Here is a 56,634-nt window from a genome sequence, read left to right on the forward strand (position 1 = left end):
TCATGTGCTTAGGTCCTTCATAGGCAAGTTTGTAGTTCTTTACTTTGATGACATCCTCATTTATAGCTTGTCTAAGGAAGAACATATGCATCATTTAAGTAGTGTGCTAGAACCATTAGGAATGAGTCCTTGTATGTGAATACGAAAAAATGCATCTTTGGGATGAATCATGTGATCTTCCTAGGGTTTGTGTTGAACTCTTCAGGAGTTCAAATGGATCAAGAGAAAGTGGCGATAATTATAGGTTTGCCAAATCCCAAGAGTGTAAGTGATGTGAAGAGTTTTCATGGGTTAACTAGTTTCTATATTAGATTTGAAAGTGATAAAAGGGAAACTATTTATGTAGATGAAAAGAAAACAAATTCAATTTCTTTACATATTTTAAAACATAATAATAATGATCATATGTTCAACTAGATGAGTCTTTTCTTAATGTTCAACAAATTAAAGGTGAGAAATTTTGTATTAATTATTTGAAAAGATTTTCATATTTAAGTTGGAAAAAAAAAAATAGCTGAAAATTTTAGTTCGAATTTAATTATTGATGAGTTCAAGAATTTGAAATAACAATATTTTAGATATGTGTGATTTATTTTCTAGTTACAATTATACTAAATTATGTATTAACTTTTATTGTATTAGTGGAAATAATTAAAAATAAAAATTTTGAGTATATTATTTTGACTCCTCTAAATTTATTGGCCAAGATCCGCCACTGACTCTCTGGGTGCCACAATTTGCTCACCCTTCTCGAAACAAAATATTTGAGTTTTTGTCATATAAAGGAGTTGTATCCAAAGGGTGTTGACTTCTCCATCATTCATGATGAGTTCCCCCTAGGGGGACATAAAGACTTTTACCTTTACAATGTGATGGCAAATCACTAGTCAAGGGACCAACCATAGGAGCCATGGTCAAGCGCATACAAGAAGAGTAGACTTCATTTAAGATAGGTGGACTCAAGCTTTTATTCTCTTAGGCCAGTGATGATTGTAAATATTAGAGTAACTTTCTTTTAGGCCTTGTATTTTGAGCTAAGTAGTATAATTTTTATTTGGGCCTTGCATTTAAACCTTAGATTAGTGGTGTATGATTTTCTAGACTAGGGTTGCAGACTAGAGTGTGACGCCTTTATGGTTGACTATAAGTCAACCCCACATATGTGCCTAGCTTGCTCTCCAGGTGTGAGGGCATGATGGTCTTTTGTGCCTTGGTGCATAAGCCACTTGGCAAGTCACCTTTAGCACATGACTCTCTCTTGGGCCCCAACCTAGAGTAATTAGGGTTTTGCTTTCCTTTTTGTGAGACACATTTAGGTTTTTCTTCGATATAAGTATATGTCTTCTCCCATTATAAAAACCATTTTTGAGATTAGTAAATAAATATGCTACCAAAATTGTGTCATTCTACATGTCTCTAAAAGTCACCTAGGCTAGAACTCACCTTGAGGTTTCTTCTAGGCACCTTTCTTTGAGAGTTGGCCCAACTATTAGAATTGCACAACAGAATATTTAGTTGGAAAAAAAACAAGAGGACAAGGTGAATTTGTTTCTTAATAAAAATTTCACTTTAAAATTTTCCCAACAAAAATTAATTTCTTTATGATAATAGCAGATAAGTAAAAGCACCTTTCTTGAAGCCACCAGAGATGAAAGACACCTCCCTTGAATCCACAAGAGATGAACACACCTCTCTTAAAGCACACAAGAGATGAAGAAACACCTTCCTAGAATCCACAAGAAATGAACACTTCATTTGAATCACACAAAGGATAAAGCTTACAAAACCTAGCAACAACATCCCCTAAGATCACACTTAGTGAAATTTACACGCTTTACCAACACTAGGTTTTTCAAATGCTTAAGACAGCTAAATTTCATAATCTAGCTTTCATACTTGAAAACATAGCGATTTGTTTAATTTATAGAAGACAACTTGCTTTGGAAAATGGCCAATTCGAAATTAGGTAAGAATATGAAAAACCAAGTTACAATTGTCGTAAATAATAGATTATTGCAATCAATAATCGATTATTTGAAAACATAGAGCTTTGCTTAATATATAGAAGAAAACTTGCTTTGGAAAAAGCCTAATTTAAATTAGGTCAGAATATGAAAAGTCAAGTTACAACTACCGTAAAAAATCATTATTGCATGCAATAACCAATTATTGTGGAAAGTTGTTTTTTAAAAATAATTTCTTTCTACAATAATGAATTATCATAAGTGATAATTGATTATCATCGTGGCTTTTCTCGAAAAACATTATTCATGAGATAATTGATTACTACTAAGAATAATTGATTATTTCAGTATTAAATGCAAAAGTAAAACTCTTTTTCTCAGTGTACTGTTGTTTGGGTTTTGCATTTTTACTCTTGACCTTCTAACTTTATTATCTTAAATTACATACACAGATTACATGGCTTCAACAACCAAAATTATAAGACTTTAAAATAACTCTTGAATCCATGCATTCTTTAAGTTTTCAACACTTCTCCATGAATCATCATTAAGTCTTCCAACTTCTCCATAAGTCATTATCATCAAAAATCTTTATTGAATAAAAAATGTACATCTTTTTTTGTCAATAATCTCTCCCTTTTTTATGATGATAAAAAAATTATTGAAGATTTGTGACATGTCTTGTTCTTAATCAACAACTTAAGAGAAAATAGTAGTTAATCCAAAAGAGAGATAAATAACTTTTTCACCCCTTTTTAACATAATCATATATCTCCCCCTTAAAGTGGTACAAGTTATCACAAGATATCAACACAAATATATATCTCCCCTTTTTATCGTAAAAAAATGTACTACTCCCCCATAAAAGAGAACTCCCCCTACATAAGAGAGCATATAATATTTAATCAAAGAGTTGCATGATAATCAATTATTTTTTAGAATAATCTATTATCCTAGAAAATATAAATTTTTAGCATCATACTAGTAATTGATTATTTGACAGAGATAATCGATTATTGAAAACTAAATTATTAAAACCATTTTTTTCATATTAAGCCAAATTATCACAACTAATAATTGCTTTAGGTCTTTGGGATTATAGACAATTTATTTTATAATAGGAATCCAATCATATCTTCCATTAGGAACATTAAAATGATTTATTCTATATTTATTCGAAGCGTGCTCTTTTTGCATACAATAAAAGCATGTTATATATTCAACATTCCTAAAAAAAGGTTTACCTTTTTCTACCCGTATCCTATGTGATCTTTTATTCTTATTCTTAGGAGCTTGCTTGTTTTAATGAAAAATATTTTTTCTTAATATTGAGTTTTTTGACATTTTTAGTTTTAGAGATAAGCAAGAGAGCATTCAAGATTACCAATTTTTAATTCATATTTCTTGAAACATTCACACTCAACATATACATTTCTACTATCCTCTAAAATTAAAACTTTTCTTTTTAAAATTTATTTGTCTTCTAAAAATTTTTCAAATTTCTTTCGCAAAACTTTATGTTTCGATCATTCTTGAAAAGCATAACTTAATTCATCATAATCATTTGACTCATGAAAAATACTAAAATTACTAACTTTGCTATAACTTAATTCATTTTTTGCTATCAAACAAATGTTTGTTGAATCATTAGAGCTTGAATCTTTTTCCTTCCATTTCTTTTTCTTGAAGAACTTTCTACCCCTTTTTTCTAGCACTTGAAATTTGAAGAAGAATCATCATTCTTCTTGTTATGATTTTTGTGTTGTCCTTCGATCGTCATAAACTGTGTGAACATTTTCATTGTTAAGTCCATATTTTTAGAGTCATAATTTTCTTTTAATTTTTTTCTTTGAAAAATTTAGATTTAAAGGAAATATTCTTTTTCTTTCCCTGATCCTCTTCTTCATTCAACCTTCCATGTTTGAACTTTGCTCTCTTAACTTATCAAAAACAATTGTCATACACATGATTGCAAGGTTTTTTTGATTCCATGATGGTCGTGACCTTTGATTACCACATCTTGTTCAAAGATTTCAGAATTTTAATATTAAATTCATCAATATCAAAGGTTTTATCGGAGAGATGATTGACGATGAGTGTGAAACACTTTTGCAAATTATAAATATTTCTGCCTTGTTGCATCTGGAACATGTATTCTTGAATCAATGAGTTCTTTCTTTCACATTTTACATCATTTGTGTCTTCATGAGTTACTCTTAAAATTTCCCACATTTCTTGAGCACTCTTACAAACAGAGCTCATGTAAAACTCATCAATGGTTAAAGTAGATGAAACAATATTTTGAGCTCTAACATCATATTGAGCCCTTTTTTTTTCCTCGACAGTCCACTAAGAAAAGGACTTTGGTTACTACACATCACTTACAATTACAGTAGGAAAAAATAGACAATATGAAACTGCATCCCAAACACCACTATCAGTAGACTCCAAAAATATTTGCATCCTAACTTTCTAAAAAGGATATTTTTTACCAGCAAAAAGTGGAGGTTTGTTAATATAGACACCCTCAACAATAGTTTGAGTTTATTCAACCATTTTTAAAAATTTTGAATTACTATCAAAGTAAGCTCTGATGCTAATTGTTAGAATCGTGCATCGAGATATTTATGTTGGACAAAAAACAAGAGGGATGAATTGGTTTCTTAATAAAAATTATGCTTTCAAATTTTTCCCAACAAAAATCAATTTCTTTATGATAACATTAGATAAATAAAGAGAGTAGGAAAAGATAAAACTACACAAGGTATTTTATACTGATTCAGATAAGAAAGATCCTACGTCTAAGTTTTGATCACTCTTAAAAGTGGGATTAACCAAACACTAAAATAAACTAAATATTACAATCACAATAAGAACAAATTAGGATAGAAAGCTCCTCTATTGAAGCCACAAGAGATGAAAGACACCTCCCTTGAATCCACAAGAGAGGAATACCTTGTTTGAATCCCACAAAGGATGAAGACACCTCTCTTTAATCAAATGAAGAAACACCTTCCTTGAATCCACAAGGAATAAACACCGCCTCTAAATCTCACAAAGGATGACGATACCTCTCATGAATCACATAAGAGATGAACAAGCTTATAAACCCTAGCAACAATAGTAACACATTATCACCTAAAATCACACTTAGTGAAATTTACACACTCTACCCACACTAGGTTTTTCAAAAGCTTGTGACAAAGCTATTTTTTGCAATATAGCTTATGTACTTGAAAACATAGAGCTATGCTTAATTTATAGAAGAAAACATGCTTTGAAATAAGCCCAATTCAAAATTATGAAAAGCCAAGTTACAACTACCGAAATAATCAATTATTGAGTATTTATTGCAAAAGTAAAACTCTCTTTTAAGTTTTTCATTGTACTACTATTTGGGTTCTTCCTTTTAATTCTTGAACTTCTAACTTTACTATCTTAAATGACATACACATGGCTTCAACAAAACTTTAAGTCTTCAACATTTCTCCATAAATCATCATTAACTCTTCTACACTTCTCCTTAAGTCATTATCATCAAAATTCTTTGTTGAAACAAGATATACATATTCTTTTATCAATACCAATTTCTCTTGAGAGCACCCAAATACCACCATATATTCACCATCACTAAACCATATCCCCATCTCCTGATAGCTTTTGCACCTTGAAGCCTCCCTTCTTACATGTTCAACCTTGCTTGGAGGAGGACTCATCACAAATGATTATCTTTTCAAAGGTAGGAGAATTTGTGTACCTCAATGTTCTTTAAGAGCCTCACTCATAAGAGAGGTGCATAAGAGGGGGTTAATGGAACATTTTGGGGCCTCTAAAACTTTAGAAGCTTTGAAAGGACACTTCTTTTGGCCTCACATGAGTAAGCATGTAGTGAAGCACTATGAGAACTACATAACATGCATAAAGGCCAAGTCTAGAGCCCACCCTTATGGACTTTACACTCTTTTTCCCATACCTATTTTGCCTTGGGTAGACATTTCAATGGATGTTATGCTAGGGCTCCCAAGGACAAAGAGATGAAGGGATTCTATCTTTCTGGTATTGGATAGAATTTCCAAGATGGCATTTCATACCATGCCACAAGGTGGATGATGTTTATTTCAATGGAAATCTCTTCTTTGAGGAAGTTGTTAGATTTCATGGCATCCTGGGCAATTGTGAATGATATGTACACAAGTTCTTGAGTCGTTTCTAGAGGACCCTTTGGGAGAAGCTTAGCACTCAATTACATTTCGTCATAACTTGCCACCCCTAAGCAAATGCTCAAACTGAGGTGGTAAATAGAACCACGGGTCAAATGTTGAGGTGCACACTTGAGAAAAATTCTAAGGAGTGGGAAGACATCCTTCTTCACATAGAGTTTGCATACAATATAGGGTGGTTCATTCCACCACTTAACACTACTTGATCTTTTCCTTCTTCCAACCCATGGGCATGGACTTGACAAGATAGGGTGGAGAAAGCTAAGATGGTCAAGGACTAGCATGCGTTGTCAAGGCCAATATTGAAAGGAAGGTTGGTCAAACCATGTGATATATGAATAAGGGAAGCAAAAAGGTTATTTTCCAACTAGAAAATTGAGTTTGACTTTACTTGAAGAAGAGATTATTTACTCAAAGGATGTCAAAGCTCAATCCAACAGGAGATGGCCCCCAAGTTGTGAAGAGGATTAATAACAACACCTATAAGTTACCTTTTAGCTATAACAACATTCCTACTTTTGTTATTGGTGACTTTCTCCTTCTGATATAGGTGTTGCAAATGCATAGTCACATTATCAACAAGAGGGGGAGGATGATGAGTCCATGACTCCTCATGAGACTAGAGAGGCTCTTTCGAGGAGGATTACTTAGAGCATGACTAGAAGGGAGACATCTTCCTCACCCTTTTCTTTGAATTTGACATTTCTCTTTATGTTTATTGTCTAACCTTCTAGCCTAAAGGAGTATATTCACCACACCTCCTAATTTCGCTAAGGAAACACATTCAGAAGTAGAGAAGAGATAGCATCTTAGAGATGAAAGAATGCACTTTTTGAAAAATTGGTGATGATTGGGAGAATATCCCCTTGGTGCCACCCCCTCTTAATGATTAGGCTTCTAGAAAGATACTATTTTATTTTACTAGGAAATCCTTCATCTTTTCTAGAGTTAAGAGTGCTCTTCTTTAAGTGTTCCCAAACTCCCCTACTCTCATCTTAAATCAAGATTCGAGCAACGGCAACACCATTCATATTTGGGTTAGTCCATCTCCCAAAGTGGCGTACTACCCCTATTCTTTCCATTCCTTTTCTCCTTTCATCTTTTGCTTTTATTTTTCAACTTGTATTTTATTCTATGTTACTTTTATTTTTCAACTTGTGTTTTATTCTATGTTACCTTGTTTCATTGTTTTGTTCATTCCTTTTCATATATTAAATCCAACTTATCTTGTTCCTCATGAACTCCTACTCCTATGAAGTGAACATTCATGTCTAAAAAACTTAGTTATTCCAATTTAATCACAACCCCTTATCAAGTATTAGTATAAATTATATTATAAGTGTAATCTCAACTTTATGTAGCTTTTAATAGTCCTACGTATTTCGTCGAAGCTTCCTTTTTTTTTTTATAATTATTTGTCACTATTAAATTCAGGAATTAGTTGTAGCAAGCAAAACTCTTGTAACTAAAAACCATGAGTTTGATTTATGATCTATAAATAAATAAATAAATATTTTAATTTGAAAGTAACAATAATATAATAAAAGTAATGAAATGTAATTTTTTAAAACATATACTAATTTGCATATCAAATCATTATATTTATAATTGAAATTTTTATTAATATGAATTGAATTTTCAAAATACATATTTAAAATTTTCACTTCAAAAAATTAATTTCACCCTTTTTTTTTCAAAAAGGAGTCAAAATTACTTCATGACTTTCACTTCAAATACACATAAGCCATACAGATAAGCCATACTGACACAAATTTACGATCTGACCGAACTCTAGTCATCTCGAGAGATAGGAGATATCATTAAAGATAGTAAAACAAATACACAACTAGTCATTAAATATCTTAACATACTGTTTATTTATGTGTATACGCTTTGTTTAAATTTAAAAACTGCATAATGCAATGATAACTTCAACTTGCAACGTTATTTCGCCTAATGTCTTAGGAATGTGTTTATTACAAGATTGGGCAGAAGTAAATGTCACCAAGCTCGCATGCTGAAGGAAACCGTTAAAAAATTAAAGCAAAAATAAAAAATAGTTCACGGTAATATAAGCGTATTTAACCGAGCTGACATGGACTAGCCACACAAAAATTAAGTACAAATTATACTAAAAATAAATAAACAGCACTGCACTGAGGCTCACACTTAAAAGGCATTTATAAGCATTCGATTTGAAAGAGAGGGTACAAAAGCAAAGGCAAAGGATAATGGGAGAGAAACATTAGACTGACTGTACACGAAACTTGTTGGCAACATAGAGCAAATGACTAATGTTTGTGGTTGGATAATTTTGCAGTAACTTAAGATTTGAAGTGAAATCACCCGCAAGGAGGCGCTTGCGAACGAGAACAAGCATTGCACAGCATACCCGAAGAAGAGTCTCCTGCATAGCATATGTTAATTTTCATTAAGTTTAAACTTCATAAAAGAACTATGATAACGTAGTTTTTTCTTTTTACTGAAACTATAAACTACATGGAGGCAGATAAAACAGTTTATAATTTAAAGTAGCCAACAGCATCCACAGCAAAACCACTCATCACTTATCACTTGAGCACGATGAAGTAAAATGGAGGAATTTTTATATACTCCAATATTCATTGATACAATTTGTAACAACCATATGCCAGGATGAATCTTCATATATTTCCTTTACCATATGACAATGCATTTCGGGTAAAATCTTTATTTTTTTTAGTCTTTCAGTCTAGCGAAATACTCCTTTTAGTACCTGACATTAGTAACATTTACGATGTAACTAACATTGGTTTCAGTATTTGTCAGGTAAATTTAAATTGAGTGACAAATTTTCTTTTTGGAAAGTTTATCAAATGTTTAAATAAGTTTAGTTCTCCAAATTGAGACATTTGGTCTTCCAAATAAAGTTTTCCATTTCTTAGTCTTTTTATTCTGCAAAATACATTTAGTCTTGAGGTCAAATGACATTAGTAATGTTCTCTTTATGAGAACACTATTCGAATTTTCCGTTAACATATGCAAACATTTCGCAACACCAACCTTTTTCACTTCACCCCTGCATTCTAAAATCTCAGGTAAAGGTGCAATAACCACAACACCAATAAAACCCCATTGTGCTAGTTCACTACTCTATTATACCCTTTATTGTCAAGATGTCATCAAAAGTTGAAGTGGTGTCGCTGATGACAAGTGTTAAATGAAGCTCATTTAGAGTACTTTGAATGAGTTGTCCCTTCTTGACGAAGAACTCCGTGGCGAAATGATTAACGATCCCAAGCCAAGAGACCAGCAACCAAGTGTATAATAGTGTGATCCCAAGTGTATAATGAAATGTATAGAAAACTAGTAACTTGGCCAAGTAGACTAGGGTATTTGGGCCTTGTAGTATAGGAATGTAGAGTAAGGTTTGCAAATAGTTAGAAGAGACTTGATAGGGTTTAAATTGGGCTCATCCAAGTCCAATAGAAACCATAGGTACGTCATGGAGAAAGCCTAGGACACACATGGACCTTGCCTCACATTTGACACGTGGTAAATGTGCTAAAACATCCAAAGCATGACCCCGTGTGCTAGATCCATGGGAGAGGCCGAATTTAGAGGGAGCAGATGGAAAATTAAATTTGAATTTTGAATTCCCCTTCCGTTTGCTCTTTGAAATTTCGGCCAAGAATCCTATAAAATATCATGCACCTAGGTATTATTATGTCCAAGTTAGGGGGTTGAGTCTTGGATAACCCTGCACCTAATTATAGCTTTTACCTAATTATATCTTTTGATGATTAATCTTCCTCTTATATCTCCTTTTTATATCTATAAATAGAGGAACATAACAAGGGTTTCTTAAGCCCTTTAAAATTACTGTCTTGAATCTTAAGTTGGTTCGATCCTGCTCTGGTTTCTGCCTTGTCTTGTCCGCTAGCATTTGTTGTCGTTGTCAGCGGCGGTCTAGTTGCATTCACGACTGTCTGCTACTATCTATAGTTGTCCACTGCTATTAAACACTATCAACAGTTGCCAGCCACCTCTCTCTGCTGATTCGTTGTCACGCGCCGCCCACATCTACTTAGCAGCTCGTTTGCCGCCATGCATCGCCAGCCCGCTACTGGAACTTCGTCACGCCACCACCGTAGGGATTGCCAAAGCTTCCTCTCTCTGTTGAGCCCCTTAGAATCCTGTTTGGGTGAGGTCCTGAAGCCACCCTTGTTGAAATCACCCTAGGGTTTAGGGTTTCTCTTGCTGTTTTCACACCTCCTCACTGTACTTTGGCCCCTTGATCCGAAATGGCCACTGCAAGTGCTATTTCACTCTTTGGAAGTCCTTCCATTACTTCCGAGAAGCTAAATGGACAAAATTACCTATCTTGGCCAAGGATATCATGACCATCTTTAAAAAGATGGAAGCCATATGCATGAAGAAAAAGCCAAATAGTGGAAACGGGAGATTTCCAGTTGTGTGCTCTATTGTGGCAATCCGTGGAGCCAATACTTTGGATGTCTCTTGGGGCCTTCAAGTCATGTTAATCTTTTTGGAAAAGAGCGCAAACGATCTATGCCAACAACATCCAACGTCTCTATGATTCTGCGGAAAAACTCGCATCTCTCAAAATGATTGACCACGATATGATCTCCTTCATGAATGAAGCCCAAGCTGCCGTGGAAGAACTCAAGATGTTCATGGAAGTCAAATCTTTGGAAGAAATCAAGAAGAAGCTTGACAAATATTATATGGTGATGATCCTTTGTGCTATGCATTCGAATTATCATGTCAGAGATCAACTTCTGACATGTAATGAGGTCCCTTCTTTATGTGTCAGTGACTCAAACTAAGGAAACTTAGGAACTAGTGGAACCATCACTCATGGTTGCCACCCGAGGAAGAGGAAGACATGGCACCAAAGGCGAAGGACGAGGAGGTCGAGGGAGCCCTTAGTGCACCTACTCTAAAAGAATGGGTCACACAAGAGAATTGCTACTCCCTCCATAGATTTCCTGCCAAACCAGCCAATTTCTCTAAGGTTGAAACTGCTGAGTGCAAGTTCACTAAGGAAGAATATCAAGAGTATCTTCGATTGGAGTCCAACAACATGGCACAAACATCGGCAGCTCCAAGGACATCAATTGATTGAAGTCCAACAGCATGGCACAAACATCGACAGCTCCAAACACATCAACTGTGTGCTTTTCTCGATCTTCGGGAGGTCCAAATTCATGGGTAATTGACTCAAGTGCTTCAAATCACATATCCAGTAATACTTCTTTGTTCTCAGTCTTTTCCCTTCAAGAAAAACATCATGTCATAACCCTTGCAAATGACTCTAAAATTTTCTCAAAAGGAGTCGGTCAAGTCTCCTTATCCCCTTCCCTAAATCTAAAATTTGTCTTTTTATTCCTAATTGTCCTTTCAATTTAATTTCCTTAAGTCAGTTAACCAAAACGTTCAATTATTCAGTTACCTTAGATAACAAGTTTTTTGTTATATTGGAGTGTGGTTCGGGGAGACGAATTGGAGAAGAATATGAAGTTGGAGGATTAACCATTTTGGATCTCATCCACAAGTGTCCTGTGTTGTTGCTCCTAGTCTTAAAATGTTACATGACCAGCTTGAAGGGGTGGCAAAATGGACCAACCTGACCCGTTTTGGCCCAGCCAGTCAAAAACAGGTCAGGCTGGGCTAGCCCATCAAATAGAAAAGGACCAATAATTGCAACTCGTCCGGTATAGGACGGGCTAACGGGTCGGGCTAGCCCGTCCACTTTTTTTTTCTTTTTTTATTAATTTTTTTAAAACTTTTTAAATTTGTTTTCAATTTTTTTAATCAAAATGTAGGAAAACATATTATACCTACCTTTCATAAAATGTTTGAATCAAAATGTCATTCTAGATTCTCTATTATCCATTTTGATATTTAGGGACCTAGTCATGTCTTGTCCTTTGGTTTTAGGTATTTTGTTACTTTCATTGATGAATATTCGAGATGTACTTTGGTTTATCTTATAAAAGATCGCTCTGAATTTTTACCCATCTTCACATTTTTTTAATGAAATCAAGAATCAATTTGGTCAAATAATCAAAATCTTAGGAAGTGACAATGCCAAAGAGTACTTCTCGGCTTCCTTTTTTGTGCTTTTAAGTTCCCATGGTATCTTACATCAATCCACTTGTCCTCACACACTACAGCAAAATGATATAGCAGAACAGAAAAATAGATACTTGGTTGAGACTGCTCGTACCCTCTTGCTTAGTACTCATATTCTCGTCCATCACTAGGGAGATGTCATCTTAACTGCATGTTTTCTCATCAATAGGATGTCATCCTCTTCTCTCAAGAATAAGGTTCCTTTCTCCCTTTTGTTTCCCAACGATCCACTGTTTCACATTTCTCCTTGTGTTTTTGGTTGCATATGTTTTGTTCATGACATGTCTCCAAGTTTAGACAAACTTTATGCTCGTGCTACCAAGTGTGTCTTCTTGGGTTATTCACGACTTCAAAAAAGGTACCGGTGTTATTCTCCTGAAACCAAGAAGTACTACATGTTTGCTAATGTTACAATATTTGAACAGACTGCTTACTTATCTCCTTCTGTTCAAGATGTTTACGTTATACAACAAGTCCTTCCTATTCCAGTGATTGAGTCTAGCATCCCTAGTGTCTCTATCAATCCAAGTCCGAATCAAAATCCTCCTAATCCATTATCTTCACATCTCAATCATCTCCAACACAAGACCCCAATAGGCAGTCCAGCTATCCCAGAACAAGGTGAATCCCCTACTTCTGATTATTCTCCATCATCACTCAATACCACGACTTCTAGTGACAATGACACTAGATGGACCAATGCTCTTAGAAAAGCTACTCACTCCACTCACAACCCACATCCCATTTATAATTTTCTTAGTTATCACAGATTATCATCTTCCTATTATTCCCTTTTATCCTCTATGTCTTTTGTCGTTATTCCCAAAATTGTGAATGAAGCACTTGATCACCCTGGATGGTGACAAGCCATGATTGCAGAAAGGCAGGCTCTTGACGACAATCATACTTGGGAGCTTGTGCCTCTTTCACTAGATAAAAAGGCAGTTGGCTGTCGCTGGGTGTATACAGTTAAAGTCAACCCTACTGGTGAATTTAATTGACTCAAGGCCCAGTAAGTTGCAAAAGGGTACACTCAAATCTACGACCTTGATTATTGTAACACTTTCTCTCCCGTGGCCAAGATGATTACTATCCGTCTTTTCTTTGCAATGGCCACACTTCGTCACTGGCCACTTCATCAATTGGATATCAAGAATGCCTTCCTTCGAGGTGATCTTGAGGAGGAAGTTTACATGGAGCAACCTCCTAGGTTTGTTGCTCAGAGGGAGTCTGGTATGGTGTGCAAATTACGTCGCTATTTATATGGCCTCAAGCAATCACCACTTGTTTGGTTTGGAAAATTCAGTTCCATTGTTCAAAGATTTGGGCTAAAAGACGTAGTGAGGCAGATCACTCAGTCTTTTACTCACACACTTCTCTTGGGACATGTGTCTACCTAAAAGTATATGTTGATGATATAGTCATTATAGGAAATGATACTACTGGAATATCTCAATTAAAGGAGCACTTGTGTAGGCATTTTTAAACTAAGGATTTGGGAAGCCTCAATTACTTCTTAGACATTGAAGTAGCTCAATCTAAAGATGGAGTTATAATCTCTCAAAGGAAGTATGCTCTTGATATACTACAAAAAACTGGTATGATTGATTGTAGACCAGTAGATAGTCCTATTGACCCAAATCAGAAAATAACTGAAAAAGGTGAATTATTTTTCGGCCCTGAAAGGTACAGGAGGCTGGTTGGAAAACTAATTTATCTCACTATTACAAGGCCTGATCTATCTTTTGCAGTTGGAGTGGTTAGTCAATTTATGCAGTCTCCATGTGTTGGCCATTGGAATTCTATCATTCGCATTCTAAGGTACCTAAAAAAGGCTCCCAGGCAAGGGTTGTTATATGAAGATAAAGGAAGCGTTCATGTCTCTGGATATTGTGATGCAATTTGGGCAAGAACTACTATTGACAGACAGACGATTTACTACTAGATACTATGAATTCCTTGGAGGAAACATTATTTCATGGAAAAGTAAGAAGCAGAGCGTAGTGGCCCGATCGACAGTTGAAGCTAAATATAGAGTCATCACATCACTTACATGTGAACTTATATCGGTGTAACAATTTCTTCAAGAACTTAATTTTTGTGACATCAAGACTATGAAGATGTATTGCAATAATCAAGCTACACTTTACATTGCATCAAATCTAGTGTTTCATGAGAGAAGTAAACATATAGAAATTGATTGTCATTTTGTTCGTGAAAAATTGTTGGGAAAGGAAATATGTACTGAGTTTGTTGAATCAAATGACAAACTCGCAGATATGTTGACCAATTCCTTAAGGGGACCTCAGATTAAGTTTATTTGTTCCAAGCTTGGTACATACAATATGTATGCTCCAGCTTGAAGGGGAGTGTAGAAATAGTTAATGCACCTAGGTAATTATTATGTCTAAGTTAAGGGGTTGAGTGTTGGATAACCCCTGCACCTAGTTATAGCTTTTGATGATTAAGCTTCCTCTTGTATCTCCTTTTTATATCAATAAATAGAGGAACATAAAAAAAAGGTCTCTTAAGCCCTCTAAAATTACTATCTTGAATCTTAAGTTAAGGTTATGAAATCAGGATCTTCTGGAAATCAAAGGGATGAGAACAACAGCAATGTGATCAAAAGTACCTGAATCAAGTATCCAGAGACTTTGATCTTTCATGGATTGTGAAATGCAAATTGTTGAGAAACTGTGATTTACATATGATCGTGCCAAGATATTGAATTTCAATCTAAAAAATTCTAGGTATTATAAGAGAATTTTGGTTTAACCATTTCAGCATTAGAGACATTGGTTGTCTTCTCAAGAACCCTATGGTAACCTTCAACTAGGATGACTTTCGGCTACATCACAATGAAGTTCCAATAACAAAAACAAAGACAGGGAGTTATGGCAAGACATGTGATAGTGGCACGATGGAGTTCCTACGACAGGAAGGTCGCACGTGGGTGCACATGCACTAGTAGTGGTGGACAGAGATTAGGCACGTGGGCGTCGCATGGAAGAGAATCAACTTTCGGGACTGATGGGTTTGGCCATCGCTCAGAAAGACACTCCAAATCCCGTGGTTGCCAGAGAAATCTCATACAGCCGACGATGGAAAATGGTGGACAATAGTGATAGACGACGAATGGTGTCAAATTTTGCACCAAAGAAGACTAAGACGCGTAGAGCAAGATTGACCCACTCTGATACCAAGTCAAGATAAATAATAGAGACTATATTTGAGAGTAATTGAGAGAACTTGAAAACTCCCTTTCATGTTTTCTCATATTTATATTGATATGATTTTAATACAATGTGTATAAGGAAGAACAAAGATCAATCTTAGATACTTAGGTACAAAGATAGATGCAACTAATAGGTACTGGAATTTTCCCAATACAACCACTTCCTAACTATATTTAATGCTTATTCTAACACTTACTTCAGTGATAAACTTTACGCTACCTCCCTCAACTATCCATCTATGACAAAGGACTCTATCCTTTGGTGTTGGCCAAACATGAGAACACTCCTTAATTTCCAAGGAGTTTGTCATTCACAGTTACCATGAGTAACTTAAAATGTTGAGAAATTTTAAAAAGTTAGTCTTTTTTTTATCAAGATATTTTAGGAAATTTTAGATTATATTCCTATTGGTTTTAATTTTGCATATCGACTATAACCTATATTTATTACTAGCATTTCAATGCCACAATCTCAAGGAGTGCTTATTTTCCAAATTATCCAATCATTGTTGTATGTACATACATACATATCTTTTGAGAAAAGGATTAAATTTGGCTTCACCTTCGAAAAGAGATTTCCCAACCAGAAGAAATACAAACTCAATCATAAGGAGATGGTTCTGTCCAATCCTTCAAAAGAATCAATGATAATGCTTATAGTTTAGGTCTGCCTTATGACTATGGAGTTAATCTAACTTTTAATGTTTGTGATCTTGTGTCTTCAGCAGATGGGACGGATGATGAGACAAAACCTCCAAATTATCTTTCTCATGAGGGAGGGGAGAAATGAACAATGTACCCGATTTGGAAGACCAAACATATTTAAATCTTTAATAAACATTCAACAAACTAAATTAAATCCACATAACAAATAATATAAAATTAAATCCTTGGGTGACAAAATGCTGACTAGATCATCATTTGTCACATTATTAATGTCATTTCAATCTTAAAGACTAAAATAACATTTAGCAAAGTCTAAGGACTAAAAAATGAAAATTTTTAATTGGAGAACCAAAAGAATGGATGCCCACAATTTAAAAACCAAAAGCATATTTAAACCATTATATATTTGTTATTTCTATTTAACCAAACAATTTTTTTCTCTTAATTTCTCACCACTTTTTTTCCTTTTCTTCTCATCTACATACTTCCTCGCCCTCTATTTCTCTCTCTTCTCTAGCCATCCGAATTTTGCATTGATCTTTACTTAGGCAGAGAAAACTTTTTCCTCTTTTTTTGTCATTTAAAAATAGCTTTATATACTTTTTTTATAAAAAGTAACTTGACAACATCAAATGCAACCTCACCTGTCTTGACATTGTCGTCAAATAAGAGGCAGCGGACCATAATTCTAAATTCCATTTGATAATAGTACAAGATTAAATATGAATTGTACCTGAGGACCATCAGGATCGCTTAAAAGAGTGTCCCAAATGTGAAGGCTGTCCGCAAAATTGAATTCCTGAGTCAGGAGGAGAGTAATCCATCTAAACGCATAGAATTGAGGATTGACCTGACACACAGAACTATAAAGTGAGCCATTTCTGCTAAAAGCACATACGTGGTTGAATCATCAACAAGTATGCATGCAAAACGGTGTTATGAGTGAAATGCACTATCACTTAACTAGTTAAGAAACAAGAAAGAGTATAAAGAGTGAAACATGAAATAATACAAAGGGAAAATTTACAATAATGGTGCAATTTTCACTAGATTTTACCAAAGTTGGTATAACTTACAGTTTGGTAAAATTGTGGTTACATTTTAATGACGTCTGGCTTCTTTTTCAACTTGTATTTTTATCTAATCGTTTGTTTTTAATAGAATATGTTAAATTTGAGTATACGTATGCATTTGTTTTTGTAATAAAATTGAGTACAAAGTTACACAATACCAATTATGTCAAGAAATTACATTTTTTATAATTTAATAGTTTTTCAATGTATAAAGATACATTTTTAATGCTTACTTAAATATGATAGTTGCTTATGATAGATGATCTCACCCTGCATAAAGGGAAAACACACCTACCAACATAGTTCACCTATTATGGTAAATGTTTAATTGCTTATCGTCAAAGGAGGTCGTTAATGATGCACAACTAAAATCTTATTCCAATTGGATCTACTTTAATAATTATGCTTGTTACAATAGTTTATCTTGGTAGTATAACTTAATTAGTTTAGATAGGTTAATTAGTTTATCCTAAGAGGTTGTTTCGCATAGCACTAATTACCAAGATAAAGCCTTTCCGTGTACCTCTTGGTATTCTTGATGTAATGTTCTTTTATAAATAAATAACAAAGAACAATTAAGAGATAATCCATCTCTTAAGCTCTTTTATTATATTTTTTGTCTTAAGTTGGTATCAGTGTAGGTTGATCCCACTCTAAAGGTTTTTTGGCTGTTCATCATTGTCGACCATCATCCTATTTTGATGTCATCTCTCCCTGGTCTTTGTTTCGTCATGAAGAACATTGAGTATGATTCAACTCATTGAGATAGAGTGAATACATTGCCCTTAGATGCCATCTACAATATATACTCACTTAAGTCCGCACTCATTTAAGTCTTCATCCCGAATAGATCCACATTTGAAAAGGGAAAATTCTCGAATCAAGTTTTGAATGACTTTCTCATCAACTTCGTATTATTAAGCAACACTTCGCATGGACTACGATTTAGATTGTTCCAACAAAACAATAATCTCCAAGCACTTACGATAGTTCGGACGTAGAACTTGGCCTTTGTGTTTCGTGCCTCCTTGACTGCTCATCTTTCGTAATGAGGTGAATTGTTTTCTCAGTAAATGTAGGGTTTATAATGACCTTTCATATACAATAATTATATGACCTCTAATATTCCATAATATATAATCCCTAATATTTCATAATTATATGACCCCTAGTATTCTATAATTATATGATCCTAATATTCCATAATTATATGAACCCTAATATTTTATAAGATTGCATCCCAATTAAGTTCGCACCAAACTCCCCATATCAAAATACGGACTTAAGTGAGTGTATAAAGTACCATTTTTCTCTTTGCCGTCCAACTCACCTTGGTCACGTCACCTGATTCTCCACCACACACATCATCTCCATTCATTGCAACTTAGCACGTGAAGGTCAACCGCCATCTTCCTGTCATCGCAACAACTCCACATCTTCTCTAGTTTCAGCTTTTCGTGGGAGGCTCCTTCTCTCTTTAAGGCCTCATCTTCTATCACATACTCTTCCTCCACCATTGTTTGCCATCTTTTACAATTGGCACTAGATGTGGAGTGTAGATTGTAGTTTCCGACTTTGAGAAGAGATTCATGTTGTTGGTTGTGGGTAGCTATTGGTTTGCTGCTATGGGTGTTAGTATAGATATTGGTTTGTCATCAATGTCCTAACTTGATTGGAGTGTTAATGTGGACCTTATATGTTGTTGCGTTTTGATTGTTAATGGAGTCTTCTACAAATGTCTTTTAATCTAATAAGGTTGAACCACAATTTCTTAATGAAGAATATAGAATTGTATATGTTCTTAATGTATTGTGTGTCTAATGCAGACCACACAATATGTATTTATACTATTGAATAGAATCAATTACAATAAAGGCACATAAGAATATGGAATCCATCACCTTAGTTAATGAGATTATATAATGGTTGACCTCCTAGAAATCTGTAACCATTGATTATATTCTAACAAAGAATATCAAGAATCTCAGGTTGAAGTTCGACACCCAAGCATAGTTATTACCTAGTCTAGTTTGTCAAAATCTTGCATTTCTCAAACTTTGGAATGTCAAAATCCATGGATATTTGACTCAAGTGCTTTTAATCACATTTATAGTAATGCTTCCTTGTTTTCTTCCCTTCCTCATCCCAAAATTTAACATGTTATTATTTTAGTCAATGAATCCAAAGTTAGTTCTCAAGGAGTTGGTTCTTTTTGTCCTTGATTGTTCTATTAACCTACTTGAGATTCAAAACAGAGAGAAAATTATGATTAGAGTGCTTAAAGAACCCCTACTTGAGATTCAAAACAGAGAGAAAATTATGATTAGAGTGCTTAAAGAACCCCTCTCACAATCTTCTATTTACAATGAAAAATTGATACAAGAATACATGGAAGATTAGGGACTGCACTAGACACCTAGGTGTAGCACTAGGTACAATGGATGGATGTTTCCTACACTCTACCACCTATAATCCAACAAACTCAGTACAAATTTCCTTGGACAACAATTTTTCCCGAACAAAATGGTATTTAATTTCTATGTGTTTAGTCTTCTCATGAAACATTGGATTTGATGCAATGTGGAGATCAGCTTGGTTGTCACCGTACATCTCCATGGTCTCAATTTCGCAGAAATTAAGCTCTCAAAGAAATTGTTTAACCCATATAAGTTCACAAGTTGATCATCAACACAGACAATTAGGTAAATACATTTTCCAAGAGGGGTATTACAATAAAAACTTAATGATTTGCTTCATTGCATTTTAGCCCAAAAGTTTGAACAATTGAGCTGAATTTACCGAACCCACCACGTGGAGATTGCTTGAGATCATAGAGAGTGACGCAACTTCCAAACCTTACCAAACTCCCCCCGAGCAACAAACCCAGGAGGTTGGTACATGTATACACTCCTTTGCAAGATCTCCATGTACAAAAGGCATTTTTGATATCCAATTGATGGGATGGCCAATGACGAATGTTGTCATGGCAAAGAAGAGGCGAATAGTAGTCATCTTGTCCACTTGAGAGAAAGTATCACTATAATTGAGGCTATAAACTTGAGTGTACCCTTTTGCAACTAATCGGGTTATTGGTTGTTGTTGGGTTTAAGCCATTGGAGTTGGGCCAAATGGTAAAGTTGGTCACCTCAAAGCTAGATTATTGGCCAAAGGATATAATCAAATATATGGCCTTTATTATGGTGATAATTTTTCTATTGTGGGAAAAATGACTATTGTGTGTCTCTTATTTGCCATGTCAATTGTACATCATTAGCCTCTCCATCAATTAAATATCAAAAATTATTTTCTTCATGGTTATTTAGAAGACATTTACATGGAGCAACCTCCTAGATTTGTTGCTCGGGGGGTGTTTGGCTTAACTTGAAAGTTACTTGATCTCTCTATAGTCTTGAACAATCCCCTCACCTGAAAAATGTATTTACTTAATTGTGTATGTTGATGACATAGTTATTACAATAAATGATATTGCTAGAATCTCAGAACTAAAAGAACACTTACTTTCGCACCAAAAACCTCGGATGTCTCAGATACTTTCTAAGCATTAAGGTAGGTCAATCAAAGAAAGTCATTGCAGTTTCTCAAACGAAATATGCTTTAGATATAGAAGACTAGGTGGAAAATTTACTTCTTTCACTATTACTAGACATCATGGTTATCAAACTCGCAACTTAACTCGTTAACTCGGACGAGTTTACGTTCCTAGTCATGGCTTCCGAGTTAACTCGAAAGCAAACTCGTTTTTCAAGTGAACTCAATAGAATTGGATGTAGACTCCATTCACTTCGTCAAACTCGCAAGTTTGGAACAATTTAGCGAGTTCGAAGAGAAAAAACATTCAAACAAAAACAATCTTTTGGAACACATTTGTGAAGAAAACTCTTTGGGATTAGGGTTTCAGTGTTTTCTGATTAAGCCCTTCTTCATTCCTTCTTCTAAAGCACTCTCCATCGTGCATTTGTTGGACCCTTTCATGTCGTGGTGCTCGTCATCCCCTCTGTTCCTCGATCTTCGTCGCACGTGGGAGCTCGAGTTCGTGGGTGCTCGCGTTCATGGCTACTCATGTATGCAACCTTCCTACTGCACTCGTAAGGTTTCCTGCTCATAAGTTGGTTGCGTTGGTAAGGAGTCATGGAAGATGAAGTTTGTAGGTTAGGGTTTTTTATGGCTTTTGGGCCTCAAAGTCATTGGGCTCAAAAGTTTGCATATCAATTCAGAGGAATTTTTGTATTATATTAAATATTAAATATGATATGTATAATTAATTAAATTTATTAAAAAAATAGTTAAAATAATATAAAAATATTTAAAAATACAATATGACCAACTAATAATAATATTAATAATATTTTAATAAAAATATACAAAAAGTTATTTATAATATCATATAACAATATGTTATTATATTATTTATGAATATTTTAATTTTTTTTTTATTTAAAGTAAACTCTTACGAGTGAATTTGAGTTTACGATCCTAGTTTACCGGACTCCCACGAGGTCTATGGATCCAAATAAAAAATTAATGATAGATGAAAGTGAACCTCTGTTTAGAAAATTAATGATAGAAGACTAGTTGGAAAATTTATTTCTCTCACTATTACTAGGCATGGTTTGTCCTTTTGCAATTAGTGTTGTTAATCAATTTATACAATCCTTGTATCAATCATTGGAATGCTATCATTCATATCTTAGATACCTCAAAAAGGCTCTAGGACAAAGTCTACTATATGAAGATAAAATGGATACGCAAACTTTTAGATATTGTGATGTTGATTGGGAAATATCTCCTATGGATAGATGCTCAGCTACAAGGTATTGTATTTTCATTGGAGGCAACATTATTTATTGGAAAAGCAAGAAACAAAGTGTTGTTGCCCGATCTAGTGTTGAAGTTGAATATAGCACAATGGTGTTTCTCACTTGTGAACTTGTGTTGGTGAAACAATGTCTTAAAGAATTAATATTCTCTGAGATCTAACAAATGAAGATTATTATGATAATCAAGTAGCTCTCCACATCGTCTTTAATCGTATATTACACAAGAGGACCAAAAACATAGAACTTGAATGTGATTTTATTGGAGATGTTGTCGAAAGAAGTTTGTACTAAGTTTGTTAGATCTAATAATCAATAATCAACTAGTAGATGTGTTAACAAAATCCCAAAGAGGACCTCAGATTCAATTTATATGTTCTAAACTTGGCACATAGAATCTATATAGTCCAACTTGGGGAGGAGTATTAGAATAATTTATCTTGGTAATATAACTTAACTTGTTTAGATAGGCTAATTAGTTTTTCCCAAAAGATTGTTTAGCTTATTAGCATTAATTACCTAGATGTAGCCATTTCTTTACCCCTTGGTATTCTTGATGTATTTTCTTCTATAAATAACACAGATCAGCTAAGAGATACTCGATCTCTCCAGCTCTTTTTTATCATATTTTCAGACTTAGGTATGCTAATTGCATTTTTTTATTTCAGGTTTTGTAGACTCCTTATCATAGAAATAATGTCGCACATGAAATGTTAAAGATTATCTTGTAAGTCCTGCAGTTGTACTTCTTATATGTTTCATAATTATAGGGTTTTATCAAACTAATCAAGTTATGAAACAATTTGACCTTTGTCAATCTATTCCTAACGACCCATTAAACTTACATAGGCTTCACAAAGAAGACATGAGAAAAGAAAATAGATATTGACCATGGTATCATGATAAATGAACAACAAATGATCACCATAATCATTTATAAATGTCCACAAAAATAGTGATTTGCATGGCACTACACAATACATGCAATGGTGCATTGAACACACTATCGACTACACATCACCTCACAACGACCAATTACAGCCAATGATGTAAGTAAACATTCTTATACATTTTACCCATGTAAGTATGTTCTTAAAATTTTACCCAATTCACTAAAGTGATAATTGCACCACTATCTTAAACTTCCCTAGTGAAAACAGACCAATAATACCAGCCAAAATATAATTACTAACATAGCATAGGAATACACAATGTTTGCATAGGAATTACAGCCAATGATGTAAGTCAAGAAGGTCATATAATTAAAGGGAGCAGAAAGGAGCCACATTTTCTTGTTTATTCTTATTTAGCTTATTAAACAAAATTAATATTACGGACTAGCATAGGAATACAGAAAGTTAGCATAATAATATTGCTATCATGCATTGTGCAAATAAATAATTATTAATAACTAATTATAGTATCAAGAATTAAACTGGAAGGGGACTTGTGAGAACATATAATATATATATATATATATATATATATATATATATATATATATATATAGTAGAAACTGGCTTACTTTGGAGGTGACCTCAAGATGACGCCACAGCTCTTCATCATGTTCTCTCAAAAGCTGGGATAATCTTGTAATGGTTGAACGGATTCCCACAACACTATTGTCGAGTTGTTGAACAAAGTTATCTCGTAACCCACTCAAGAGCTCCACAAAACAGAAGAATGAGTCTGCTTCAGCAAAGGCCTGCAAATTATTGATAGGGAACTCTTGAGCAGAGTTAATCAATAATAAATTAAATCATGACGGTAATATGAATCTACAACAGTACTCCACCTTATGCCACAAAAGCAAATTATTTACAACAAAATCAACATTCCCTCGGTCATTAATTATTACGAATCCTTTCTAATTTTTTATGAAATCAGGGCAATGCAGTATTACATTTGATAAAATTTCATGTCTCCGTGCCTATAAGTCACACCTGAATTTTGATTTGCCATAGTTGTCCCCATTCTAGCTGCCCGTTCTATTCATAGTGTGTTTAATCAGATAAGAATAAGAAAGGAAAAACGCATGTGGCTTTCATGGATAAGCACTTCTTCAAATGAAATTTACAAATCAAAAAGAAAAAAGAAATTTATATTAGTTGGTCTTTAGAAAACACAAATACAATTTAATGAATGTACTACATCACCTTCAAGTGCAGTGTGAGGATTACTGATTGATATTTATATTATGTCTTATATTATTTTACATATTTATTTGTATTTGGGCTTAGCTCACATTTTCTTTATTATAAATACATTACCTATGTGTATTTTCTACACAAAGGAGGTTAACCTTATACCAAGTTTTCACTATATTCAACATGATATGTAGAGCTTAGGTTCTCCGTTTTCTTTTTTCATCATTGCTACTAGTGCACCCGCCACCGCTGCTAATGCTGCCTCTGCCATGGCCGGAGTTACAGTTCAGACTGGTGACCACACCATTCTGCTCGTCACAGCCAGGCAACCACAGCGTTGTCGAGATCGCCGCAATCGAAGTCCACACGTGCTCTCACGCATCGTTCGAAGATTTCTCTCCAGCTATGATCAACGTCGTCAGACTCCTTTATCCTTCTATTTTCGGATCTAGGCTTGTTGATCTTATTGGACCTCTTTTTATTTTTTAGGGTTTTTTTCTCTTTTCCTCTATGGCTTCTTTTGTTACCTCTTCTAATGAATTTCTCAAATGGTATGACAATCATCAAAACTCTAGTTCCACTACTTTTGTTGCAAGCACAGGTATATCTTCTGTTACACAAATTTTTGGTTTGGATTATTGTGATACTTTTTCTCCAGTGCAAAGATGGCTTATGTTCACTTATTTATAGCCATGGTTGTTCTTCAACAATGGCCTCTTTACCTACTAGATGTCAAAAATACTTTTCTTAATAGAGATTTGCAAGAAGAAATTTATACGGAACAACCTCTAGGTTTTGCTGCTTAAGGGGAGTTTTCTGGATTGGTATGTCATCTTCACAAAACAATCTCCTAGGGCCTAGTTTGGAAAATTTAGCAGTATTGTTCAACAATTTAGTATGACTTGCAGTGAAGCAGATCCTTTAGTCTTTAATCATCACTTAAGTGTTGGTTGTGTCTATTTGATATTATATGTTGATAACATTGTTCCTACAGGAAGTGACCACCATGGCACCTCCCAAATTAAACAACGTCTTTGTCACCATTTTCAGTCCAAAGATCTTGGCAAACTTAGATATTTCTTGGGTATTGAGGTAGCACAATCCAACGATGGTTTGTTATATCTCAAAGAAAGTATGCAATGGATATTTTGGAAGAAATTGGGTTGATGAATTCTAAATTTATTAATACACCAATGGATCCTAATACCAAACTTCTACCAAATCAGGTGGAGTCTTTCTCAAATCCTAAGCAATATAGAAGATTAGTTGGAAATTTGAATTATCTTATTGTTACTCATCCTGAATTCCCTATGTGAAGATCATTGGAATACAGTCATTCGTATATTAAACTGATCTCCTAGAAAAGGTTTGTTATATGGTTCCAATAACCACACGGGAGTTGTTTGTTATTCAGATGGTGCTTGGGCAGGATCTCTTTCTAATAGAAGATTTACTTCTAGATGTTGTGTCTCCATTGGTGGTAACTTGATCTCTTTGGAAGAACATGAAACAAAGTGTTGTAGCAAGATCTAGTGCAAAAGTAAAATATAGAACGATGGCCTCAACCACCTATGAAATTGTTAGACTTAAGCAATTGTTCAAAGAGTTGCAATTTGGAGATGTCACTCAAATGACACTTATATGTAACAATCAGGCAACTCTTCATATTAGCTCTAATCATGTCTTTCATGAGAGGACCAAACACAATAACATTAATTGTCATTTCATTTGAAAAAGGATTGTATCTAGAAACATCAAGACTGAGTTTGTTAACTCAAGTGATGAATTAGCAAATATTTTCACTATGTCTTTATAAGTACCTAGAATTTATTATATTTGTAACAAGCTTGGTATATACGATTTATATACACCAATTTGAGTGAGAGTGTTAGATATTTATATCGTGTCTTATGTTATTTTACATATTTATTTGCATTTGGGCTTAGCCCATATTTTCTTTATTATAAATACAGTATCGTATGTGTGTTTTCTACACAAGGCAAATTAACCCAATACCTCATTTTCACTATATTCAACAATTACAAACACGTACAATAATCGAGATTGAAGGGTTTGATAATGCAATTCAATGATAGATCATATAATGAAAATCTAGAAGATTAAAAGGGTTCTTCATATATACTCACTGCATTTTCCTCATCTGGGTCATTTTTGAACACGTAGAAGAGAGGAGCCAATAACTCATTCATCCCTTGCACATATCTTACACCTGGGTTTAACTTCGCAAAAATAATTAATACATTCTTCAAAGCCTCCTGAAAATGCCCCCCAAAAAAAGTAGAAAGGTTCACAAAAAAATGTATTTGAATTTCAAGTTTGAATGAAATTCAAGACAAATAAAGTTAAAACCTGATTAGATTTAGCAAATTGGGAATCACCACAGAAAAAATGCATATCAGGATGAGTACGCTTTACATCTCGGTCAATTTGATCTATGATCTCTGTATCCTGTAAAATGCAAAGTGGAAGATTTGCTTCACAACAGCCTTGGCACAAAGTATTATAATGCATAAGCAAGAGACTTATATAACTGTGCTGCAGTAAATGGGCAACCGAAGTTCATTAATAATTAAATTTTGACAGAAGCAAGATCATTGGTTGTGTGGTAACAAATCTGCTCACACAATTTCACAAGGACATGTCATTATTGGAACAAATAGATCACAGTGCAGTACTGTTAACTTTGGAGAAGCATCTCACAATAGACAATGTGATTGTCATTACAGATCAGGCAAATGTGATCAATCCACCTTTCTTTGGTAAAGGAAGCTTCAAGAAGAATAGTTTTTGTTCTCACTTTTCACCCATTCATGTAAAGTTACATGAGACAATATTGATGGAATATTTGCAGCATTACCAAAATGCATTGTAATATTTACACAGCTTTTGTTTGTTGCAAGAGTACAATGCCATGCATTTTCATTAATGACAGTCAAGTATATTTGTGACTCTACCATTGTGACTCTTTATCTAAATGTAAATTCTTGTAGTTTAAGAGTCACTTGTCTATCTATAAAATATATTTGTATGTGCTGTTGAAATGTGAAAGAGAAAACACAAAATTATTCAGCCCAAAAAGTGTTCTCCTTCCTTGTTCTATTTTTCAGCAAAAATTCTGACTTACCTATAATCCGATACAATTCCTTAAGTGTTCTGAGACTTTCACAACACCTCTAGAATACCACCACCAACAATTTTAAGCTAAGAGGTAGGTATATGATGATTCTCACTTTAAATTGTAAATAGTAGAGCACTTTGCTTTATACCTGGAAAAATTGATTCCATACACTTGTCGTCCCAAGACTCAAAGGATGTTCCCCTTGAGTGATTTCTGATCTAGAGAGCAAAACCCTTTCACAGTCAGCATCATCGGTATCGCAAATTGTTGGATTGTACATCTTCCTTGTGATTTCTGACTAGCTAGCCACCAAAACATTCAGAGAGCCAAATAGATAAAGCAAATAGAATAGAGTATACATCAACAATCAATCACTAATTCTGCAATAATTGCACTTGGACACACATGCACCCTATCAATGTAACAAAGAGAGAACCAATTAAATTACAATAAAATTCAAAAATTTAATGTGACTGTTATAATTATAGAAGCAAGGAGCAGATTCTATATCATCAACAATATCTTGATTATTCTATATGCATTATAAGAACATTATCATTTATACCCACATATCATATATTTGTTATTAGAGGATATCAAATCTCTCCTATTTATTGTATTGATTCCTTTTTCTCGCCATAAATAACGCATTCATGTTGTCCAAAAAACACAGTTTCAACTTGATGTCTCTCTCTTTTCTAAAGTTTAACATAGTATCTAGAGCATTTCTTAAAGCTGTGTTGGCCAAGTAAACCCATTGTCTGCAGAATTGTTTTTGCAAAGCTTTCTCCCAGGTTCATGTTCACTGTTTTGGCATCGCCTCTTACAAGTTTTATGGCAAATCTTCCAACGACCACTAGGAATGCATCTTTTTCATTGTGGTGATAATGAGGATATTGTACAAAAAAAAAAACAATATACTAAAGCTTAAAAAGAGAGAAAATATATTTTGGAGGGCTTGAAAGATCCCTCTTATGATTTTCCATTTATAATGATAGAAATCAGATACAATGGAAAGATGAAAGATCAAAAGACTGTCCTAGACTGCTAGGCATAGAACTAGGTACAGCTGGAAGAGGTTCCTACACACTACTCCCTACTTTAGACTTAATGATTACTCTAACATACATAGATTTAATAATTATTCTAACAAATATTTACTCAAAGAATTCTAGACAAAAAGCTTGGACACCTACTGTATCATATTTCCTTGGCTGAGAGATTGCACAATTCAAGGATGGTTTGTTCATATTTTAAATAAACCATGCTCTCTCAACAATCTAGATTAAAAAAAGATGCTAATTGTAAACTTGTGGGCACACCAATAGATCCAAGTGTCAAACTTGTACCCAACCAAGAAGAATGATATTCTAATCCTGGGAGATACAGAAGTTTAGTTGGTAAGCTAAATTACCTCATTGTGACTCCTCTTGACATCATACTTGAAGTAAGTGTAGTATATAGTTTTTAAACTCTCCTTATCAACACCATTAGGATGTAGTCTACAAATCTTAGAGTATATTAAGAAGGCCCTTGGCAAAGACCACATTTATGAAGATAAAGAAAATACTAAAATTTTGAATATATTGAAACTGACTAGACAAGGTCACTAGGCAGGTGGCGTTCCATTACAAGGTAATGTGTGCTTGTTGGAGGCAATTTAACACCTTCCAAAGTAAGAAACAAAGTATAGTGCCAAGATCAAACAGCATTACACATTGTCTGTAACCATTACACATTAGTCACATGAGAGTACCAAACATATTGAGGTGAATCGTCACTTCACTAGAGAAAAACATAGGTTTGAAGACATCACCACTAGATTTGTCAACTCTAGTAAACAGTTGACATAAAACTTATATGCCTTCAGGAAGAGTATTATAATTATAGAAAAAAGGAGTAGATCCTATATATCAAGAATATCTAGATTATGAGAATATGTTCATAATCTAGATATTCTTGATATATACGATCTAGTCCTTTTTTTTCTATAATTATAATATATATATATATATATATATATATAATTATCAAGAACATTTTTATTTATTTTAGTATCATATATGTTAAAGAGCACACATTGACTAGATATAGTATATAAGTAGGTGGAAACCCTTAGTTAGTTTTGTGAGACTGAGTTTGGCTTAAATTCCACTATTTTAAAATGGTATCCGAGCTATTAAGTGTTTATCCTAGCCAAGTTTCTTGGGTCTCGTATCACCCACTATCAAGTTCCCCGAGTCCCACATTTGAGATGTCTATTTTTCAAGATAAAGCCGAATTATAGTATCGAAATGGGTGCAACCTTCACTTTACAAGCCAATTTTGTAGGATTAATTAAACTTAAACCCCACATTTTTAAGATGTGATAAATTTATAATATTAATTATAGTATATAAGTAAGTGCAAACATCACTTTACAAATCAAATTTATAGGGCTAAGTTAGGCATAGATTTTACCTTTTTAAAATAGTATCAGTCAGAGGTTATCTTAATTAAGGTTTTTAGGTCTCATGTCACCCGCTATGGAGTTCCCTCAAGTCCAACACTTGAGGTATCCAATACTCGGCGTGAAAAGGTGTGTTAAACAACCCACATCAATTAGAGATTAAGCCAAATTATAGTATATAAGTAGTAGCAAGTCTCACCTTACAAACTGTTAAAGCATATCAAATCCCCTCTATTTAGTGTATTGATTCATTTTTCTCAAAAATAAATAAAGCATCCATGTTGTATTAAAAATTATATAGTTTCAATTCAGTGTCACTCTCTTTCTAATATAGTTTTCCAATGACAATAGAGTCCTTAAAATTGTCACTCTTCTATAAAACACAGTTTGATAAAAAGAATAAATGTGATAATATGCAAAGAAAAGTTAGTCCTACAACTTTAGTTCAACAACTAAGTCATATTTTTGGCTTCAACCCTCAATTCTAAAAAAAAACAAGGTTAAAGTTAAGAAAATCAACGAGATCATAGCATAAAGGCATCAGAGCTCCCCTAACAAACTAACTTACAGGATTCATCAAAATTTCCTCTTTGAATTGTTTGTACTGGGACCTCTTCTTTGCTAATTCAGATGACCAAAGCCCTCGATCTGGAGGAAGATATCCAAGCAAAAGCTGTAAATGTCAACGAGCATAAATTACAACAGTGTTTTATAATCTCACATCCCTCTTTCGACCTATAGGAAAACATTTCACACTAACAAAAAGCACTCTAACAAAAACATTACTATTTAGCACCCTTGACCTATTTGGTTGGAATGAAACAGGAATCAGTAGGTCGCATCTTTCCTTAGTTAACTCAAAATGCACATCCCTAGCGAGGAAATCCTCGTTGCATTTCTCCTGAATAAATCTAATTAACCTAAAAATCACAGAAAATATTTTTACATTCTTTATCTTTTTCCTATTTCTCTTAAATTAAAAGACAATCCAAGACTCACTCCACTCCTACTCATACCAAACAAACACTTAAACAGGATTTAACAAGTATCAATCTCACTCATCACAGACAAGACACTACAGATAACTAATTAAAATGCACTGATACTCTATCAACTAAGATTCGGTAAGGATGTGAATCTATATTCCAATGGCAAATTACATATGGTAAGCCTGCTCCATTTGTGTAAATACTATTTTAAAAGTCATGTTTGAATTTAGTTCATATTAGTTGATAAACTAAAGTTCTTACAGTATTAGTTCGGCGACAACAACTACTTTGGAGGGAAAAAAAAAACTAAAATAAAATGAAGAAAATTAAAAAAAAAAAAAAAATAGAATGGGAAAGAGACCTAACCTTCCACACAGTAGAGCGTATCCCAGCAGCATCAGGAATACCTTGACACGCGCGACTCCGCAACTCACTCATATCCACCACCTTCTTCGACAACTGAACCAAATCAAACCATCACAGAATCAATACTCGAGTTAAACACATTAATCAACACAAGTTCATTGTCATTTTACAAAAGCTAGCGAACCTCGGCCAGCAAGTGAGCCTGGCGAGTGACGTCGTAGGCGGAGGGAAAGACGTCACCGTGATCTTCGATTGGCGAGTCTTCGATTCTCTGCGTCGGTGGAGGATCTTGGACGACGGGAGGCGGAGGAGGTTCGGAAGGGATGGCAACGGCGGGGCGCAGAGGACGCGGAGGCTGTTGGAAGGGGCTGGCCGCGGCGGATGGGGGAGAGGATGACTGCGATGAGGACCAGAGAGAGCTGTTAAGCCAATCGGGGACCTTCTTCACCATTTTGGTAGGGGATTAGGGTTTGTCAATGATGATGATGATGGGAGATGAACAAGCATGCGCATTGCATTGCAACTGGAGATTGATCACATGGATGAACTCTCCAATTATGCTCTTTTGTTTACTTTCAATCTTAATTTAATCACTGAATTTAACTATTTCATAAATCTTAACAAAAATTATAAAATAGTAATAATTTGAGAAAATAATTTAGTCAGTAAATACGTGGTCGAGATTAACTATTAAATTAGTTTGGGTTTATTTTAATTGTCTTAATTAAGAGTGATTTGGTGATCCCAAGATATATAGGGGCATCAATAATGATAAACTTGTAAATAATCAGTCGGTTCAAATTTGTGAAAGAAAATATGAAATAAAAAAACTGTAAAAATAATTAATATTTTTATTCTTCTGTATAACTTCTATATCCCAAAGAAAAACTAATGACATTTTTAACATATACAAAATTATATGTTGATAATTTTTTTACAAAAGTTTAAAAATAAATAATTAATTTTTTTTCTTAGTTTTAAACTAATAGATCAATATATTTTTAACTTTTTTAATGATACTATGTAAAGCCCGCATGTTTTTCTGCCTTTACTTTTAAAGGGTTGTCCCAAAGGTGTTGGGCTTATGGTTGGCTCATAAGGAACCAAGACACCTAAACCAGCTGAAACCTTCATTCTTCTCACTTTTCAGGTTCAGCCTCCTTCCTCTTAGGACAATATCGTTTCTCTGCTAGGGTTTGGTCTCCGCTTGTTCGTACTAACTCAAAAGTGCACATCGCCTCAAGTAAGTTGGTTCTTGTACCGTACTCTTTTTTTTTAGTCGGTTTTCGTGGTCTCTATTAAAGTTCCCAATAGTAACCCTACCATTTTGTCCTTGCTGCTGTTTCAGTTCGTGAATCTGCCTCGGGAGCTATTGGGTGTTTTAGCTTAAGGGTCAAAGCTTATATTAGCCCTTTTCAGGTACGGGGAAGTTAGGGCTTGCTGTTTTATTGTGTTTTCTTATATGTCTGGTCTTGTTTCGTGAGTTGAATATTGGGTTACCATTACAAACTGTTTGGGAACTATTAAAAACAAGTTTTGGTCTGTTTTGATGTATATGCCTGCGCGAACAGTGACGGGTTCTGGTTTTCTCGCCCAAACGAGTGTGTCTTGCCTAGGCGAGATCAGCAGCAACTCGCCCAGGCTGCTTGCGCAAGCTGTCGCTCAGGCAACGAACTCTTGTTTTGAGCAAAAGCCCATCTCGCTTAGGCGAGGAGGTCTCGCCTAAGCGAGAGAGCGCGACAGTGCCACTGTTCCTGATTTGAGCTCTCGCCTAGGCGAATGGAGCTCGCCTGAGCAAGAGAGACCTCTCGCCTGAGCGAGGCCTTTCTGCCTAAGTGAGGGGCTGAGCGAGGGGTATGTTTGGTCTTTGTTTTCTTCGTTGTTGGATATTGAATACATGTTTGTTCGGATTATGCCTTTTAAAGTATGAACTGAGTGACTTTGTGTGAACATGATGCATGATGGTTTGTGGCTTATGAGTTTAACATGAGGGTTGAAGGATGAACTTGGATAATTCTTGGCATGTAATGAACATGAAATAGTTGGCAATTAAAGTAGCATGATATATGAATGAAAGGAAATTCTATGTTCATGGATGGAGGATGATGAGTTGGTATGGGTTTGACCTGGAATATAAAAGAGGTTGGTTATAAAGGTTGACATGAGATTTATATATGCACGATAAGCATTACTTGTTTGATTATGATTGGTCGGTGGTCAGTGCGTAATTCCTTGAAATCTCTAGGTGGGATTTCAGGGTCGTGCTTCAGTGGTCGGGACGTAATTTCATGGCCTCTGTTAGTGGGAGTCCATGGTGGTGCCTCATCTATATAGTCTTGTAAGGATTCAAGGTAAGTTTGCATCCTGACACTCTAAGGAGTCAGTTAGTCTCACTTAGAGCGGACTGACTCTTGTGGTGAGAGTAGCAGGAGGCCTGAAACTCATTAAGGACTAACCTTGTGTGAGGAGATTGGAACATTGTAACACTTGTAACACTTAGCTCGGGGGTGAGCAGGGTAATCCACCACAAGTGCAAGCATCCGCTGAATCCGACTAGGCTATATGTATCCGGATAGGTCGAGTCAGTATATACTGCTGGATTGTGTACTTGCATGTGACTGCTTGAGAAACTATTTCTACTCTAGCTTACCATGTTTGCTTGTTTGTTTGATTGTCTTGTATGTGGTTCTTCTCTTTTGCAATGATAATCAATTTATTGATGTGAGCATAGGTGAGAGGTTCTCGCGATCAACAGGGGAATGGTGACTCTGCTGCTTAGCCCGCCCGGGTTGGATCCTACTTAGTGGATTTTCTTTTAGGGCCACGACCCATGTATTAACTGCCCTTTAAATTCCCTTTTTGATTACTATGGAATATTTGTATCTAGTTCTGTTTGACACTGTTACGCGTTTTGGACATTTGTATAGAGTTACTTTTAAATTCCGAGACTGCACTACGATATTATTCTAGTGTAACAGTGTACACTTCTTTTAACTACGTTATTAATTAAATGAGGTGTTAGATACTATGCAATTATACAATTATTTAGAAGTGATGCATGATGAAAATTATGTGACTTTTCTTTTATAAACCAATACATTTCCTAAAGTAAACTTTTTTTTTTACCAACTAGTATTATACGCACGATCTTTTGTTTTTTCTTTATTTCGTGTTAAGAAAAATTAATTGTTTTATTATATTTGAAAAAATTCATTTATATAATGTTATAATTATATTTGATTATAAATTTAACATTAAAGTTTAGAATTATATAATATAAGAAAGTTAAATTATAAATTTTGTGTATATCTTTATAATAATAATAAAAAAATTAATTATAAATAAATAATATTATTTTAATAAAAATTTCTTAAAATTAATATATTAGATCGTACAAACCTTAATAATAACATAAAATGTGTATATAGAAATTATAGCTAAAATAAAATCCAGATATATTATGCGTACAACGTACAAAATAATAATAATAATAATTTTATAATTATTATTACTACTCCGAATAATAATAATGTAAAATAATAACAATAATAATAGAATAACAGTAATATTAATAATAATAATACATATTAATAAAAATAACGGTAATATTTATTTAAATAATAATAGTAGTAGAATAGTGTAGGTATACTGTGGATCATGAATTCCATACACAATGTTGAAAATAATAATAATAATAATAATAATAATAATAATAATAATAATATTAATGATGATGAAAATAATAATAATAATAATAATAATAATAATAATAATAATAATAATAAATAGTTATTAATATGAATCATATTAACAATAATAATAGTAATATATTATTAGTTAGGTGTAGTAAATCAATATTGTTGAATAATTAAAATTTATAATTAAATTTTTGAGTTATATATTAAATTAAAAGAAAATACGTATATACGGATCATTGTTAAAATAAAACGTAGACATATTATGCATTATGAATTCGGTACAAAACAAAAATACAAGACGAAATTTATGTTAAATTTTGTTAAAAAAAACATAGATATAAAAGCTTAAACCAATATTTAAAATACATTAGTCATATGGAACCATAAAATATGAAGTTAAACATAAATTATTCTAATCAAAAGTCATATATAATATATATATATATATATATATATATATATATATATATATATATATATATATATATATATATATAATATGCAAGAGACTGTTACATATAATTCTCATTAAAAAAGTTAAAATAACATGACATTTGTATACACAGGTTATTGATAAAATAAAATGTAGACATATTATGCATTATGGATCCCGTACAAAACAATAATAATAATAATAATAATACTAAATATTCATTAACAATAATCATATTAATAATACTAATAGTAATAATATATAGTATTAGTTATTTGAAATAAAACAATATTTTTGAACTTGATTCAGTTCCTTCTCTTATGTGAGAAACACACAAAGTGTTACTTATACCTTCTCAAGACATCCTAATGTCCAAAGCACATTACAACCGCATTTTCTGCTGACTACATGAAAATTATGCATGTATGAAAATTAAAACTCATTTTGACTATTTAAGAGAAATTTACAAAGCGCTTAGTTCAGAAATAAAGACAAAATTAGGGACACACCTGCAACTTGCAACTTCTTTCAAATTCTTTGCCTATTTCATCAGAAGATACAGGAACAATGTAAAAGCATTAACACTGTTTGTAAACCACTCATTTATATAAAAAGAATCTCAGTGAGGTATGAGTTACACATTCGTAGTTCTGTTATCCTTTTAATTTAGTCAGTAACTAAAGTGTCTTACATTGGTAAAGAGTAGTGAAACACCATACTTGTTACGACACTGTATGGCATTATGGTCTATAATATAAAGCAAAAACCTATATCCTTTATTCATGTCATTAGTGTTAATAAGATTTTCTAGGCTCTTAGTTATTGACGGATGGCCTCTGGTTTGGTTTTCCCATACAATCCTTATATACAGGCTTGCAATCTCTTTTGTAGCCTCAACAAAGTCTTGGTTGAGATTTGAGGAACTTCCGAAGCCAAATTTAGGCGGCACAAAATTACAATCTTTTAAACATGACTTCGGGTTCGTGGTGAAAATACTCCTTCGGATAAAAAATTTGGTAGATTTCAAATATTGTTTTTGCACCATTATCACAAACTTCTGCATGAACATTTTTTATGAACATTTAATTTATTGTAAAGAAATACTTGTTTATAAACTATACTTAACATTTTATCTATTGTATACTTAACCATTGCCCTAAGACCAACTTGAGTATGTACCTTGTATAGTGGAGTGTGCTTTTCTTAATTTCGTTTTGATGTTGTTATGTAAGACTTGGATTAGGAGATGATGTGTCATGAGGGGGTAGGTTCATGGGTGGTAGTGAACACGTGATGATATAAGTGGGGAGGTTCATGTTCTGATACTCTCATGTGGGGATACGAGAAGGGATGTTCGTATGTTTCGTGCTCACACTTGAGAGATGTTGCGAGCGGGTAGGTTCGTAACTGATGGATCACGTGTGTTGAACTATGGGCAGGGAGGTCCGTAGAGACAGGACTACGAGTAGGGAGGTTCGTAGAGGCAAGACCACGAGCGGACAGGTTCGTGGGAGCATCATATATCCTAAGTCCATGGTCAATTATTTGTGTGAATTGAAGGTTGAAAAACCTTAGGAAATTAAGGTCTTGGCCAAGAATTAACTAGAATAAAATAGATGGGTGTATCTTGATTTTATTAACTTATATGTTAACTATTTATGAGGTCACCCTATCTGCTTGTGTTTGGCGATGATCGTGTAATGCCTTACAAGGAGCAGATGATGTTGCAAGTGGTGCTGGTGAGGCATAGCATCGGAGAGAGGGTTAGCTGGGAAAAGCTTTTACTGAAGTTTTATCATTATTGTTTTTATGAACTTTGTAAACAATGTTTAATTGATTTGTGAATTTGGATATTCTATTGGAGTTTCATAAATTATGGATTTTTGGATAACTTTTGTTTTAATAAATGTTTTAAAATTTCTTGCGTTTTGGGAAGTGAAGTATAATAAATGGGGTTTTCATCATATTTCTTAATTTTATTATTTAAATTAGTAATATCTGACCAGGATGTTACAACGAGCAGGGAGGTTCGTAGAGGCAGGACTACGAGCGGGCATGTTCGTGGAAGCATGTATATCCTGGGTCCATGGTCAAGTATTGGTATGATGTGCTTGGAATAATAGTTTCAGGTGCATAATGAGATTTAGAGTTTTATATGACTTGTGGCTTTTTCTTTGGATATGTGTGGTCTACGAGGCTTTGGGTGATACCTTAAGGATGAACTTTGTTGTAACATTCGTTGAGTTATGGCTCGAAATGGTATCCCTTGAGTTGTGGCTCGGATGGTGGATGGACATGAGCATTCCTTGAGTTGTGACTTAGATTGACGAGTATTACCGGTGTGAGTGTGCGAGTTATGGCTCATACTGATGGGTCCAAGAAGATTGCCCTCTTCAGCATTAGCCAGCGAGTTTGGTAGTTTTGGGACGAATACGAACTATGGTTCGTATTGGGAACTCCACCTGGCGTTACAAAGTGTGGTCCATAGTAGGTTTCCCGCACGTGATCTACAAGTTGTGGCTTGTAGGTGGAGGCATCACATAGTATCTTGAGGTTATCATCTAAAGAGGCAGAACATGGATAACATGGTGGTGGCCATGTGGTATGGAATCAAAGGATATAGTTCCTTTGATGGGTGTATGCATATATATTTGAATTGTTTATATGTTTATCTGTTAGCTTACCCTATAAACTTGTGTTTGGCGATGATTTTGTAATTCGTTACAGGGGAGCAGATGATGTTGCAGGTGGAGCTGGTGAGGCATAGTGCTGGAGAAGGGCTAGCGTGGGAAAGCTTTTTATGGAGTTTTATGATTTTATGGATTTTAATGATTTCGTAAAGTTCTTTGTTTTTACAGGCTTGGAACTTGTAGTTGGTATTTATATTTTGAGGATTTTGAATCTTTGGCGATGTAATAAATGATTTAATTTTCCTGCGTTTTGAGAAGAGGAGTTGTAATAAATGCAATTTTGATTTTATTTTCTACTTTATCTTATTTAAATTATTAATATACGACTCGAATGTTACATTTGGTATTAGAGCAATGGTTTTCAAATGATTTTTGGGCCTTAGGGAGTCAGGTTGTCATGTTTTAGTTTGGAAACCTTGTAGGAATGGATTGGCGGTCTATCTCATATTATTGATTGTGGACTGCGCAGAGTGGTGAAACTGGAAGCATTAAGAAGAGAAAATATCTTTGTAGGGTGATGAAGGTGCACACTCATGACTATATCAGAGATAGTTTCCTTTCTTAATTTTAAAAGTTTTGGTTAAAGAGAGGGAAGTTATAGGTTAAGTTTTTCTCCTATACCTTTTCCTGTTATGTTTACACTTCTATGGTATGTGTTTGTTGTTTGTGGTGGCAAAGGAATGCAGATTCAATGTCAAACTTGACCTACTTGCCTTGCAAAGGTTGGGTAGGGCCTTTGAGGTAGTCTCTTGATTGAAGATGCAAATATGCAGAAGGTTATTTTACGAGGATAGTTAAGTTTTGGTTTGGTGGGTTGAAAAGTAATGTTAGAGCGTAGAAACAACACGTTCGGCGGAGGGATCTTCAAGAGCAAATTATTCTGAAGTATACCACAAGTTTTGCAAGAGAATTTGGGCTAAAAGGTTAGATTAGGGAAGAGTTACCAACATATGCTTGTGCAAAAAATTTTGAAAAGTCCAAATAGTACTACATTCTAGCAAGGTCGGAGGTGTGAAGTGGGAAGTTGTGGAACGTTTGAGGCTAAGGCTAAAAAGGTAGAGACAAGGAAAGGATAGTCTTAAGTGGGAGGTTATGTTGAGACAAAGCTCGGGGGATTAATTCGACAAGGCGATGTTCTCAGAAAAAGGGAAAACCAATCATGTGATAAGAATACAATATGTTAAGGGTTTTATACTAGGTAAATCTCCATGGGAGGTAGTTCCAGCTTCTTAGCAATCACAATTCAGTTCATGAGTAAAAGGGATGTCCTAAGACGGGTGGCTCGCAAGAGATAAAGGTTTGACTTAGGAACATGAGATGAATGGTTTTAAGTATCGGAAGAAGAATTACATCGTTAAGTTGTTCGAATGGGAAGAGGCAGTTGGTAATGTCTGAGCATAGGGAAAGAGGAAATGAAAAGGAAATTTTTGTGGAGAGGAAAGGATGCCTACAATAGTTGGTGATGGATCGATTAAAGCAAATAATTAAATTCAAGGATACAAGGTATAAAAGTGGTGTTTGAGGTATGCAATTTGGTTTTAATTGAGATCGTATACCCCTTGGTATCACTAGTATAGGAAATGGGCATTGTTTGCCTGCAGAGGGGGTTAGTAATGAGATGGTGGTTTTGCTACAGTTGTAGCTAAATGAAGATTGCTCGAGCGAGTGTTGTGGTCGTGGTGAATCTAAGGATTCAAATGCAAAAGTTAATTTGAATCGCCTTTTGGGCAAGGTGCGTACTTAATCTCAAGGGTGAGTGGGTTGTTTCCTAAATCTCATTCATATGGGGTGTGAGACCCGACGAAGTGGTGTTCTTGATTCAAAGGGATAAGTCAAGAGTTACATATCAAGGGTGGATCAAAAGAAAAGGAGGGGGCAGAACATTATGGCAATCCGAGTCGGCTAACAAGGATGGATGAAATATAATGGCAAGGGATTGCAGTTATGAAAGAGCTCTTAGACAAGTTTTCGGAGCAGCTGCTAAAATTTCCATCTAAGAGCGGTAGGGTTCACTACAGCGTTGATGTGTGAAGCAGAACCAAGGGTAATTGTCTCTAATGGGATAGTTTCTACTGAGGGTGTAAAATTAAAGAAGCAGGTGGATGAGTTGTGAGAGAGGTAGCGGTGTAGACTCGGTGAAATCGCCAGAATAAAAAGTTTGATAAATCTTGCAATAGAGGTGGTTATATGTTAAACCGTCCCAGGTATGTCTGAGTAAGGATGAGCATAGAGTTGAACAAGATGAAATGGACAGAAGAAGAAAGAGAAGTGGGTTAACAAGATATTGAAGACATAATGATAAAGACTCAATGTAAGCATCAGAAGGATTGCAAGTCTTAGTGGATCGCTAAGGAGAAGTCAAAGAGTTAAACCATTCAAGTGAAGTATTAGCAAAGGTCGGAGTGGTACCATAAGGGGCATTAGATGGTAAGAGAGGCAAAATGCAGTTGTGTGGGTATCAGGATTGCGAATCGGTGGGTATTGGATTGAGTTGCTACAGTCGACAACATTGAAGGTTAGTTTAATCCAGGAATGGATGCATGCGTCACAAAACAAACATAAGTTGTATGCAGGTAAGAAGAGAAGGATGTTGGAGTTTGAGGCTGGAGAACATGAGATTCTCAAGGTTACTCCAACTATTGGCAGTGGAAGAGCGATCAAGTTGACTCTGAAATTCATCGGACTATACCAGATCACGGAAGGATAGGTCCAGCAACATACGAGATCATGGTCTTTTTGGTGGGGCATTGTGATGAAATGTGACCTCTACCAAGAACTTAACACACTTAATGTCTCTAGTGTGAGTGCGTGAGTGTGTGATTATGTCTCCTTTTGGTTCAACATCATTTGCTTCATTTTGAACCATCCATGTGTGCTTTTACGTGTTCTTTGTGTCTGACCGTGAGCTTTTTACATTTTATTGAGTATGTCGTTCATTTTGTTCGGTTCAATTGTTATTATTTTGAATAATTTTGATTTTATGATCTATATGTTTTCTCTAGTAGTCATGTTTAATCTTTAAATGTGTCGCAACCTCGCAAAAAATTGTAAAAATACAACGAACATAAAAGACAATTAATTTTAAAAAAATAATAAATTTTAGAAAGGAGTCGCCATCATAGTTTACTAAGGAAAAGTATGGAAAACCTAAAAAAAATTGTCTGCAAAACTAGATCAGGTCCGGGAGTCAGTTACGTATGGGGAAGGTATTAACACCCCATATGTTCGTCCTAAGCCGGTTCCCTTTCATCAAAGTGTGCAAAATTAAAAAGATTTCCAAATATTTGTTTTTCCCCAAAAATGAAATAAAACATATAAATGCAAATAAAAAAAACATTTTTTAAATTTTTATATTTGGGTCTGATAAGGTATTTGACCTTGCTCCTATATATTCTCATTCAAAATGAAAAATCATGGTTACGTAGTTATCTTCAAAACAAATTATTTAAAAAAACTATTATTTGATTAATATCTTTTTAAATTTAAATTTTAGGTTAAATTACTCTTTTGGTCCTTGTATTGGTCAAGTAGTGTCAAATTGGTCCTCTAATTTTTTTTTGTCTAAATTTGGTCGTTGTTTTTTTTAAAATGATGCAATGTAGTCCTTGTCGTCAATTTTGACCAAACAACATTAAAGTGAACGCCACGTGTCAATTTGTGATTTTTTCGATTTTTTTTTTAATTTTTTAAAGTTTTTAAAATTTGTTTACATATGTCCCTTCACAGTTGTGCCACGTCAAAGTGATTCAATTTGGTCTCTATATTTGTTTTTAGTTTCAATTTACTCCCAATTTTTGTAAAAAATGAAGAAATATTATTCTTTCTTAAATTGAGGCTCAATTTACTTTTTGTATAAATCTTATGATGATATTCTTACTAAAATTGATATTTTTATTAAATATTTGTTTTTAGTTTTATTATCAAACAAAGTTAAACCTCAAACCTAATTTCAATAATTAATCATTTTGTCATCATATATAAAGGCATTAACTGTACCGTATTATACAAACCTAGTGAAGATTAAAAATCAAAAGACTTGACACACATAAGTTTAGGAACTAAATTTCAAGTTCAAAATAAAACCAAAGTTTAAAGTTTTGTATAGAATTTAAAGATAATTTAAAATTACTTCTAGAAATATTTAATAAATATGTTAATTTTAGTAAGAATTTTACCATAAAATTTATACAAAAAGTAAATTGAGTCTCAATTTAAGGAGAGACAATATTGCTCAATTTTCACAAAAATTGAGACTAAATTGAAAATAAAAACAAATATAGGAACCAAATTGAATCATTTTGACATGTAACACAACTATGAAGTGACATGTATAAAAAATAAAAAATAAAAAAAATTCACAAATTGACATGTGGCGTTGACTTTAACATTGTTTGGTCAAACAATCGACAAGGATTAAATTGAATCATTTTTAAAAAAATGAGAACCAAATTAAGACAAAAAACTGGAGGACCAATTTGACACTACTTGACAAATACAAGAACCAAAAGAGTAATTTAACCTAAATTTTAATATATTTTTATATTTATCAGGTGGATCCGAGACTCAACATGATAAAAGGTTATCATCAAGTGAATTCGAGACTAGACATGATGATTAATTTTAATTATAAAATATTGAATTATCAAGTAAGTTTGAGACTTAACAGAATAATTAGTTTTATTTAAAATCAAATTTCTTATAAAAGCTTAGATTTTATTATTAAATAAGTCCAAAACTTAACGTGATAAAGAAATTTTATTTAAGGGTTAAACATCAAGTAAATCTGAAACTTAGCATGATAATTAATAATTTTTAATATTAAAGAAAATGTAATTTTGATAGAAAGGAGAGAAATTAGTTAAGTTGGTTGGTTGTGTGTGCGTGAGTTAGTTAGTGAGAAAAGAGAGTGATGTGTGTGGGTCCCGTGAGTGTTTAGTGTTTGAGTGTGGGTTTGCTATGAACACGTGAGTGTGAGAGAAGTGCATGCATGTGTAGTGTGAAAAAGTGTGTGTTTCGTGAGATATCCAGTGCGTGAGAGGTGAGTGTTTATTGGGAGGAAGTGTGAGAGAAGAGAGGGTTTTGTGAATGGCAGGAGCGTGAGTGAAGAGGGGTGAGTGCTTTAGAGAATGGGTTGGTGTGTGCATGGCAGGTGCGGGAGTGATTTAGGTTGTGTTCGGTTTAAGGAAACTCTATTTGTGAAGATGAAAATTAAAGTTGGTGTGTTGTTCGTTTAAGAGTTTTTACGTGGATGGTATAGCGAAGATTGTAGGAATCCATCGAATTAGTAATCTCGGCCATTATGCGATGATTTGATAGGATTGAGTTGCGCGATTACAGGTTTATCCCTTTGGTCTCTCTCATTGCATGGTGTGGGATGGATTGAATACGGTGTGGTTGGATTGGATCCTTTTTGGCTGGATCGGATACGGGTGTGGTGGATTGGATACAGAGTGTGGTGGATCGGATATGGGGTATGATGGATCAGATACGTGTTTTGAGATTCAATCCTTTATTAATTTCTTTTTTAGTTTCATTTGTTGTGCTTAAAAAAATTATGAAAATAAATATAGTCACACAAAGATCAATTTACAATGCTAATTAAACAAAGGGCAAAATGGTATTTTCATTATTACTTCTACTAAAACAAATTTTTTATTCTATCACATCAATCAAATCTTTCACAAAGTTTCACAAAAATTACTTCTAAAAATTTACTCACCATCACTTCTAAATCCCTTAAAAAAAAATACAAATTTCACTCTTAAATCAACTCAAACCCATCCACTCACTCCCTCTCAATTATTCTCCCCCAAGTGAACAAAGCATTAGTGTGTATGCGGATGTGGTTTTGAGAGAGGAATGTATGTGAGGGGCTGGTGTAGTGTGTGTTTTAGGAGAGTGTGTGTGAGTATTACGTGAGAAGAGAGGTGTGATTTTGTGAGAGGGAATATAATATAATAATAATGCAGATGTGTATGTAGTGCGTTAGCAATGTGGTGTGTGCTGCACCTGCATTATGCATTGAGAGAGAAGAGAGTGTGTGTGTGTCTGTGTGTTAGTGAGAGATGAGTGTCAAGTTTGAGTGATTGTGAGTGCACGTGAGAGTGAGTGTGGGCACATGAATGAGTGTGATTGTGAGTGAGTGAAGAGAGGTAATTTTTGTGTTTATTATGCCCCGTGAGAGAGTGTGGGTTTGTGTTTATTATGAAGTTAGTGTGTTTGTGAGAGAGGAATGTGTGAGAAAAAGAGTGAACGGGTACATGAGTGCATGTGTGGGTAAGTTAGTGTGAGTGCATGTGTAGTGTAGTGTGTCACGAGAGAATAAAAGGTGCATGTGTAGGTGTAGTTTGATGTCTGCGTTAGCAATGTGTTGTAGTGCGTGGGTGCATGAGGTGTGAGTGCATGTGGGAGATGCGTGATTGTGAGGAAAGAAAATGAGTTAGTGAGTTAGTGAGTGGATGCTAAGAGAGAAGAGTGAGTTAGTGCGTGGGTGCAGTGTGACGTGAGTTAGTGTGTGGTGCGGGTGCATGAGAAAAGAGAGAAAGGTGAGCGAGTGAGTGTAGTGTGAAGTGAGTGGTGCTGTGAGAGAGAAAAAAAAAGAGTGTTCTTGATGTGATGTGTGTACGTTAGTTTAGGTGAGGCGAGAAAACAGAGTTAGTGTGAGAGAAAAGAAATTGCCATGTGGCATTATAAGAGTGGGTTAGGATTTTAGGTGTAAAAGAGAAAAAAAGGTGGTGAGATTAGTATTTAGAAATTGAATTCATAATGTAGTGATAAAAAAAACATCTTGAGAATAGAAAAAAAAATTCCATTATTTTTAACTTTTAATTAATTTAACCAATTAATTTTTTTTAAAATTTTTATTATTTTTTTATACACTTTATTTCACTTTATTTTTACATTTTTATTATTATTTACTATTTTTTTAAATTCTTGAAAATTATTTTATTTGTCTAAACGAAATCGGGTGTTGACAACATGTCTTGAATTCCTTGTTGTAGCTGTTTTAATTGTGTTATCTTCTTGTCTTGGTGATTTACACATATGTAATGCACTTTTAGTGATTAAATGAACAAATTGGAACACCAAGCTTAAGGATAGTTCACAAAGAAGGCAACAATAAACACTCGAGTGAGCTCAAAGAAAAGGAGTGGAGTGAAACACTTGAAGACTTTACATTTTTCATTTGTTTGATTGTATTTCAATTTGAGTTGTAAAATTGTATTGTTTTTGCATTATCTTTCACGACCTAATTAGATGTCTTGAGAGATTCTTTGGTGCTCAATCTCATCTCCTAATTAGAACCTCTTTTGTTATAATAAAACATTTTTAGTTGGTGGAGTTTTTAAGTTTTTAAGTACCTTCTAATTCTACCATTAGGTTGAATATAGTTGTTTTAATTCTTGTTTTTCTTTAATTGTTTTAGTAGCTTAGCGTGTTTCTTACTTTCATCTTATAAGTTTTGTGCAGAAATCTTTGAGTTCCTTTGGCTAGAAAAATCTTGGTATACAAGCAATCTAAGTGATTCACCTCTTTTTCCTCGATCATAACTCGAGAAGTTTCCTATCTGTTAGCACAAGCAACCTTGGTGCAAATATTTGATAAAGCAAAGTACATGAGATCACATATGGTTGATGAAGATTGATGAAGATCCATTTGATGATCATGTTTTTGTTGTGTTAAATCTAGAAATAAAGTGTAGAATATGATGTTTACATGTTGTACCATATTCGTAGGCTATATGACATAGGTTAGATGTCTTGTTAGTGTGTCCTTTTTAATTTGTTAAAATGGGTTTTAACAAGTTACAAGACTTGTTGTATATAGTTTCTAGTATGAATGTATTCAATCAGTTGAATTATTTTTCAATTGATTGATTTTACTTAAGTCAAGTGAAATCAACAAATTGTACACATAAATCAACCTATTGAATTCACTTAAGATCAAACTATATAAGTTGTCTTTCAGAGAGCTAAGGCACGATTTTGAGTTTTTGGGTGCGAAAAATGATCATTCATCTATGGAAAACTCTCTCTTTCTTTGAATTACACCGCTGCAAGTGGTAGATTGAAGATCTTGGGTGATATTGGAGGCATTTTAGCTTGGTTGGAGCTTAAAGAACTCGAGTTTGGTTGGCTAGGGAGAGCCACCTTCCAATTTTGTAGTACTTGTGCCTCTTGTTGTGTTCTTGGTGCAATTTCAAGTCTGTAAAGGGGTTTCTTATAGTGGTGTGCTTGAGATATTTGTGTGAGTCAAAAATCTTGGTGTTTCTATTGTTCAAATGTGTAATCCTAGTTTGAGTTTTGTAAAACTTTTTGTAATAGTGGAAACCAGGCTCAGGTTGTCCTCTTAAACTGGATGTAACTTTGTGATTGAGTGAACCAGTATAAAAACAATTGTCCAATTCTCTATCCCTCATCTTGCTCACTTTAAAATCTCAAGAAAATCAAGCAAATCAATCTTTGTTGTATTGGTATGTGTTTTTGTGTAATATGGTAGTGTAATCTTGTTAGAAATATTGTTTGGAACGAATCTTTTGTAAGAAAGCATGTTGTTTGAGTGAGATTCGTGAATTCTACATTCTGCATAATTTCCTAGTATTTTAGCCAATTGTTTTCAAATTTTAATATGTTGATTCATAGAGTATGAACAGATTAACCTGCTATTTTTATTTTTGATCGGTTGAAAGTGTACTGCCCTGCAGTTTTTGCATTTTGATTTTGTGGTCTAATTGATTCAAAGAAAAAGGCTTTTTAAGCTTTTGAAAAATTTTATATAGCCAATTCAATCCCCCTTATTGGTTTAAACTACCATTTCATCACTTACTCTATCTACTTCTCCTTTGGAATTTATTAGATAAATTTAGTTTTAAAACATAAAGAAAATTATGAATTTCTTGACATACTTCTTACCAAGTTGGTAGTGACTTAAGTGATGGAACACAAGAGCTTAAATCATTAAAACGTTGGAGGATGGAAGAGACTTTCTTAAAAGAAAAAGAAAAAGAAGATAGGGGTAAATATATTGTTATCTTAGAAGGAGAAATGAGACAAGTTAGGGAGGAAGAAAAAGTTAAAGAAAATTATAAGAGTAGAAGCCACTCAAGAAGCTTCAAAACTTCTACACTTGTCACACACTATGAGGAGGAAAGTAGGTTCATGAATAATTTGTATCAACCTCCTCCACCAAGGCCTAGAAGAGAACATAGGGAACCAAGACCTATTTAAGTAGATCTCCCTCACTTGCATGGGAAAAATAATCTAGAAGCCTATCTAGATTGGGGGATGAAGGTGGAACAACTTTTTTCTTGCCACCAAGTAAGTCAAGAAAGGAAGGTACCCCTAGCTACCCTAAGTTTTCAAGGAAATGCAATATATTGATGGACATCCCTAGAAAGGGAGAGGAGAATAAATAACATTCCTCAAGTCCAATATTGGAATGATATTAGAAGTGTCGTTAGGAGGAGACATATTCCCCTTACTACCATAGGGAGCTTGTAGATAAGCTCTAAAGACTCCATCAAAATAAAATGAGAGTTGAAGAATATAGACAAAAGATTGTGTTATATATAATGAAGGCAGGGATTATGGAGCATAAGGATACTACCATTTCTAGGTTCCTATGTGGCCTAAGTCTTTAAATAAAAGATAGAGTGTAATTGTTGCTCTACTAAGATTTAAATGACTTGGTACAATTTTGCATAAAGGTAGAACAATAAATTTTGAGGAAAAGTTTTAGAAATGACCACTCTAGTTCTTATATCAAGAAAGATTTCAAGAGGGAGGACAAACAAGTAAAAGAAGAACCCTCTAAAAATTTTAAAGAAAAAGAAAAACCAAGGGAAGGGACATCTACACATACTCGCTCTAGTGATATTAAGTGCTTTAAATATCTTGATAAAGGTCATATAGTTTCTCAATGCCCTACCAAAAGGACCATGATTCTTAGGGGTGTTGACATCTATAATAACCAAGATGAAAAAGAAAGTGAAAGTGAAAGTGATAGTGAGGAATCAAGAGAGTCAACCAATGAAAAGGCTTACCCTTGTGAAGGGACCAACTTATGATAAGGAAAGTCCTTAACAATCAACCTAGTCCACTAGCACTAACATAAAGAGAGAATATTTTTCACACAAAATGCAAAGTTTTGGAAAGTACTTGTTATCTCATTATGGAAAGTGGGTTGTGTTGTAAACTACTACAACACTAGGTTGGTTGATAAATTGGTTTTGACTGTCTTACCCCATCCAAAATCCTACAAACTTCATTGGCTCAATGAAGATGAGGATTTGATAGTTAACCACCTAGTGAAGGTAAAGCTTTCCAAAGGGAAATATGAAGATAGTTTGTTATGTGAAGTAGTACTTTGGAAGCTTGTCGTGTGTTGTAATTGTAGAGCCATCAGTAATATTACTATTAAATATAAACACTTAATTCCTAGACTTAATGATATGCTTGATGAGTTGCATGGGTCCACTATATTTTCTAAAATGGATGTATAAAGCCCTATTAGTTCTGTATATTCAAGAATAGGGTGGCTATCAAATGGTCGACTGCGAAACCGGTTCAAAAAGCGTATACTTGAACGATGCCCTCTATCGGTGATAGTTCGACGGACTACTTTTGCGATGTCTGTCACATGAAGAAGAAAAGTACATACACACTGTCTCCCACTACCTCCTCTCATTCTCTCATTCTAGGCCAAGGAGCCCTTTATGTGATAATACCTTTTTTTCAAAATCTAGGACAATGCCTCATTGACTTTATACCTCGTTGCTTGTTGCTTCAGCCCCTTGGGAGAATATTAGTATGGATTTTGTCTTGAGACTCCCAAGAACCCAAAAGGGGTTGTGATTCCATTTTAGTGGTGGTGGCTCGTTTTAGAAAAATGGCACATTTTATACCTTTGTCACAAATTAGATTGTGCTAGCAATATTTTTAAGTTGTTCTTTAGAGATGTGATAAAGCTTCATGGTATACCCCACACCATAGTATCTAATAGAGACACTAAGTTCCTTATCCAGTTTTTGGAAAACTCTTTAGTCAAGGCTAGGAACTAAGTTCAAGTTTTCTACTTCTTGTCATCCCTAAACTGATCGACAGACATAAGTTGTCAATAGGTCTCTCTCTACTATGCTAAGAACAATTTTGAAAGGAAACCACAAATATTGGGATGAGTATCTTTCCTATATTGAATTTTCTTACAATAAAGTAGTTCATAGGACTACTAATGTATTTCCTTTTAAGGTTGTTTATAGATTTAGTCCTCTCACTCTAATTGATTTACTACCATTTTCCACATCTTTTAAATTTGTTCATAAAGAAGGGGTAGCAAAATATGATTTTATAAAGAAAATGCATGAAAGGGTTAAAAGAAAAATTCAACAAAAAATTAAGGGGTATGCTAAATACAACAATAAAGGGAGGAGGGAATTTATATTTAAGGAAGGGGATTGCGTTTGGCTTTATCCATGAAAAGAAAAGGAAGTCCAAAGTTATCCCACGAGGAGAAGGTCTCTTTAAAATGCTTGAGAGAGTGAACAATAATTATTATAGGTTACAATTGCCTAACGAATATGAAGTTCATGCCACCTTTAATGTCACTAACTTAATCCCTTTTGTAGGGGAAACTGATAATGAAGCAGACACTTCAGATTTGAGGTCATGTCCTTCTCAAGAGGGAGGGGATGATGAGATACCTCTAGGTAAGGGACCAACCAAAACCTAGCCTAGGACTTTGTAATTGTAAATATTATATTAGGATTTAATTTTGGGTCTTATATTCTAGGCCTAGTAGTATAGAGTTTTCTTTGGGTCATGTATTTGGCCCTTGGAAGGGTTTTGGGCCTATAAGAGTTGGGCTTGATAGGAGAAGACACATTTCTAGGGTTTAAACCCTAGTTTGGTGCGCTAGCTTGGAGAGCAAGCCAGGTTTGCCACTCTCTTTTTGCACTAACAAGCATGGTACATGTGACCTTCTTAGGTGGCAAGTCACACCTTGCACATGCTCTGTTTTGGTTCCAAAATTAAACTTTCCTAGACCATTTTTTCCTCCCTCTTTCTAGACACCTTGCTCTCGTTTTCTTCTATAAATAGATAGCCTTAGGTCATTTAATCTCATTCATGAAATTAGTAGAGTTATATTGTTCAAATGCATCCATATAACTCTCTGTGATTCAACTTAGGCTAGAGCTTCCCTTAGTAGTTTCCTCTAGCCTAATTCCTTGAGTGTTGTCTAAACTTCACTTGAGAGCTCCCTCCAAAAACCATCACTTCTTTCTACCTTGCTTTTGTGCAACTCAAGCTTCCATGGATTTTTCTTCATTCATCTTCTCGGATTCAAGCATGAAAATGGACTCATCAACATCTCTCGTTTGTTTTATGTTCAATGGGATAATTTATCTACTAGAATTCTCCTAGACCTTTTCCTTTATGGTTGGGCCAACCTCTTTTAAGAAACACATCCAAACGACTCTCCAAACTCCATTCCTTCGTCATTTCATGCTTATACATCCAAGTGCATCATCTTCATGGAGTCTCCTTCAACTTTATGAAATGGGTTTCCATCATTTGGCACTAGAGCTTTTAGTTATTCCATCATTTGGCACCATAACTTGTTCCTTCATCTGGGTCATGTTTCATTATTGGCGTCAATTTTGTAGTTCAATGAAAAGTTCCTTAGGCCCTCTTCGATCATGAATCTTCTTCTTCATATGTCTATGACAAAGCTATACCAAGAGTAAAAGATGGTCATTACACCCCAGCCTTTATATCAGTACTTACTCCAATTCATACCTTCTACCCTGATGATGTGACCCACTATGTTCCTTCAAGATGAGAAATTTGATGTTGCCTCTTACCTAAAGATGTAACCAAAAGGGATGATGGGTTATTATAGAATAAAAGCAGACAATTACAAGCAACTTTAATAAAAAAAGAATCTCCATCATTTTTTACTAACATTATAGTCCACTACCACTTGCAACAAGCTGAAAAGCTAAAGAGGAAGACAAATATGTAGTGTCTTTGTGGATGAAGTCTAATGATGAAGGATTATCTTGTTCCTTTTTAAGATTATTGAATATGGTGTGAGTTGATTAAGAAAGCTAAGTGAAATCTCCACTGGACATTAAGATAGCAAGCTATCTAGATGTGAAGGTTCCTTTCACAAAACTCAAGAGAAGAAGATGATGGATTGATTAAAAACAAAAAGGAAATGGAAAGCATATAAACCATAGAAAACCAAGAACAATTAAAGGAAGAAGAAAACATAAAATGGAAAGGAAAGGAATGGTAAAAATGTGAGAAGCACGCCACTACAAGGCTAGGCTAGAAGCCATGACAACCTTGAAGATGAGTGGATGTGTGCCGCCACTTGCTATGCAAGATAAGGCTTAGAAGTATTCATTCCCAAGGGAGGAAACTCTCATAAATGGTTGAGACACAAGAGTGTTTTTACTTCAAAATGTTCAACCCTTTTACATGTCTAGGAGCACCCCTTATATAGAAGAGTTTAGGGGCCTCTAAGCAAATAAAAGATACCTAAGGATGTCTCTACAAAAATCTAACCCTAGCTTCTAGAAACTAGGTCAAATAAGGTTACAAAAATGAGAGACAAAAGAGCTAACTATGGCGTGTGCAAGACTAATTTCGTTCTAGCACAAAAGGAGACAAAGAATGTGTCTCATATGTCTCCAAAAAGTGGTCAAAGTGTGCTAAAAACAAAAGAGACCAAAGGTACATAGGTACACTTGCTTCATGCCTTTTACTTTATGCTTTATGCCTTTGCTTTACTCTCTCCTCCACATCATTTATGCTCCTCAATCACCATGCGCCACCTAGCATTGCTTTCTTACTCCTAATTAACCTACAAAGCAAATAAACATAGATTAGCATGTTGGCTTAAGTAAAGTCAACTATAGTCAACAAGTCAAACCTAGTCAAAGGTCAACAAATCAACTAAAGTTGATTCAACTAAGTCAACTTAGGGAATCAAAAATAACAAACACAAATGAAAGGGATGAAGGATTAGTGAACTTCCTTTCTAAACATGCCTAGTCTTCTTAAGCATGTGCCTTCATCCTTGGTTGGGGTCAATCCTTCATCATCTAAGGCTTTGCAACAACCAATTCCTTAAGAACAAGCTTCAAAGGAAATAAACCTTACAAACAACATCAACAAGATTTTCAAGTCATTATCCATTCAAAATAAGAAACAAGCCTTGAAGATAAAATCCCTTTGCCCCAATAGGAATGGTTGCAACAACTCTCGAAAGCTATTTCAAATCTAGTTAAAGCCACCATTTCAATAATCATACAAAAACATGATGCTTCATCCTCTAATCCTAGCCTCTTCCTCGTAAGTCCTAGGCTTGTTCTAATTGTTTGTAAAAAAATTATAATTTATCTTATGAATGCAACCTTCTCTTTCAATATTTTTTCCCTAATTTAGTCTTAACTTTTTTGTTGATTGAGTAAAAGGGGGGAGAAATATATATGAAGCATGAAAAAGATGAAATAAAATAAAAAGGGAGAGATTGATGGGCTTCCCCCAAGCAAATTTGAATCTAGCATGGTTGATGGAGTTATCATGGAGTGAAAGCTTGATTTGAGTTGAGAATTCGTGAGAGATGGCTCGGTTATGGTGTTTTCCTAGAGAGAGGTGAGACTGACTCCCAAGGAAACCTAGAGTAATCTATAAGAGAGAACTAATTAAGGGAAAACTTCAAGACAAGTAGAGTGGCAATTTTGGCAGAGGTGGATGTCTTTATTTATAAGCCAAGAAACCCTAGAGATGTCTAGAAAATGAGAGGGGAAATTCAAATTAAAACATTCAAATTAAAGAGCAAAAAGAGCCATGCTTCTAGTATGACTTGCTATGTGGCAAGGTCATACTTTTCTCAGGCATGGAGCGCAAAAGTGGAGAAAAACCTACCTTGGGGAGCAAGCTAGCGTCAAATTAGGTTAATTTTAGGCCCAAGCTAGCCCAAGTTAACCTTAATTTCATGCCTCGCAAACAAAGCCCAACCCTTTAAGCCCAAAATTACACTATAGCCTAAAGACTAGAATAAGGCCCAAAAATCTTATACTACTTGGTCCAAAGTACAAGGCCTAAAAATAAACCTATTCTACTATTTACAAACAATGTTGGCCCATGAGAATAAAAGCTTGAGCCCACTCAAGTTAAATGATGCTCACTCTTCTTGTATGCACTTAGTCATGGTTTGCTATCAAAGACTGCACAAAAATGATAAAACAACATAAGTGGTATAAATTAGAAGAATAAATAAAATATTGGAGAAAACATGATTTGTTTGAATTGCACTATGTCACTATGTTTGCTCTGATCTAATATAGATCTATCTGGAATTTCTTATTTGATATTGCTCAAATAAATTATTTATCTCTGATATAGATCAATTTTATGATGAAATACCTCTAGCCAAGGGACCTACAACAAGAGTTATGGCTAGGAGGATACAAGAAGATTATATCTCCTTTGGGGATGCAAGGCCCAAGATGAAGTTCACATGGGCCAAGGAGGATGTGAAGACCTAGTCTAGGACTCTTTATTTGTAAATACTAGATTAGGTTTTAATTGTGGGCTTTTTATTTTAGGCCCAGTAGAATGGAGTTTTCTTTGGACCATGTATTGGGCCTTAGAAGAAATTGGGCTTTAGAAATATTTTGGACCAAAAAAGGAGTTGGGCCTAATTTGAGCCTAGAACGGACTACATAAACTAGAGCACTCTAGAAGCTTCAAAAGCTTGCTCCCCAAGGATGAGAGTTAGCGCGTCCAAGCATGGAAAGTGTGAGTTGCTTATGTGGCAAGTCACACCTCTCACATGCTCCTTTTTTGCTCCAATTTTCAACTTTCTAGACTTATTTTTCCCTCCTCTTTTTGGAGACTCTTAGTTGTCCTTTTAGCCTATAAATAGAAGGCTTACCTCATGTATTTTTCAGATTGAAATTTAGTAATGAATTGTTGCCAAAATGTGTGCACATTTTCTCTTACTTAAGCTCTCTCTAGAATAGCCTCTTTGCTAGTTTACTATAGCTTCCTTCCTTGAGAGTTGGTTGCACCTCTCTTAAGATCTCATCACCTACACCAAACCAAACACTTCAAGCCTTCATCCTTCATGCTTCCACGTCCATTCTTCCTCCATGGAGTCTCCATTCCAAGGGCCACCTCCATTAGAGCAAAGGAGAAGCCATCATTTTGTCAACATTAGCTTAAAAAGTGGTATTTATATAATTGAGTATCGAATCAATTAAAAAGTGGTATCAAAGTAGTTTTAGTTTTCCAAAAAATATATCATGATTAAAACAAAAGTATGAAAATCAAATTAATTATGTTGGCACTAGAAAGCAATAATTCTTTCAATCTAAGCAAGTTAGCATGTTTCATAGTAATAATTTTTGTCATCATAAAAAAATGGTAAGATTGTTAGCGTTAGAGGTTGGCAAACACCATTAGACGAGTCTAACAATAAGAAGGTTTTGATTATAACAAAATCTATAATGAAACAAGAAAGATAAGTCAGTATTACAATTCTTCGAGATATATAGCTAAAATTGATTGGACAATACTTTTCTATAAGCACTAGACATAAGAATGGTTTGCTAGGTTAAAAACATCATTAGTTGACCCTAATCTTTATTGTTAATATAAAATTTTGTTCAACCAATGTTTGTCCAATGAGTGTAAGCTAAGCATAGCGAAGACATAAGTACCAAAGAGTAAATGACACTTTAAGTCTAAAGCAAACACCAAAGAAAGTGAAGCTTAGATGAGCTCTGTAACATCCCGGTAGGATATTACCTAGAAATAAATAAAATAAACAAGACAGAAATAAATTCCTCATTTATTAGTAAACCCTTTCCCTAAAACGCAGGAAATTTAAAACTTTAAACATCCATAATAAAATATTAAGAGTCAAAATATTCCAAAATCCACCTTTACAATTTAAAGATCCAGGAAAACAGTAAAATTCGATAATTCAAATTACATGAAAATTAAATAACAGGCTTTATAAAATTCCCATGCCACTAATTCCCACTCTCCGCCACTATGTAGATCCTGGCTCACCTGCAACATCATCTGCTCTCGGATAACAAATTACCCGATCATCGTCACACATAAACAGATAGGGTGAGCTATGCACAAAAATATAAGTACATATGAAAAATAAACCCACCCAACATTTCATAATAAGCCATCCATTTAGAATAAAATCTCCCTTTTTCCCCACTCATAACCATTATGAGTCCATGCATGCACTCTATATCTTAGGATTTCATGTGCTTCTACGACCCTCCTCGCTCGTGGTCCAACCTACGAGCCTATCCCGCTCGTAGTCCTACTTCACAGACTCTCCCGTCCGTCATCCGAACCCCTTGCTCGAATTCGGACACGCATACCCGCCTTTCCTACTATGAACTCTTTCGCTCATAGCATTCTCAAGTTGAGCATGAGATGAACTCCCTTACTCATTCATCCCAACGAGAGTACCTTCGGTGAACTAAACCGTTCACGTTCCGCATGCGGTCCACCCATCACGATCTCCTTACTCGTGACTCAAGCCAAGTACATCCCAAAATCCTATGGACTAAGTCCTTCTAGCCCAAACATCACAAACACATGCATAAAATCCTTTAACTTAGGAAATATAAATCAACCAACCCAAACAGTGCACAAAAAACATGAATCCTTCCTGTTCTCGCTTAAGCTAGGAGCCTTCGCCCAAGCGAGTGGACCAGTCTCGCTCAAGCCAGTCCTTTTCGCCTGAGCGAGAGCGAAATAGTGGCCTAACCTAAAACTCCTCGCCCGGACGAGAATTTTGCGCTTAACAAGCACATGTCTCATCGTGACCTCGCTTAGGCGAGAGACCAGTCGCTCAACCCTAACAGTGGTCGCCTGAGCGAAAAGCTCAAACCAAAACCATGATCAATACTCTACAACTTTCGCTTAGGCAAGAGTAACCCGCTTGGACGAAATTAACAGAGTTTCGTCTCTGTTCACGCGTCCAAAACACCAAAACGCATCTCAACCATACCAAGCATAAAAATAATGTCAAACAACACTCAAAACATGTTACATAACCATTTGAAGTATCAATCCTCGAGATTTAATCAGCAGTGCCCATTCAATTGCAAAACCCTCCTCCTACTCATATAAAGTATAAAAGGCTTTGCACCCAACATCAAACCAACCACAATTTTCAATCATATCATACATACTACGAAAATCACGTCATGCAGAATTCATTTGGGAATAACAATGCTCCAAAATCATACACACATCAATTAATTTATATGCGAAAAGATTGTAGCCTTTGAGGGTTCTTCACCAATTTCCCAGTCAACCTAATTCTTTCTCTCAAGTCTTCTCCCAATAGCACTCAATTCTCTCCTCACACTCTCAGAATTCGTGCTCCTCTCAAAAGCCAATTAACAGTATTGCCAAAACCCTTCTTTTCCCCCAAAATGGCCTTTTATAGGTGTCTTAATTAGGGGTTTAAGTGCTAAAACGAAATTTACCTTTTTGTACCTACTTAATGGTCACTTAATTGTAGTTTTATACTATTTTTCCAG

At 34.6% G+C, this 56,634-nt stretch overlaps 1 protein-coding gene across 1 annotated transcript; it reads right to left on the reverse strand.

The window, feature by feature from the left end:
* Nucleotides 1-8,110: 8,110 nt before the first annotated feature.
* LOC114175764 (TBC1 domain family member 13-like) lies at nucleotides 8,111-31,792 on the reverse strand. The gene is made up of 9 exons (XM_028060557.1): nucleotides 31,406-31,792; nucleotides 31,222-31,314; nucleotides 30,435-30,539; nucleotides 27,566-27,715; nucleotides 26,649-26,747; nucleotides 26,426-26,554; nucleotides 23,657-23,836; nucleotides 16,957-17,073; nucleotides 8,111-8,591 (listed from the first exon to the last, which is right to left on the reverse strand). The coding sequence occupies exons 1-9, from the start codon at nucleotides 31,670-31,672 to the stop codon at nucleotides 8,430-8,432; spliced, it is 1,302 nt and encodes a 433-aa protein (XP_027916358.1). The 5' UTR covers nucleotides 31,673-31,792; the 3' UTR covers nucleotides 8,111-8,429.
* Nucleotides 31,793-56,634: the final 24,842 nt, after the last annotated feature.

This window comes from Vigna unguiculata, chromosome 3, assembly GCF_004118075.2.
Source record: "Vigna unguiculata cultivar IT97K-499-35 chromosome 3, ASM411807v1, whole genome shotgun sequence".
Taxonomy (NCBI): Eukaryota; Viridiplantae; Streptophyta; class Magnoliopsida; order Fabales; family Fabaceae; genus Vigna; species Vigna unguiculata.

Bases quoted from the DNA above. Each gene is read 5' to 3' on its own strand.
- LOC114175764 (XM_028060557.1), bottom strand. From the start codon at position 31,672: ATGGTGAAGAAGGTCCCCGATTGGCTTAACAGCTCTCTCTGGTCCTCA. The intron at 31,315-31,405 runs GTTCGCTAGCTT...GATTTGGTTCAG, and splicing joins AGGCTCACTTGCTGGCCGAG to TTGTCGAAGAAGGTGGTGGA. The intron at 26,748-27,565 runs GTATAAAGCAAA...TGCATTTTACAG, and splicing joins TATGGAATCAATTTTTCCAG to GATACAGAGATCATAGATCA.